Here is a 72,089-nt window from a genome sequence, read left to right on the forward strand (position 1 = left end):
GAGACTCAATCCCGCCAAATGTTCTTTTGGGCCTCTCTTCTGGAAAATTTCTCGGATACCTCATCACTCGTAGAGGTATTGAGGCTAATCCTGATCAGATACGCGCCGTTATTGATATGCCATCACCCAAAAATAAGAAGGAAATTCAACGACTTACTAGTCGGCTTGCCGCTCTTCATAGATTTATTTCTAAATATTCCGATCGTTGTCATCCCTTCTTCCAGACTTTAAAGAGGGCGGCAACTTGGAACATTGATTGTGAGATGGCATTGCAACAACTGAAGAAATACTTGGTCAGTCCTCCTATATTAACAAGTCCTTCAACGGGTCAACCTAGTGGCATATAGCTGGCAGCTACATTGATGGAAAAATCTATAGAAGACATTCTGCCGCCGCTAATTGGGGGCGACGAAGACCAACATGAAAATGCAATTCCTAATCCCATTAACATATGGATTGTTTACTCAGATGGCTCCCATAGTAAATCTGGGTCTGGAATTGGATGTGTTTTTGTTAAACCCGGCGGAGAAAAGATTGGGAAATCTGTGTGACTTGGCTTCGCCGCTTCAAATAACGAAGGCGAGTATGAGGCTGCCATTTGTGCCTTGAGAATAGCTTTGACACTGGGGACGCGAAAACTCCAGTTATACACGGATTCTCGCCTTGTTGCAAATCAGTTTGGTGGGTCTTTTAAAGCAAGAGATGAGCGTATGACGGCTTATCTTAGTTTGATACATAGTCTTGCTTAACAATTTGATAGCATCTCTATCACTCAAAGACCCCGAAATGACTTACGTCATGTAGATTCATTGGCATAACTCTCCGCCGCTGTTAGAAGTGAAGGGTTTGACACATCACTTTTGCAGTCATCTTTTCGTCAGTCTAAGTTTGAACGTTTTAACGCTCGCTTAGTCATTACTATCGTTACGACAAAATCTGACGAAGTTACCACATTTAGCTTTGTCAGTCTAAGTTTGCACGTTTTTTACGCTCGCTTAGTCATTACTATCGCTACAACAAAATCTGACGAAGTTACTACGTTTAACTTCGCCAGTCTAAGTTTGAACGCTTTTACGCTCGCTTAGTTCGTTACTATCACTATAACAAATCTGACAAAGTTACCACGTTTAGCTTTATCAGTTTAAGTTTGAATGCTTTTATGCTTGCTTAGTCCGTTACTATCACTACGACAATATCCGACTAAGTCACCGCGTTTCGTTTTAACAATCGAAGTTCTAACGTTTTTACACTCGCTTAGTCTAATTTTGCTGAGTTAAGTTAGCATTGTGGGCATTTTTCTCTACATGGGGGCGTCTCGTTCTATTTCATTTCAATTGCATAAATCTACAACATTGTCAGTTTTTCGCAGGTATGTTATCTGACACAACAACAATATTCAATAACAAACCCATCTTTATTTTTATTTTTCATCAAAAGAAGTTTTAGCTCTATGGTATTACATTCACATAATTACCTAATCAATTGTCTCTGTCAATGGTCTTACGGCTGTTCGATTAAATCTTTATTTTCTTTTTCGAAATCTGCATTCGCTTCGCTTAGCGCTTTCGGTTAACTATTTTCCGCAGTCATTCTTTTTTCTAAGGCATTGTGCCGCTTTTTCTAAACGAACCTTCTATCAGCTTCTTTAATTCTTCTACGACATTAATTGACGTCTTTCTGTGCTAAACTTTTCTCCGTTGACTCTTTTTGAATATAATTTGCTCGTAATACCGCCGTTTCTCCGTGCGGCGAGAATTCGCATTACGTCACCTTTCTTCGCGAAAACTTTCTCCAACTTCATTATTTTTTATGAGGCATTAAGTCAAACAGTCTGAACGAAAAACTTTATGAGTTAAACTTTCCGTCAGCTTCGTTATTTTTCTAAGGCATTGTGCCGATCTTTCTACGAAAATTTTCGTCAACTTCATTATTTTTTCTAAGGCATTGTGCCGATCTTTCTACGAAAATTTTCCGAGCGAAAATTTTCGTCAACGTCATTATTTTTTCTAAAGGCATTCTGCCGATCTTTCTACGAAAAATTCTCCTAGCGAAAATTTTTATCAGCGTCATTATTTTTTATAAGGCATTCTGCCGATCTTTCTACGAAAAATTCTTCGAGCGAAAATTTTCGTCAGCGTCATTATTTTTTCTAAGGCATTTTGCCGACCTTTCTACGAGAAATTTTCCGAACGACAATTTTCGTCAGCGTCATTATTTTTTCTAAGGCATTAAGCCGAACTTTCTGAGCGAAACTTTCCGAGGCTCGTACAACCGTCGTTTCTCCGTGCGGTAAAAATTCGCATTACGTTAACTTTCTAAGCGAAAACTTTATTCAGCTTATTTATTTATTTTTCTACGGCATTGTGATATTTTCGTTCGAAATTTTTTGTCAATATCTTTTGCTCGTAATTCTGCCATTTCAACCTGCGACGAAAATACAAATCTTTTCGTTAGTCTTTCAGACTTAATCAAAATGTGAAGCTAACTGGAAAAAAAATACTGACATACCTGTTTCATGCTGTTGAATTTTTTTGCCACCGCTTTGTCATATTCTCCGAACTTTTCTCCATCTTCTTTGGCAGCCCAAAATAACTCAATAATTGCGCAATTTCTTTGCTCAACGGAATTGCATTCCTGCAATTTAATTGTGTGTAAGCCATTACTACTTCATCTTCTTCGACTTCGTTTCAAATTCGTACACTTCATCCATCTCAAATTTCTCGAGTCCTAGTATTTTCTGTATTTCCTTAAGCGACCATCGACGCGGTTCCAGGTAGTCGCTGTATCTGTCACTTTCTTTCCACCTCACCAAGTCTGCGATCGTCATCGAGTTTTCTTCTCGAATGTTTTTCGCCCGTATAGTACGATAGTTCTACCTGCAAAAAGAAAGAAAACAGAAAAATCGGGTCAGAATGTTAAAAACCGGATTCACTAACTCCACAAAGGATGAACCGGGTCAGATCAAGGCAACACAGGTACGGTGCCCTTCCCTTCCTGGCACTGCACTGTATCTTGTTTGGTTGAAACAAGTTTTTGAGTACTGGCGCCATCAGTCTCGCCATCTCACCGTCTTCTCCAACAGATCTTGAGGGGGTTCACTCCAGAAAAACCAACTTTACTATTTTTTTGTCGCCTCACAGAGATGTGTCCCAGTTTTCATTGAGGAAGAGACTAAGGTCACACTGCAACCAATGAGTGTGGATGTTCAACTACCAATTCAAAATCCGGATTTCCAAAACTCAGACATGCTACCACCAGTTCAAAATTTGGATATCCATTATAGGGACATGGGTACACTACCAACTCGGGAACTTGAGTTGTTGAGGAATCCCATCTTTTGAGTTCAGATAGGACCGCCACTACAACTCTTGTGATTAAAAAAACCCCAAAATTCCAAAGGCACAAAAAAGGAAAAGACCGGGCGCTCTCTGAGGTTCATCCGGGCCGCCAAACTCCAAAGGATAAGGAATACATGAGTGAATTGGATCTATCTGCTCAGAGTAATCATGAGGAGGTCTTTGTATGCACATGTCGCAGATAGTTGTGTAAAGCGTCGTATAATCTCCTGAGTTGAATTGTGGTTCAGGAAGCCCTACAAGAATATTTTTCAGCTTTGTGACCCCCTTCCGCATTAATTCCCATCCTTCCTCTAATTCGATAACTTTTCTTCCACTTTGAGGCGCCATGATTGAAATCTTCGTCAGCATACCTCTTTACAAACATATAAGGAATACAACCATGATATATTTCTAATGAGACAGCCATGCAAACTTCTTTAACCATATATTCAGGAAAGTTAACGCACCTGACTTTTTTACTAGCGAACTTGAAGCCCTCTCAAGACTTTGTAACCCAAACCTTGTTTTTCTACTAGTTTTCTCCTATGAAAATAGCAAACTTTGTCTCGTCTGCTAGTACTGTTTTACTCTTAGATCTAGTTTGGTCTACGGATACGGGTTTTATAATATTTCGTCGATAAGTTTTACGGGGTGGATTCTTATCTAACCTGGATTCTTATCTAGTTCGGGGTGAAATACAGTTTTAGTCGCCCAAGTATTCACTTTCGACTCCAACTCGTATTTTTACTTCTTTTTCTTCATATTCTTACTAAACTGCCCCTACGTTTAATTTTCAACGGTATATCATCGACATCACTTTCGCATTGTTACGTAATGCGTTCGGTACATATTCGACACTCAATTTCTTTTGAAATTTTATTTATGTGCATCTTTTATTTTATCTATGCATTTTCGGCCATCTTTTATTTAACTACGTCATTGCGTCCCGTATACGTTAATTTGACATTTTTTCGTTTCCGATAATTCACGAATTTTTTCCGATTGTCCATTTTCCTATCGTTTACGTTCACACGACACTTTGTTATACATTCCGCTTACTCTTTTCTTATTCCAAGTTTTCCTTGATTTTTCTTCTCTTCTTTGCCATGTGAACTTTGTTCGCATGACATAGAGGGGGCGGTGTTTCGACCCCCACCTACGTGGCAAACGTCCATTAGTAGGGGTCTCTATTTTATTCATTTAATTAACAGGGCTAAAGCCCAATTCGCAATATCATGGATCAATGTACAGGCCCATTAACTCATGTGTCTAAGGCTAAACCTTATCCACATGGCTTGCCACTAATATACATTGATTTATGTTCAGATTCATTTCTTATCAAAAAGATAATTATCAATTGACAAGTTATATTCTATCACAATTACTCAAGCAACAAGATTACTTGAGCTACAAGGACTCTCTACTCTACCTATATAAATACCACATTATTTTTCATAAGGAACTACGTGGAAACTTGATTCCTAGAGAATAGATCTTGGGTACGTAGGCAGCCATTATCTTGGTTCAGTTTCATCTCCCCCAACATCAAATTCCTCTGTTTCTTAGTGCATTTTTTACCATTGCTCTCATTGTGTTGAAGAAGTTTACTGCCGAAACAGTATTCTGGCTTCTTAATACTCTTGGACCAAGGTATGAATCTTTTGCAACTGCTATGTTAAAACCTCAAGTTCCATCTTATGTTGATCTTATTCCACTTTCACAAAGTCACGAACTCTGAAATAAGTCAATCTTTTCTGAAAATGTCAATCCTAATACGGCATTTGTGGGGCAACGTAGTAACATATTACCTCAATGAGAGTGTGGATCTTCATCATTTAGCTCTAAAGGTCGTGGCTTTGCATAGACTAGCAATAAGCTTAACTATAACAACAGGTAACAGCCTACAACACCAAGGAATCTTGCTCCTGCTCAGGCTCAACCTCATGCTGCTCAGTCTGCTATCTTATTCAGTCAAATCTATAACAAAAGAGGACACAATGCTCTTAAGTGTTGGCACCGATTTGATAACAGTTTTCAAGATGAGGGCGTTCCACAAGCCTTAGCTGCTCTCCATATGAATGATTGTAATGATGGCTAGTGGATTCCAGATATTGGAGCTACATCACACATGACTGATAATCCAGGTAATCTTTGCAATTTACAACCATATAATGGATCTGATTATGTTATGGTTGGTAATGGAGATCGTCTACCCATCACACATACTGGTGGTGCCACTTATAACTCTTTACTACCAATTAAAAATGTTCTTGTGGTACTTGATATTAAGAAGAAGTTGCTATTTGTTTCTTAACTAGCATATGATTATCCATGTTATTTTGAGTTTGGCAAAAATTGCTTTTTGGTTAAGGATCGAAAGACGAACCAGGTGATGGCATCGAGGAGTAGACAAGCAGGACTATATGTTTTAGCCAATGCCAAAGCTAAAACTTTCTTCTCAAATAGATTTCAAATTACAGATGAAATTACTTGGCACAGTTGGCTAGGCCACCCTCATTCTAGAATCATTGTTTTTCTTAGGAAGAATAACTCTATTTCAGTTAATAAAAGTTCTTTTGGCTTATGTATGAGTTGTGAGATGAGTAAAAGCTCCAAACTCCCATTTTTCTCTTCAAGCAGTAGGTCTTCTAAACCACTCTTTAACGTTCATTGTGACCTTTGGGGTCCTGCAACAGTTTTATCTAATAAAAGTTTTCGATATTATATCGTCTTTGTTGATGATTTTTCGCGATATACATGGCTTTATCCTATCAAGTAAAAGTTTGACTTTTACAGGGTATTTGCATTGTTCCAAATGATGGTGGAGAAACAATTTGAGAGGAAAATTAAAATTTTCCAGTCAGATAATGGTGGGTGAATTCTTGAAACAAGACTTCCTTGATCATCTTAGTGGAGAAGGCATAATTCATCAATTATCATGCCCATGTACTCCTACACAAAACAGCATAGCAGAGCGTAAACACGGTCATGTTGTTGAACTTGGCTTAGCTATGATGCTTCATGTCTTAGTTCCTAAGAAGTATTGGGTTGAGGCTTTTAGCACGTCAACATTTCTAATAAACCGATTGCTTTCACTAACTCTTAACATGACTGCTAATTAAATACTCAAAAGTAATGACTTATATCCCATTTTTATGTGTATGTTAGCCTCCATTTTATATTTAAATATTCTAATATGATGCAATTTGAGTTTTTGCAGGTCAAAGAACCTAAATATAAAATATGGGGGGAAAAGAAGTTAAACAAGTAAAAAATGAGTCATTAGGAATTACAACTAAGGGCTTAGGGAAAAACATCATATTTGTCTCTAAAAGTACGAAACCATTGGGACTTTAAAAGAGGATAATAATTGAGTTAGAAGAGTCTTAAATCTAATCTCATAGCCTTAATTTCAAATTCATGGGAAGACAAGATCAACACAAAAAAGAATTTAGAGATTCACAAGAATTAGGAAACTGAAGTTGTCAGAAGCCGCAATGTGGGAAATATCTTGTAGGGAAAAGTGGGCCATGTCTAACTTTTTTGAAAATGAATCCAATTTTTCCAGGATTGCTTCTAGAAATATTCTAGAGAGTTTGACATTGAATAAACATATGATTCGTGATAAGTCTAAAAACAACAGTTTTCTACTACTATTCTTATCCTATCAATACTTAAATCTAATGTACTCTCATAACACAATTTATAGCATAGATGAGTCACAAGGTCGTTCCACTCTCGCTTCTCAAACATTTAATGAATAAACATGGGAACTACTAATAACTAGATGATGAGAGTAATATATGGGAGATGGAAAACAATAATCTATTATGTCAAAATAATGAATTAACAATACGAGAAAGGTAATAGAAAGGGGTAATCTACCACGCGATTCGATTAGCTATTAGTTTAGTCATCAAATCAATTGTTTTGATCCCTAGCAAAACATATGATTATCTCTAATCATAGTTTTGCAAGCAACAGAGATAGCACCCCCACAAATCTCTTTGATAGGGTTTCTAATATCTAGTTCACCGTTGTGAGATTTATCTCTAAACTCTCAAAACAATGAACTTGACACACTATTTCAACCAACGAGTATTCTAATTAACGATCATCCTCACGTGGCTTTATTAACCCCATCTATTTGAGGGCTTCACCTTCTTTCATTGGATTTTCTATACTAAAACAATAAAACAAAGTCATAATAAAAAGAAGAATTGATTGAATTGAATAAACTAAAGCTTTTATTGAAAGATTTTAATGGAGGCTACAATTATAAACCCTAATTACTTAACCATAAACTAATCTAAATTATACTAAACTAATGGGGCTAGGAGAGGAGTATTAAGTTTAGCCTTAATCCTCTTTATATAAGAGATGATTAGGTTTATATTTTCGTGCATAGGCCTGGAGGTTAGACTTTGGGGCTCTAAAGTGAGCACAAGGTCCATTAAGTTAAGTCTAAAGGAGCCAATATTGCTGGAAAAATTACTTTACTGCCCTCTTCGTCCATTTTTACAACTCTGATTAGAGCAAGGTTGGGTCCATTGAAAAGCTTGTTCTGAGTCGGTCGTTTTGACATAAAGTAGGACCAATTCTGAGGGCCGAGTCCAATGGCATGCCCTGTTGAAGTTCTAATTGATTTTTGTCATTTTTCTTCCTGAATTGACTTTGACTTCTTACCTTTGACTGGGCTTGAAAAGGCTTTTTCTTCTTGATTTTTGGGATTTAAACATAGAACTCTTCTACCAATCATCTTGACTCGCTTTCCATGCAAAATGGCGTCCTTAAGCACATAAACAGCTTCAAGACCTAAAATACACAAAAACATGTAAACAATACTAACTCTCATTTATTGTAAACATAATTGACCTAAATATAATACTACTAAGAGGTGAAAACTACAATTTTGGGTGCTTATCACACCACCCCCAAACAGCATTTTGCTTGTCTTTAAGTAAAAAAGAGAAATAAAAACAGATAAGTGGCCAAAAATGTGGTTCTAACTAATCTTGTTTCCCAAAGTACGGTTGCATTGACCATATGCAATAAGGCCTTAAACCACTAGGAATTCCCTAGTGAACGAGTTATAGCCTCGTTAGAGTTTTCCAGAGAAGATACTCACAAATTTCATTTATACTACAACGACTAAGAAATAAAAATAATTGCCCCCTAAGTTATCTCAAATATCTATACATCTCACTAGAATTTAAACAAGGATCATCATTTTAAAACTTAAACTAATACATGTATAATAATAAAATCCTCTTAAGATAAACAACTATATAATTAACTATGCTATGAAATACAATGATATGTCTTTTCCTGAAACTTTTGGGTAGCGTGCCTAAGTAGGTTCTCACAAGGAATGTGTCAAGACACATAACACTCTAATTTTTCCACTCAAGCTTGCTAACTCCAGTGTGCAGTGGGCACACATTTTCTCACAATCTCAATGACAATATAAGGAAATCGAGGTCGATCAAACGCATCTACTACTTACTATTACACCAACCTATTCCTAATTGAGTTAGAAGTCTTTATTAGGTGATACGAGGCGTAGGTGTTGGTTAAAGAAGGAAGGAAATGGATATTCAAAATGACATGTCTGAGAAAATAGGGTTTGTATATTATATAAGTAGAGAAAACCTTGTTCTTACTTTGCTTCTACACTTTGTTCCATACTTAGCCATTTATTTTGGCTTTTGATTCATTTAATTTAATTTAATTTAAGTACTACGTGAGATTTCTATACTAATATCATCATGGAAAAGGGAACAATACCATTATCATTAAGTGCATAGTATAAACTATATTTATGATTTTTAATATTTTATTAAGAAAAGTGCATAATTTACATCCTGAAAGTGCCTAATTTATGCAAATATTTCTATCCCACCCCTAAACAGTCGAATGCTTTGTCCTCAAAGTGTAAAGAGATAAGGAAAGAATATACCATAGAAACGTGGCAAAAATTGACAGTACTTGTAATAATAATATTATAAAGATGATATGATAACATGAAGCACAATCAAACTATTACGTACTAACTAACATAAACTCTACTGGAATAAACATGACAGGCAAAGGGTGGCAAAAAGTTTTGAAATGAAAGGCCAAAATACGCAACCCTAAAACAAAATTTGAAAACTCTTTTTAAGTTTGAAAAATTTTGTGGTCGATACTCCAGAAAAGTGGTTTTGTACAAAAACTTGGGTCTATCTTTTAAAGTCAGATTCCCTAGACTTAATAATACATGTTTATGTTTTTTATTTTTTTATTTTTTTAATTTTTATATGCTTGATTTTTGGAAAAACAAAATTACGAGGAAGAAATAAAATGAAAATGAAACTTACTCCATAGAGAGACATTACTCAAATAACGAGAAAAAATGTGAGAGATAAATGCGTGAGTTATATGAAATGTAGACTAAAAATACGGCACTTACAACCACACACTCCAAAAGGAGGGACTAATTTCCTTAATGGTGCACTCCCATAATATAAGATTGGAATGGAGTACACCGAAGTAGGGGTGTAATACGGGGTGGGGCGGGTCAACCGCGGGTCAAATAATGATGGGGCACGGCAGGGTGGGGCAGTTTTAAGTGTCATGTCTTAGTACCATCACCCGGCCTGTTGGGTCAGCTGACGGGGCGGGTTTTGGGCGTGTCATCTGGGTCTGTGGAAATTATCATTTTAATCTAATTTCACCCAAAAAAAACTTTCTAATTCTACAAGTAATATATTTCCAATTCACAACATAGAGAAAAAAAAATGGAATCAATCAATAAAAAATAAACAAAAATAAAAAAACTTGAACTTGAACCAAAAACCATATTTGTAAATTTGAAACTTTTTTCTCGTGATTTACCATTTGTAAATTGATTATTTTCCATAGCATGATAAAATGAAGATGGGAGCGAGGATCTATGGTACAAAACAATAAAATATAAACTAAAAGAATTCGAAATTAATACAAGGATGAATGATTCATCTTCTCCAAAATTCAAAAGTTGAATTTGAACTTTTGATATTTGTCCAATGTTCAAACTTGAATATTTGAACTTGATGTTGAACTCATAAATTTGTGTTCATTTCTCCCAAATTCATATAAAAGTTAAAAGAAAATATAAACAAAATACTAAAATATTAAAGTTAGGGTCTTGAAATTGTGCAGGTCAACATGGTTGGGTCAACGACTTTTGACACGATGCGGGTCGGGCGGCTTGACGGATTGGGTTTGAGCATAGAACCTACACCCATAGCCCGACCGCGTAAAAACGGTGGCGGGGCGGGTCTATTTTTGGGTCGGTGCGGGTTTGGGTGGCGGGTGAAGACCGGGTACCCTACCGGATGATAGGTCAATAGTTTTTTTTACACTCCTACACCGAAGAGTACAATGAGTCTTTTATAGTTAGATATTTGAGACTTTATCTAAAATATGTATACGTGTCGCTTACCATATATCAACAACCGGAATAGTTGTGGGTCTTTCCATAAACAAATATCACATAATGCACCCCCAAATAGAATTAGGCGCCAACATTTCCTACGACGTTGCTTAGTGGAATGAGAGCAAAGCCTGATGGACTTAGAACCTAATCGAGCATGTACTCTTTTTTTTCCTCTAACGAAAGGGTCTCCAAGTAAATGATCGTAAGAAAAAGAATGGTTGTGGAAAATACTTGGAATGTGAATAAGTGTTAGAAGGAAGGGATGGAAAGAATGAGAACGTGGGTTTAGCACAAAACTCATTGAAAGGGTATGGTTATACTATCTCACATCTGAAAATGAAGGGATCGGGTGGCTTGTCCTTGGGTATTATTTCATCACCAGATGGGTTTAGAAAATCATGAAACACTGGAGAAGTAAGAAGGTCAAGTGCAAACTGAAGGTTCGTTTGAAAAGGTGGAGGGCGGAGAATATTGGTGATGGAATGTGAATGAGTGACATAAGGATGTGAGGTGAGTGAATGATGCTCAACTAGTCTTCTTAGTTCTAGATCATCAAAAGTCTTGAGATATAAAAAATGTTCCTTAATAGGTGAGTCATAAGAATCATTAGGATAGAGGGTGAAATTTTTTTCTTCTGTCATGGCGTCAAAGGATGAATGGATCTTAATAGGAGGGGACTCGCGAGGTGGCAAAGAAGGGTTGCAAAAGAGTCAAAGGAAATCTTCCTCAATTTTATCTACGTCTAGGGAGTCAAAATTGTGATTTTTGTCTTCTTCCATAAGAGGGGTATCTACTAGTGTAGGGACGAAAACATCGACCGCACTAATGTGAGATATAAAACTCTCAATGGACTTCACTTCTCCTTTTATAGGCAAACCTAGTTGTCCTTGCTTGAGTCTAAACATGTTAACCTCCACAAAAAATTTCCAATGGAAAAAGTCATTGATCCATCTCGACAATTGATTTGGGCATTGGCGATTGCCAAGAAAGAATGCCCTAAGATGATGGGAATGGAATCATGAGCAACTTCTGTGTTGAGAATAACGAATGGAATCGGTTGGATAGTAAAATTCTTAAACTTTAACGATAATATTTTCAAGTACGCCCTTAGGGTACTTAATAGAACGATCGGCTAACTGCAAAGTCATTTTGGTTGGTTGAAGTTTTGTTAGACCAAGTTGTTTATATAAATAAAAAGGGAGTAAGTTAACACTCGCCCCCATGTCTAATAATGCAGTTGTTATGAATTACTCTCCCAAGGTGCATTATACAGTAGGACGACCAGGGTCTTTATACTTAACAATTCTGTTATGTTAAGATAAAGAGGGATATTATTCAGTGAAAAAGGTTTCTTTGGGTATGTTGGTCTTCCTCTTCTTGGTGCACAACTCTTTTAGAAACTTAGCGTGTCTAGGTAGACTTTTTATAGCATCTAGAAAAGGTAGGTTTATAGTCAGATTTTTAGACACTTCCCTAATCTCATCAAAATTCTCATTCTTTTTAGACACAACTAGTCGCTGGGGATATGGTGGTTTATCTCTATACTTAACATAAGCGTCAACAGTACTATTAACCTTGGTTTTATCTTTAGACGTTTTCCATCTAGGTTTCCATATTGGAATCTCTACAGGTGTAGGATTGTTAGTTTCTATTATGGGTTATTGTAAGGTTTTCCCTTTTGGTTGTGGTTAGACTAGAACTTCTACAGTTGTAGGGTCTTCAGTTTCTATAATAGTATTTGATATGGTTTCGTTCTCAACTTCCATTTGCGGGCGATCTTCAGGCATAGTCACTTTGTTATCAACTACTCTACCTGAACGAAGGGTAGTGGCTGTCTATAAGTTCCCTTAGTTTATATTACCATTACAATGAATAATGTTTACTTCAAAGGCGGTGTTTGTTGACTTAGGATTAGGCACTGCTTGACCTGGAAACACGCCTATTTGGTTATTATTTTGATTTGGAGACATGTCAATAACCTTTTGGTACAAAGACTGCATCATTTGTATCGTTTAATTTGTTGTAGCATGTTAGAGGTTTGATCATGCTAATCTTTCATCAAGTTAGAGTTTTGCTGCAAAATTTGATTTTGTTTTTCCAACAAGGTCACTACTACTTCATCTGTAGATGGTTTGACTGGTGGAGTGGTCATAGGAGGAGTGACTGGAATTAAGGTTTGTTGTGCGTTCATGTCTGGATGTTGATAGTTCTGGGTCATGGCCACTAAACCTCTATTTTGGTCGCCTAAGTTTCCTTGTCCTTGATGCGGAATAAACTAGTTGAAGTTTGTAATGGGCCTAACATTATGATTATTAAAACCTGTAGGTGTAGCTTGTTGTTGTAGATTATAATTAGTATTTTGCCTCCATTCTGTGTTAGGGTTGTTATTAAAAACGTAGACATTTTCTGGCTGTGGTGGTGGTTGTTCATAGACAAGAGGACAATAGAAGTCGGAATGCTCAAGACTAAAACATACAATACAACTAGTAGAGTTGATGTTTATGACAAGAGTGGGCTTCTATTGATAAGAGAGGGCATCTACCTTTTCAGTAAGGGCATTGATAAGAGTTTTAAGCTCAGGATCAGGTTTAACCTTAAACATACTGGAAGCCTTAATGATTGAAGAAGACGAAGTGGAGTGGGAGTAATCATTACCTCCCCAGTTGCTGCTTTTCTTGGTTTGATCATCTAAGAAGTTATAAGCATCTATGGCTCCTTTACTTCAGAAACTACCTCCATTCATGATGTCTAGAGTCTACTTATGGTGTTTAGTTAGACCCTTGAAAAAGGCACGAGCAAGTGTGTCTTTTCCAAGGTTATGATGGGGACACTATATCAGAAGATGGGTGAAATGATTCCAAGCATCAGAAAAAGATTCATACGGGTGTTAGTGAAAGAAGTGAATCTTGTGAAGCATTTCATCAGTCTTCTATGGTGGGTAGAATTGTTCCATGAATAACCTAACTAGTTTTTCCTATGTGTCCACAGAATTCGGCTTTCGTGTTGTTAGCCAAGCAACCGCTTTGTCAACTAGGGTGAAAGAAAACACCCTAAGCTTTATTTGTTCAGGTCTTATGTTAGGATAATGAAATGTAGTGAGAACTTGTTGTATCCTACTTAAGTGTTGATAAGGTTTCTCATGGTCTAAACCATAGAAAACTTGTAGCAGATTAAAGATATTAGGGGGGATTCTAAAGTGTCCCAGTGTATCTGCAAGAACGATGCAAGACTTAGGTCCATCATTCAAAGCCTTGTAAAAATCAGAGAGGGGTCTCTCTACTCTTTCTTCACCTATTGCTACAGATGTAGTGGTGGTGGGTGTGGCGATGTGTGAATTTCTAGATAGGCATATGTTTTGTGCGTCTACGATAAACTAACAAGGCAGGTTTATGCGTACCAGATCTTAATCTCATATGAATTTTAAGTCTAATATGCAATCAACCAAATGAGCATGCCACTTAAGGATTGAGGGAGGTTGTCCATGCGTGCACGTTACTTAATTAAATAACCCCAATCCTTTAAGTTTTCCAGACATCGTATAATATGAAAAAAATTCATTGAATCTAGGTGTTGTGTGATGGGCTTTGGTAGTGGGTGGGCATACGAGTATTGTACTGTACTTGTGAGGAAATAGTGCAATTAATGTAAAAAATTGGATTTATTCTAATGGAACTAGGTGGCGGACGCGCCTTGAAACAGGGCAATATTTGCGCGGGTCAAGCCTGGTTGATGGAGTGCGGGGCACACTTTGTACATGCAAATCAAGGGCGTGTGCCTACTATAAACTATGGGCAGTCGACTTGATTTTTTCCAGTCAGGTCACTGTGGTGCAAAGAGTTGGATTCTCAACTCGTATGCACTTAGACAGTAACAGAAATTTTTTGAGAAATTACGAATAGTAAAAACAGTAAAGAATCCGGAAAACAGTGAACAATATTTCCTAGGTTTAATCATGCTAGAGAAAACAAGATGGCAGCGACACCATTTGATAAATCTAAAAGCAGCAGTTTGCTACTACTATTCTTATGCTATCAATACTTAAATCTAATGTACTCTCATAACACAATCTATAGCATAGATGAGTCACGAGGTCGTTCTACTCTTGCTTCCCAAACACTTAATGAATAAACATGGGAAATACTAATAACTAGATGATGAGAGTAATATATGGGTGTTGGAAAATAGTAATTTATTATGTTAAAATAGTGAATTAACGATACGAGAAAGGTAATAGAGAGGGATAATCCACCACGCGATTCGATTGGCTATTAGTTTAGTCATCGAATCAATTGTTTTGATCCCTAGGAAAACCTATGATTATCTCTAATCATAGTTTTGCTAGCAATAGAGATAGCACCCCCACAAATTTCTTTGATAGGGTTTCTAATATCTAGTTCACCGTTGTGAGATTTATCTCTAATCTTTCAAAATGGTGAACTTGATACGCTATCTCAACCAACGACTATTCTAATTAACAATCATCCCCACATGGCTTCATTAACCCCCTTTATTTGAGGGTTTAACCTTGTTTCATTGGATTTTCTATACTAAAATAATAAAAGAAAGACATAATGTAAAGAATAATTGATTGAATTGAAGAAGCTAAAGCTTTTATTGAAAGGTTTTAATGGAGGCTATAATTATAAACCAAAATTACTTAACCCTAAACTAATCTAAGTTGTACTAAACTAAAGAAAATGGGGGCTAGGAGAGGAGTATTAAGTTTAGGCTTAATCCTCTTTATATAAGAGAAGATTAGGTTTACATTTTCGTGCATAAGCCTAAAGGTTAGACTTTGGGCCTCTAAAGTGAGCCCAAAGTCAATTAGGTTATGTCTAAAGGAGCCAATATTGCTGGAAATTACTTCAGTGCCTTTTTCGTCCGTTTTTACAACTTTGGTTGGAGTAAGGCCGGGTCCATTAGAAATCTTGTTGAGAGCCGGTCGTTTTTACATAAAGTAGTTCCAATTCCAAGTCCCAAATCTAAAGATATGCCCTTTTGAAGTTCTGATGGCTTTTTGTCTTTTTTCTTCCTAAATTAACTCTGACATCCCAACTTTGACTAGGCTTGAAAAGATTTTTTTCTTCTTGATTCTTGGGCTTTAAACATAAAACTTATCTAGAAATCATCTTGACTCGTTTTCCATCCAAAATGGCATTCTTAAGCACATAAATAACTTCAAGACCTGTAATACACAAATACAAGTAAACAGTACTAACTCTCATTTAGACTAAGTTTCTATTACTAGAAATAGATCTCACTAATAAAATTCTTAGTCTAGAGTAAGTTTATATAATCCGCCTCTAGAGGAATTTCAAATGAAAGTGCAGCTTAAACTTCTACCAAACTAGATGATTAGTACTGAGACTTGACCTGTGAGACTTGAGCCATTCAATTTTAATTTCTTGGAGAGTCTTTATGTAAATCTGAGTCCAAGTTGACTCACCCAGTTTTCTATTCTTAAATTCGTTGTGTAGTCTCATTTATTCTTGATTTGGTTAATCACGAGTTGGCATCAACTGGGAGATAGCCATTAGGTCTTGTAGTCTATGCAAAGCGGAATATCATACTAATAAGTCAAGTAATGAACCAATCAACCTTTATCCCACCTAGTAGGATTATCATGTTAACCCATTTTGAGCCTTATATTTTAAGGCTTTTCTTCTTAAACCAATCATCTTCAACCAAACTCCAGATAAGGAGTATATCCCATATTATTAGCCTTATCCATATTTCTGAGGAATTATAAAGAACAAAGAGAAAGCTAGAACGAAGAAGATTTTCAAGGAAATTTTACCAAAAAAAATGAAGAAAGCATCCCTTTTTGCTCAAAATGATCCAATTGAAAAAAATATAAATATTGAAAAAAGAAGAAGAAGAAATAGAAATAATTGAGCAAAAGTGGTGAGACATTTAAAGTATTATGATCTACAAAGTGAAGAAATTTCTAACAAGGTCGAGTGCAAAAACTCTTCTATGTATATTATTGGAAATGTTTTAATCCTTTTTACCCTTTTCTTGTTAACCTGTCGTAATCCCTGTCTTAATACTCAGACTTATCACTAAAGTATGATATGAAATGTAGATTAGATGAGAGGGTGCTAAAGTGAAGGACCCGACACTTCAAATGTGATTGACATTTTTTTTCATGAGACTTTATTTATATTATTTGCAAATTTCAGTCTTTCTGACTAAATATGTGAGATGTTCTACTTTTAACTCATTTTCCTGCATATGGAGGTAAAATTGAAAACTTATCTGAGAGAGACTTTCTTGTGAGTGTATGAAATGGTGAGATTTGAAGTCAAAAAACTTGTCCAAAGGTGAGGTAGAAATTTCGTTGCTTGGAAAAGAGAAAGAAATCAAAATGATTAAAAATTAATAAGCTCTAGCTAGGATGAGTAGTCAGGTTTTTCTATCTTTATGAATAGAACCTTAGCCTAATATTTTATGATCATGGGTGTGATATGTAGTAACCTTTTGATTTAGACATTTTAACTGAAAAAATTGTTTTCTCTAGATTTCACCATAGTTCATATGTAAAATTGATTTTGTGGGTATATCAACTGAAAATCCTCATGAGGCTATGACTCGTCCTTTAAGGGTAACTTAAAGGTTTAAGGCCTTGTTGCATATGGTAAATGCAACCGCGATGCCTGCGAAAGTGAGTTAGTTTATTATTTACTGTTAGCTTCACTACAAGAAACAGGGTCTTTGGCGACAAAAAAAAATATCGTTGAAAATCGCAGAAACGTCGCTAATACCATTTGGCGACGCATTTTGGAGTGTCGGGGCAACGTCGCTAATGTTATAGTCGACAATGATATAGCCATGATATTTTAACGTCGCAAAATAGCAGATATTTACCAACGATTATTACTGTCGCTATTTCTCTAATTTCTTCGCTAATTTATTTTGGTATTTTGAATGTAGTAATGTCGCAAAAGATGAACTTTTGGCGACGTTGTTAAAATCGTCGGTAATAAGGTATTACTAGCAACGTTTTTAACGTTGATAAAGGTCTGAAAATTTTAGTGTTATTAGCGACATTTTAATCATCACTATAAGTCCAAAAAAATTAAAAAAACAAAAATATTATTAACGACGTTTTTATTGTCACTAAAGATATTAGTAATTTGAAACTTTGGTTATATAAGCGAAGTTGTTATCATCGCTAAAGATCTAAAATATTTGAATTTTATGTGTTTTTAGTGATGTTTCTATCGTCGAGAAAGATAAAACGAATTTAAAAAATTAGTGTTATAAGCGACATTTTGATCGTCAACGTTTTAATCGTAGCTTGAATAAAAAAAATCGGTTAATTGTGATCATATTCTCACACTACATGAGTCACAAAAGACTATTTTTATCACTAATATGGTAAATGCAACCGTGATGCCTGCGAAAGTGAGTTAGTTTCTTATTTAATTAGCACTGTTAGCTTCACTACAAGACACAGGGTCTTTGGCGACAAAAAAAATGTCGTTGAAAATCGCAGAAACGTCGCTAATACCATTTGGCGACGCATTTTGGAGTGTCGGGGCAACGTCGCTAATGTTATAGTCGGCAATGATATAGCCACGATATTTTAACGTCGCAAAATAGCAGATATTTATCAACGATTATTACTGTCGCTATTTCTCTAATTTCTTCGCTAATTTATTTTGGTATTTTGAATGTAGTAATGTCGCAAAAGATGAACTTTTGGCGACGTTGTTAAAATCATCGGTAATAAGGTATTACTAGCAACGTTTTTAACGTCGATAAAGGTCTGAAAATTTTGAAAATTTTAGTGTTATTAACGACATTTTAATCATCGCTATAAGTCCAAAAAAATTAAAAAAATAAAAATATTATTAACGACGTTTTTATTGTCACTAAAGATATTAGTAATTTGAAATTTTGGTTATATAAGCGAAGTTGTTATCATCGCTAAAGATATAAAATATTTGAATTTTATGTGTTTTAGTGATGTTTCTATCGTCGAGAAAGATAAAACGAATTTAAAAAATTAATGTTATAAGCGACATTTTGATCGTCAACGTTTTAATCGTAGCTTGAATAAAAAAAATCGGTTAATTGTGATCATATTCCCACACTACATGAGTCACAAAAGACTATTTTTATCACTAATATGGTAAATGCAACCGCGATGCCTGCGAAAGTGAGTTAGTTTATTATTTAATTAGCACTGTTAGCTTCACTACAAGAAACAGGGTCTTTGGCGACAAAAAAAAATGTCGTTGAAAATCGCAGAAACGTCGCTAATACCATTTGGCGACGCATTTTGGAGTGTCGGGGCAACGTCGCTAATGTTATAGTCGGAAATGGTATAGCCACGATATTTTAACGTCGCAAAATAGCAGATATTTACCAACGATTATTACTGTCGCTATTTCTCTAATTTCTTCGCTAATTTATTTTGGTATTTTGAATGTAGTAATGTCGCAAAAGATGAACTTTTAGCGACGTTGTTAAAATCATCGGTAATAAGGTATTACTAGCAACGTTTTTAACATCGATAAAGGTCTGAAAATTTTGAAAATTTTAGTGTTATTAGCGACATTTTAATCATCGCTATAAGTCCAAAAAAATTAAAAAAACAAAAATATTATTAACGACGTTTTTATTGTCACTAAAGATATTAGTAATTTGAAACTTTGGTTATATAAGCGAAGTTGTTATCATCGCTAAAGATCTAAAATATTTGAATTTTATGTGTTTTTAGTGATGTTTCTATCGTCGAGAAAGATAAAACGAATTTAAAAAATTAGTGTTATAAGCGACATTTTGATCGTCAACGTTTTAATCGTAGCTTGAATAAAAAAAATCGGTTAATTGTGATCATATTCCAACACTACATGAGTCACAAAAGACTATTTTTATAACTAATATGGTAAATGCAACCGCGATGCCTGCGAAAGTGAGTTAGTTTATTATTTAATTAGCACTGTTAGCTTCACTACAAGAAACAGGGTCTTTGGCGACAAAAAAAAATGTCGTTGAAAATCGCAGAAACGTCGCTAATACCATTTGGCGATGCATTTTGGAGTGTCGGGGCAACGTCGCTAATGTTATAGTCGGCAATGATATAGCCACGATATTTTAACGTCGCAAAATAGCAGATATTTACCAATGATTATTACTGTCGCTATTTCTCTAATTTCTTCGCTAATTTATTTTGGTATTTTGAATGTAGTAATGTCGCAAAAGATGAACTTTTGGCGACGTTGTTAAAATCATCGGTAATAAGGTATTACTAGCAACGTTTTTAACATCGATAAAGGTCTGAAAATTTTGAAAATTTTAGTGTTATTAGCGACATTTTAATCATCGCTATAAGTCCAAAAAAATTAAAAAAACAAAAATATTATTAACGACGTTTTTATTGTCACTAAAGATATTAGTAATTTGAAACTTTGGTTATATAAGCGAAATTGTTATCATCGCTAAAGATCTAAAATATTTGAATTTTATGTGTTTTTAATGATATTTCTATCGTCGAGAAAGATAAAACGAATTTAAAAAATTAGTGTTATAAGCGACAATTTGATCGTCAACGTTTTAATCGTAGCTTGAATAAAAAAAATCGGTTAATTGTGATCATATTCTCACATTACATGAGTCACAAAAGACTATTTTTATCACTAATATGCTAAATGCAACCGCGATGCCTGCGAAAGTGAGTTAGTTTATTATTTAATTAGCACTGTTAGCTTCACTACAAGAAACAGGGTCTTTGGCGACAAAAAAAAATGTCGTTGAAAATTGCAGAAACGTCGCTAATACCATTTGGCGACGCATTTTAGAGTGTCGGGGCAACGTCGCTAATGTTATAGTCGGCAATGATATAGCCACGATATTTTAACGACGCAAAATAGCATATATTTACCAACGATTATTACTGTCCCTATTTCTCTAATTTCTTCGCTAATTTATTTTGGTATTTTGAATGTAGTAATGTCGCAAAAGATGAACTTTTGGCGACGTTGTTAAAATCATCGGTAATAAGGTTTTACTAGCAACGTTTTTAATGTCGATAAAAGTCTGAAAATTTTGAAAATTTTAGTGTTATTAGCGACATTTTAATCATCGCTATAAGTCCAAAAAAATTAAAAAAACAAAAATATTATTAACGACGTTTTTATTGTCACTAAATATATTAGTAATTTGAAACTTTAGTTATATAAGCGAAGTTGTTATCAACGCTAAAGATCTAAAATATTTGAATTTTATGTGTTTTTAGTGATGTTTCTATCGTCGAGAAAGATAAAACGAATTTAAAAATTAGTGTTATAAGCGACATTTTGATCGTCAAAGTTTTAATCGTAGCTTGAATAAAAAAAATCGATTAATTGTGATCATATTCCCACACTACATGAGTCACAAAATACTATTTTTATCACTAATATAGTAAATGCAACCGCGATGCCTGCGAAAGTGAGTTAGTTTATTATTTAATTAGCACTGTTAGCTTCACTACAAGAAACAGGGTCTTTGGCGACAAAAAAAAATGTCGTTGAAAATCGCAGAAACGTCGCTAATACCATTTGGCGACGCATTTTGGAGTGTCGGGGCAACGTCGCTAATGTTATAGTCGGCAATGATATAGCCACGATATTTTAACGTCGCAAAATAGCAGATATTTACCAACGATTATTACTGTCGCTATTTCTCTAATTTCTTCGCTAATTTATTTTGGTATTTTGAATGTAATAATGTCGCAAAAGATGAACTTTTGACGACGTTGTTAAAATCATCGGTAATAAAGTATTACTAGCAACGTTTTTAACGTCGGTAAAGGTCTGAAAATTTTGAAAATTTTAGTGTTATTAGCGACATTTTAATCATCGCTATAAGTCCAAAAAAATTAAAAAAATAAAAATATTATTAACGACGTTTTTATTATCACTAAAGATATTAGTAATTTGAAACTTTGGTTATATAAGCGAAGTTGTTATCATTGCTAAAGATCTAAAATATTTGAATTTTATGTGTTTTTAGTGATGTTTCTATCGTCGAGAAAGATAAAACGAATTTAAAAAATTAGTGTTATAAGCGACATTTTGATCGTCAACGTTTTAATCGTAGCTTGAATAAAAAAAATCGGTTAATTGTGATCATATTCCCACATTACATGAGTCACAAAAGACTATTTTTATCACTAATATGCTAAATGCAACTGCGATGCCTGTGAAAGTGAGTTAGTTTATTATTTAATTAGCACTGTTAGCTTCACTACAAGAAACAGGGTCTTTGGCGACAAAAAAAATGTCGTTGAAAATCACAGAAACGTCGCTAATACCATTTGGCGAAGCATTTTGGAGTGTCGGGGCAACGTCGCTAGTGTTATAGTCGGCAATGATATAGCCACGATATTTTAACGTCGCAAAATAGCAGATATTTACCAACAATTATTACTGTCGCTATTTCTCTAATTTCTTCGCTAATTTATTTTGGTATTTTGAATGTAGTAATGTCGCAAAAGATGAACTTTTGGCGACGTTGTTAAAATCGTCGGTAATAAGGTATTACTAGCAACGTTTTTAACGTCGGTAAAGGTCTGAAAATTTTGAAAATTTTAGTGTTATTAGCGACATTTTAATCATCGCTATAAGTCCAAAAAAATTAAAAAACAAAAATATTATTAACGACGTTTTTATTGTCACTAAAGATATTAGTAATTTGAAACTTTGGTTATATAAGCGAAGTTGTTATCATCGCTAAAGATCTAAAATATTTGAATTTTATGTGTTTTTAGTGATATTTCTATCGTCGAGAAAGATAAAATGAATTTAAAAAATTAGTGTTATAAGCGACATTTTGATTGTCAACGTTTTAATCATAGCTTGAATAAAAAAAATCGGTTAATTATGATCATATTCCCACACTACATGAGTCACAAAAGACTATTTTTATCACTAATATGGTAAATGCAACTACGAAAGTGAGTAGTTTATTATTTAATTAGCACTGTTAGCTTCATTACAAGAAACAGGGTCTTTGGCGACAAAAAAAAATGTCGTTGAAAATCGTAGAAACGTCGCTAATACCATTTGACGACGCATTTTGGAGTGTCGGGGCAACGTCGCTAATGTTATAGTCGGCAATGATATAGCCACGATATTTTAACGTCGCAAAATAGCAGATATTTACCAACGATTATTACTGTCGCTATTTCTCTAATTTCTTCGCTAATTTATTTTGGTATTTTGAATGTAGTAATGTCGGAAAAGATGAACTTTTGGCGATGTTGTTAAAATCGTCGGTAATAAGGTATTACTAGCAACGTTTTTAACGTCGATAAAGGTTTGAAAATTTTAGTGTTATTAGCGACATTTTAATCATCACTATAAGTCCAAAAAAATTAAAAAAACAAAAATATTATTAACGACGTTTTTATTGTCACTGAAGATATTAGTAATTTGAAACTTTGGTTATATAAGCGAAGTTGTTATCATCGCTAAAGATCTAAAATATTTGAATTTTATGTGTTTTTAATGATGTTTCTATCGTCGAGAAAGATAAAACGAATTTAAAAAATTAGTGTTATAAGTGACATTTTGATCGTCAACGTTTTAATCGTAGCTTGAATAAAAAAAATCGGTTAATTGTGATCATATTCTCCCACACTACATGAGTCACAAAAGACTATTTTTATCACTAATATCGTTGCCAATTGTGCAACATCTGTACAATTATTCTCCTCCCCCCCTCCTTCAACAAATAAATGCAAAATAAAATAACCATAACATCAATTATCTTAAACAACAAATTTCTAAGAAATAAAAGTGAGTTAATTCACTCCATTAGAAACAAAAGAGAGTTGCATCATCCCCCTTTCATAATTTTTATTTCTAAACTCATCTTAAGAAAAGTATGAATTTAAACAAAAATATTTCTAAACATCTCTCAAGTAGCTTGCAAATGAACCATCTTAAAAAAAAATGATAATAAAAAAGCATTTAGATTCCTCTAGTGCCTCTTGCAATCCCAAACCCCCATTTCTTCACAAAAACTAATACCAAACCAACCCATTTTGACGTAAGATTATCTGCACAAACATATTATCTATATATTAAACCACAAAAAAAAATGGAAACAAAAAATATAATAGTTTCATCATGTCAAAATTAAAATCCGGTGAAGTATTAACAATTATGTTAAGTTTAAATTGTACCCAAGATCAGTCTAACTAAAGGTTCTGACTCAGACAATATGAAAAAAGTTAAAAGCTCTGCCCTCCCTCATAACAAAAAGTATTACCCACCTATCATGCTAATCAACCACGTACCAACAGGAAACCCCACCCCAACACAACCAACGCGAAACAAATACCCTCAAAATTACATAACAGAGTAAAGTAAGATAGACCTATATATACTGCGCATAAGATACAGACTTATAGAATAGAGTTAAATAGAACTAATCCAAACAATACTAGAGAAAGTAAATCTAAATAAATTAATTTAAACATAAATAAATAAAGCCACAAACAATAGTGGTGAAAGAATTTAGTGAGGAGCTATGAACTAGTAGGTCATCTACTCAAAGTTTATGTCTACCCAAATCTGAAACAATTACATACCTAAGATAAGAAATGTGACTTTTATAGTAAATTTTTGACAGAGTCTCCTCTGTATTTTCAACATTTCATAAATACAATAACCTGTCATAACTTGAAAATCACAATAATATATTTCACAAAACAGTGAAAACCCCATATTCCATTTACCAAAACTGAAGGGACTATATGCAACCTAAAACATGATATGGAGGCTTATTCATTCCGATCTAACAACTATATCCCAATCAAACAACTATATCCTTCCATCCTCGCAACTTTTCCAGCTGAGACTCTGCCTCCTTTGCCCTTGCTCTCAACTTATCCACATCTGGGTGCTCATATCTAGCCATACATTTACGAGATGGGGGTGCCTCGACATGTCCAAAACCACGTTTATAACCAGGTCTTATGCCCAAGACTTCATAAAAAATCTCTTCTTCAGTCAAAGGGTTAGAATCTTCTGGTGTAGGTTGATTTCGTAGTTCCACCATTCTCTCCTGAAAAGAAAACAAATAGATATAATTATCTCACAAAAGTATGATTTAGCTAACTTAAAGGGTAAGTACGAGTTAATTACATAATTATTTTCTGCTTCATGAGAAACCCAACCTTTTTTCTCACTAAAATGAGTCTTACAATATAGTGCAATCATCCCAGCCTCTTGTTGAGTCTCGAGATCAATCGGCTGGGTCATTACAAAAGACAGACAAACTTCCAAAGTTAGTACTAAAAAAAAAACTATTTATAATATCTAAAATTAATCAATTAAGTGTACCATGTCAGCATGGATCCGCACAAAAGATTTTGAACCAGCACAATGGTTGACGACGAGGCATGAGTGGCTGTATTGGTTATGCGTACTAACATCCTGGGTCAAAACAAATAAACAATGCATCATAAAAAGAACTATTATAATGTGTATAAGTACAACAACCAGCCCTTTAGCACTACCACTTCCCACATTAAATATGTAGACTTCAAACATAACATTTGTCCTGTCAATCATCTCAAATACATAAACATCTCCTTTTACATTATTTTCTCTCAGAATTGTCTCCAACCACTAGCGAAGTGAGCACAATATCGGTAGTCAAGCCACCTAACTCTATGTCTGATCCTCTAAAACATTAAGTCTGATACTATTGAATCCTCTTCGCAGATGTGTTTATGAAGCCCATTGGTATCTGCAAAAATAGAAGCCCACATGCAATTTATTGGTTGTTCAGAAAGAACAAAAGGAATTTAAGGCCTTTATCAAATTGTTTGAGTTTAGCATGTCAGAAATGTAGTTATGTTTGAGTGATAACTACAGTTTTCTCCAACAAACATTCTTAGGCGTTAGGACCGCTTTCTAGCCCAAAAACCAAATGAAGAACACAAGCTGGAAAACAGTGTTGAGCAATCCGACATTCAGACTTAATATGATAAATATACCATACTAGAATATTCTTTGCGATAAGAGCAACCTCACAGAATAACCACTTCTCACATTACAATGATCTCAAAACAAACGAGAAGAAGGAAGTTCAAGTTTCAATATTGTCGTCTCGTTGATGCTTCGAGTGCTTTTTTATTAACATTGGGTGTCACATAAGCCTTGCAACATGAATGTCTTTCATCAATAGGCAGAAGACTCTCTTCTTGTTTTCCTGATGATGCATATTTTGATTCTTCGAGTACTTACCTATTAACTTGGATGTCTTTTCATCAACAGACAGAACACTCTCTTCATATTTTCCTGATGAAGCATGCCCATCATTAGCGACAAAGTTCTACCTTTTGGGAACATATGAGCAAGAGATCCCTCTTAATCAATTTAAATACACAAGCATCCCTTTCTCTAAGACTATCATCTTTTGCTTCCAACGTTCAGCAAGTTGAGCGGAATAAACCTTATAAACACGGCATCTAACAAGCCATCTACGCCCATCTGAAATTTCAAGTGTTAATCTCCTCGAGTCATCTTTTAAATGTTTCTTGACAAAACTTAAAGGCAATGTCTGCAAAAAGAGGGGAAATATAGAGTTGTCTATCAGCCTTCCACTGCTAATTGGAGACTGCAAGGACAGTTTCCCATCAGTAAAGGCAAACGGAGCTGCTTGTTAATTATAGTCCAGCACAAATAAAACCAACTATTATTAGAAGCTACTTCATAACCATCATTAAAGTCTAGCACTCACCGAATTGTTAATTATAGTAATTCCAAGACCCAATAACATATTTCCAACTACTTGTGCCGGTTTGGGTCTGAAAAGAGCAGTAGGACTTGCAATCCTCTGAATTTCAATTTGCTGAACCAGTGTTAAGTTTAACAGTACATCCCAGTTATAGGCTGCCTCTAAAGGCAAATTTTACACTTCGCGAGCAGTTGGCAATAGGTACATTTTATGATTCTAACTGCATTTTTCGCCCCTCCCTTAGAGAGAGTACGAGCTGCTCTAATTGCAAGTTTGAGAGGCTCTCCAACCATCCGTCTTATGTGTTACTATGAATGAGGTGTTTCTAGCTCCAAATGCACACCTTACTACTACCAATTAATGCAATTCACTGTTGCCGAAACAAAGGACCCAAGTCACAGTCCAAACAATAATTGCAACAACCTTTAATAGTTTATAAGTCAAACAAAGACACGTCCATACAAGAGAGAAAGTGGATGGTGCGTCACAAATTTTAGGTTAATTTATCACTATAAATAGACGCAGAGCATTGCAGATATGTTGCTTAAAAGCTTACACTCCACGATAGGTCACAGACATGTACGTTATTGACTGAGCCATCATAAGATATCAAGAACTATTCCTCAACATTATTAGCCTTCTGTTTGCACACGTATGCAACTCCTAAACTGACTTTCAGTATGTTATCTTTTCAGTATCGGGATATATATTAAGTAGTTAGCATCACAATTACCAAAATAATAAGTAATTAACATCGCTATGAATCTACGTAGCTATGAATTTAATTAGACCCATATATATAATAAGTTTTATCAGTCCTAAACTTTTGTAAGTTTCATCTTCATAGTCGCATAAATAGGAAACCATATAGAATTCGAACTAAGAATAAAAGAAGTTTTCTGCAAAATTATTGGTAACATCTAATTTCAAATTATTAGTAACTTCTAATCCCATTATCTACAATAACTCAAAATCACACAATTTTATTCATTGTACCGTAAATCTGTAATTAAGAAATAGCTAGCTAAAGGTTCACTCTTATCTTTTTTTCTGAAATTGTTTTTTTCTTTTGTTATAACGAAATAGAACAAATTTCATGATAAAGTTAGAACAAAGAATTTTTCTCGCCCCCCCACCAGATTTATATCTGATAAATCTTATCTTCATTAATGGGAGAAAGAGAATAAGAGATATGGAATTATATAGAGAAAGAAGATAGAAAGGACGTACCTTATCAATTTGATTTCGTGAGAGAGGACTGACAGCTTATTTCTTTCAAGCTAATAACAGCGTATTCTTTTTCTATTTCCAAATTGAGTCCGGCACTACTTCATTCTAATAAAGGTCAAAGAGGTGAGAGGTTTATCGGGAAAAAAAAGAGATGTGAGAGACGGCTCTAAAATAAAGTAATAAGTAATAACTAGGTTTTTTTTATTTTTTTGTTCTCTCATCATGGCGTTTTTGTTTCTAAATTTGGCCAAAATGTGGGCGCCAGTTACTAAAAAGGGGCCAGATCTAGAATTTTTGGAAGGGATGCAAAATATTCTAGGAGCGAATTTTTTTTAGTAATTATTGGTGACGATGTTAACATTCCCAATTATCTTTTTGTTTTGCCATTTTAGCCAAAAATATTACCGACCCAAACAAAAATGTTGGCAAAAATAATTTCTAGTGATGATTACTAATAACGTTGGAGATAAATCATTATCAATGATGCTAAAATTGTCCTTGAGCTCAACAGGTTTTGCCGACGTTTCTTTCGTAGGGAAAAAAATCATCTAATAAATAAATATTTTATTAAGTCATTTGGTAACGTTAAAAATCGTCACCAAATCTCTATTGTAAAAGTAAACCAAAATGTGCTCAACGACGTTGATAAACATCGCCAAAGTTGATAATTACTGACGTTTTGACAACTTCGTTAAATATTTCGTCGCAAAAAACCCTGTTTCTTATAGTGTTTGAACACTTCTCTAATATAACACATATTTGCTAAGAGACTAGCAAAATGCTAGTTGAGGACTGTGATAAGTACTCAAAAGTAATTATTTATATCCCTAATTATGTGTATGTTAGCCTCCATTTTATATTTAAATATTCTAATATGATGCAATTTGAGTTTTTGCAGGTCAAAGAACATAAATGCGAAATATGGAAGGAAAAGAAGTCAAACAAGTCAAAAAGGAGTCATCAGGAATTACAACTAAAGGCTTAGGGCAAAATCATCATATTTCTCTCCAAAAGTGCCAAGTCGAATGGGACTATAAAATAGAATAATAATTGAGTTAGAAGAGTCTTAAATCTGATCTCATAGCCGTAATTTTGAATTCATGGGAAGAAGAGATCAACATGGAAAAGAATCCAGAGTTTCATAAGAATTAGGAAACTTAAAGTTGTCGGAAGCTGCAGCATGGGAAATAGCCTGCAGGGTAAAGTGGGCCACGTTTGACATTTGTGCAAACGAATGCAACTTTTTCAGGATTGCTTCTAGAAAGATTCCAGAGAGCTTGACACCGAATAAAAATATGATTCACATATCAATCTAGACGAACATGTAAGCCAACATATAAGGCACAAAAACGCAAGTTTTAAAGTATCTAGGAAATTTAGTTTTTGCATCTTAGATCTAGAATTAAGAGAAGAAAGTTCAAACCTTTTTCACTATTACCATCAATAAAGATTATTCATTTTCATATTGTGTTCATAACATAGTATGAGGAGCTAATCTCCATTCTCTTGGGAGGGGAGATGAAACATTTTTTTTATGTTTTAGTTTAGTTTTTCTTCTATCTTGTTCTAGTATAAATCCCCCATTGAGTTTCTTCTTATTCATCCATTGATCTAACGCTCCTTGTGGAGGTTTGTAGAGCCAAATACCACAAACCCTATATTCTTTTCTTCTAGTTTTTAGTGTTCCAGTGTGATGATTAGATTCTTTGTGGCACCTCAATTAGTTGTATGCACAATACAAAATGCCATGAAATTTCTTGATTTATCACGATATATATTAGAAATATAGCTAATCGGCATCGAAATGTAGGCGATATATCCCTGGCAAAGGAAACTCATCTTACCGAGTATTTATCGATAATATCGTGATATTAACCAAAACATATCCTAAAAAAGATTATGCCGGCTCATAAATGTTATTTAGTTTGCTTTTTAAGTATCAATCCAGCAAATAGCCAATGAAAATTGAAAATGCAGGCCCGCAGGGATTTATCAAAGTGATTCATCTATCCTTATTATTCATCTCCACATGATGTAGGATCCAAATCAGCAAACCCATAAGCCTATAACCATTAGCCAAAAACTTCTATCTTCTTCTTCTCAAGCTAAGCTTAAACTCTCCACTCTATCTGTATAGAATTGGCAAGAAATTATCTCCACCGTTTACCTACTTTGTGATGTGAATTTACCTGTCTAATTTATGGAGTTTCTTCAAGGAGTTGAATCCTTGTGATTTGTGTTGGCGCTTGTCAATAATCTCTATTCCATATATAAATATTCAAGATGAAAAAGCAACTACAAGACAATAAATGAGCTTAAGCGAGTAGATCGAGGCACCAGTACAAGCACTAGAGGAGCACACACTTGAGCTGATGTTGTTGCTCTCATTTGGGTGTTTTGGGTTGATGAAATTTTCCACTCTAATTTTCAATGTGCTCTACTTTTGGGTGTTGGCTGGACTTTTCATTGGCAATGAAGTTGATTTTTATTCTGAACATGTTTGCAGCCACTTCCATAGTTCCATTCCATTTAATTAGTTAGAAACCATCGTGTGGAATTCATTATTTCTACTAACTCATCTTATTGGTGATTTTTTTTGAAAAATTATGATATTTTAGACCATTTATCATGAAATCAATTTTACCAAAGCTTAACTTGCCAGTGCATTAGGCGGTATATAAGCCAAAAATATTGAATTTGGAGAAATCCGATATATTGCTCTAGCACGATATTTTGTTCTATGGTTGTATGGTTAATGCCACATGTGGATTTTCCATGACGTCTAGAGTTGTATATTGAATGCCACTTAAAACACAATTTGGTTAGATAGAAGATATCATTGGAGATTGAAGAAGTACTTGGTGGTAATGTAGAAAGCACGTTGAAATCCAAATATTAACACCATGGTTATAAGCATAAGGTTTGTAGATGATTTATATTAAGCATTATTGATTAATTATTAAACTAATTCTATGATTTTGGTGGATTCATCTCTCCCAAGATATTATCTCTCCTCATTCATAATTATATATTTAACTTAATTTAGTTTATGCATAGTTTAAATCTAAAATCAAATCAACTATATATTCATTAGTACTTAGCTATATCTTTTACTTGTATTATTAGAGCAATTTAGATTAGGAATTTCTATTATCTTCACTTAATAATTTATAGTAGGATTGATACTTTGCTAACCACTATACAAAATCAATATTTAATAGGCTAAGTAATATTTGCAAAAGATACGTAAAACAAACAACAACACAAATAATACGTAAGTTACGTGACTTTTTCAATGACCACTCCATATAATCTACTACATCAAAAACCGCCCACATATGATTTCCTTAGAACTTTTGGCACTCTATGATATCCTTATATGCGAGGATATACATGTTAGTAGTATACTAAAAAGCAATGCTTTGAGTATAAGTGGGAGATTGATAGGGTTATATATTAAAAGCATTAATTTTGTATTAACTCTAATTATTTATATTTTGAATGAGAATCATATGGGCAAATGTTATGCATATTATATATGTTATTAGTTATATGCATGCGTCTAATACTTTATATTGTAGATGATATGGTGTGTGGTGACACACAGAAGATCATATCATCAGTAGCTTATAAAGTATAAGTAAACGTTCACAACCTAGATGGATTTGGACAAACCATTGGTATGGTTGTAGTATAATCTGGTATTAGTCTATCTTGACTACAGGATTACACTAGTACACTTTGTATGTATTGAACAGGACCAAGTGAGGTTGTTTCTCTTTATATTGACTATATAAGAGAACAAACACCTCTGTTATTATGGATGCTTGTCCTCTTAATCCGGATATAATAACGAGCACTTACGTGCATTGTATATTATCTTAAATCATCAATGAGTGAGATTCATTTGTGAATCAACAAACTCGATGGATTGGGTAATGACATTGTATGTAAGGTGTGTTGTTGATTATAGAAGGAATCCGTGACCCGCAAGAAGTCGGGTTGATGATGTCCCCTTGAGGAGCTCATAAGGATTGTCATGTAAACCTACGGTGATTTATTTAATCCGACATGACAATGAGGTTGAGTGGTACTACTCAAAAACCTCTTTGAGTAGTACCACTCAACCTCATTGTCATGTCGGATTAAATCCACACCGCAGGTTTACATGACAATCCTTATGAGCTCCTCAAGGGGACATCATCAACCCAACTTCTTATGGTCACAGATTCCTTCTATAATCAACAACACACCTTACATACAATGTCATTACCCAATCCATCGAAGTTTGTTGATTCACAAATGAATCTCACTCATTGATGATTTAAAGTAATATACAATGAACATAAGTGCCCGTTATTATATCCGGATTAAGAGGACAAGCATCCATAATAACAGAGGTGTTTGTTCTCTTATATAGTCAGCATAAAGAGAAACAACCTCACTTGGTCCTGTTCAATACATACAAAGTATACTAGTGCAATCCTGTAGTCAAGATAGACTAATACCAGATTATACTACAACCATACCAATGGTTTGTCCAAATCCATCTAGGTTGTGAACGTTTACTTATACTTTATAAGCTACTGATGATTTGATTTTCTGTGTATCACCACACACCATATCATCTACAATATAAAGTATTAGACGCATGCATATAACTAATAACATATATAATATGCATAACATTTGCCCATATGATTCTCATTCAAAATATAAAGAATTAGAGTTAATACAAAAGTAATGCTTTTAGTATATAACCCTATCAATACAAAGGATAAACTAGAATCAAAATCTTTCCCTTGTGTATTTATGGGTTATAGTGTTAAACGCAAAGGCTATCGGTTCCTCAATCTTCAAAATGGGTATGTTTATATCTCACGTCATGTCATCTTTGATGAGTGTCGGTTTCCCTTTCACAGTCCCACATAATCCCAAGATACACTCATTGACACAACTCCTTTTCAGAATTGGTTGCATCCTATTGAAACTCATTCCAAAAATTCTCCCACTCAACTTTTCTTACCAACTGGCCTTGTGTGTCAGCTCCAACGATCTTTGTATATATGGTTTAGAACAGACTCCACTGGCCTTGTTTGACAAATTCAGTTCTTATCTCATTGAGTATGGTTTTAAATGCAGCCCAGCTGACTCTTCATTATTCATTTTCAACAATGGTGTTAATATCATGGTTCTACTAGTTTATGTTGATGATACTCACTGGTGACAATAATATTTTATTAGATGAATTTTTTGCAGAACTCGGGGCTCAATTGTCCATGAAGGATCTCGGCCCTCTCAGTTACTTTCTCTAAGTACAAGTACAATCTTTCAATTATGGGCTCTTTCTATCTCAAACAAAATATATGCTGGACTTGTTTCTTAAAACAAAGATGACTAACTACAAACTGATATTTACTCCTATGGCTACTAAACCTACTCTCATTTCAAATGGTGAAGCTCTCTATCATGATGTTACCGAGTATCGAAAGATTGTCGGCACACTTCAGTATCTCACCTTGACACGACCAGATTTGAGCTATGTTGTGAGCAATGTTTGTCAACATATGCATGCACCTACCAATGCACACTTCTAGATGGTTAAAACAATACTCCATTACATCAAAGGAACTATCTCTACTGGTTTGCGGATACTCAAGCACAATATCCTTGATCTCTATGCTTCTTCCGATGTCGACTAGGCCTAGTGAAAGCATGTTTTGAGGTCACAAGCTTCCCCCAGACTATCTTGTACCAGTTCACCTTACTACGGACATTTTTAAGAGTGGCATATGCTGAAGAAATAGAAAACTCACCAGAACTTAACGGAGTCCATATAACTTGATCATCAGTAAGGAATGTATTGAATTCGGTTTCCATGATCCATTTCTTGACTTCACATTCTGGTATTTCTGTAATGATCCTCGACCATTCTCCATTTGAAATGACTGCAGCTACTTTAGCATCCTAGGGTACCAAGTTTAGAAGAAGATTTTTAGCTTGAACATTTAGAATGAGTGGCCCTGAGCACCAAGGTTCATGCCAGAAGCTCATGTCATTACCATTCGCTATGCTGTACCGCACTAGCTTCCATGCAACTTCTCTATGCTTCAAAATATCTCTCCAAACCCAGGAGTAGTCCTTTGGAGCTTTCATTGTCCCGAACTGCTTTTGCTTGATTTGCTGATACCAAGACCATTTAACCCACAAGCTCTCTGATTTCTGAGCCAGTTTAAACACTAGGCCGCAGTAGGCTTCTTGATTCCACACTCTTGGGTCAATCAGTCCCAGCCCTCCTTGTTCTTTATGCAATCTCAAAGTCATGTGACTCGAGTGATGCATCTTTCTCACCATACTCGGTCCTGCCCATATGAATCTATTGCATAACTTGCTCACTTTTCCCAAGACAGTTTTTGGTAAAACAAATGTATTTGCCCAGTATGTTTGAAAGGAAGATAGGACTGATTTGACTAGTTGTACTCTTCCTGCTCTAGTCAAGTCCTTATTCTTCCAATCTAAGATACATCTTGTTATTTTTTCAATGAGAGGTAAGCAATCTCTAATACCCAATCTTGTTGCAGTAAGTGGCAGACCGAGGTTTGTGACTGGAGGAGTGACAACCGAGATATTCAACTCTTCAGCTAAAGCTAACCCTTCTTCCAGACATGCTTCCTGCTAATAAGGTGGTCTTTTCATTATTCAGCTGTAGCCCTATAGCTTGCGAGAAGGTGGAGAGAATGTCTTTTATTACAAGTAAGGATTCTATGTTTCCTTTGCAAAAAAAGAAGGATGTCGTTGGCAAAGCATAGATGCGAGAGAGCCAGCTTCTTACATTTTGAATGACATTGGATCGACTTAGTTTGAATCCCTTGTTGGAGCAAAGAACTCAACACTTCCATAATGAGCACAAACAGATAAGGTGATAGAGGGTCGCCTTGTCTTAGCCCTATTTTCCCTTGGAAATATCCTTCAGGTGATCCATTGACCATGACTGAAAAGGTGGGGGATGCAAAGCACATATACAGCCATGCGATGAAGATTGGAGGAAACTTGAACTTATTGAGTATGGCTTGGAGAGCCTGCCAAGAGACAGTATCAAAGGCTTTCTTTATATCAAGTTTAATAGCACATATCTTCTGCCCTTTCTTCCTTGTGTAACCTCTGAGTAATTCATGTGCAAGGAGTAGATTGTCCTGTATAGACCTCCCAGGGACAAAAGCCGATTGAGAGCTAGAGATCAAGGATGTAATACATGTCTTCATCCTGTTTGTTAGTACTTTTGACACACATTTATATATGGTATTGCAACAGGCAATGGGTCTAAAGGAACTAACATGAGAAGCATTTTTCATTTTAGGAATGAGACAAAGCATGGTAGAATTTATACCTCATGTCATCTGCTTATGAGAAAATATGAACTTGATCGCCTTTATGAAATCATCTCCCACAGTGGCCCAACATCTCTTAAAGAAATGAGCATTGAACCCATCCGGACCTGGAGTTTTATTGTCCTCCATACTAAATAAAGCTTCTTTTATCTCCTCTTCATTGATTGGAGATTCTGAGTATTGACTAGAGGCATTGCTTACCTCCGTAACTTTTAGCCTACTTAGGAACTCCGTATCACATTTCGCACTTGAAGGCACCCCTAGCAAGTCTGTATAGAAATTCAAGAAAGCTTCTGCTACTGGTTCTTTCCCTTCTCTTCTAATCCCTTGTACATCTATGACATCCCATACAAACTTTCTTGTCTTCCTTTCCTTCAAAGCATTGAAGAAAAATTCACTGCACTTGTCCTCATAGCACATCCAGTCTATATCTGTTTTCTGTAACATTTCTGCTTCCTCTAGCTTTAACAAGTCACACAGCTTCCCTCAGATAAAGAACTCTTGCTCACTAAGGTTGCCATCCAGCGGATTCAAGTGCAATCTTACTTGGATATCTTCCAGCTCAGATCGTGTGTCTTTTACTAGTCTCTGAATGTCATGACAGAAAGTCCTTGCCCATCCTTTCAACACCCCTTTTAAGCTCTTCAATTTTCTGGATAACATGAAGGTTGGACTTCCATAATCTGCTATATCCCAACAAAGTGTCAAAGTAGCTTCGAAATCTTGATGAAGCATCCAAAAGTTACAAAATCTAAATGGGGGTTGACTTCGAAAAGTAGTAAGGAAAGACATAACCATTGGAGAGTGATCCGAGGTTATTTGAGTTAGAAATTCCACCTTTGTAGCCAACTTAATAGACGGCCAAGAAGAGTTTACAAGGCATCTATCAATTTTTGACCATTTTCTTATTCCATCCCCGCCACTATTCCATGTATAGAAGCATCCAGAAGCAGTGTAATCAAATAACCCAGCTACATTCAAACAGCTAGCAAATGGGAGAGTTTCCCTAGGGTGCACAGCTCGGTCTCCTATCCTTTCATGCAAGTGTAACACATTGTTAAAGTCTCCCATTACACACCATGGGCCTTGCAAACTAGCACTTAACATCTTCAACTCCTCCCAAAGAGTAGTTCTTTCATGACTATTATTACTAGCATATATCATAGTTACATAGAAGAAGATTCCATGCTGCAAAAGAGTAATCTTGCAGTGGATAAGCTGACTTCCTTCCACCTCCTTATGTACATCCAAAAAACTTTGATCCCAAGCAATCCATATTCTGCCATATTCATTACTTGAGTAATTGTGCTCTACTACCCATGACGGACAGATCATATCTGTTATACTAGTATATTTCTCCATTTTGACTTTAGTTTCCAGAAACCCCATGCAACTTATCTTGTTCTCTGTGATAAACTTATTCATCAGTTCTGCCTTTGTGATGTCGTTTAGTCCCCTTATATTCCAGCAACTTATTTTTAACATTTGGATTAATTAATGATAATTTCTCCTCTTTCCCCTTCCTTTTGGACGTCTCCCTTATCTCTTTTTCCAGACTGAGTTTGTTGCTTGCCTGATGGATTACTTTGCTTCTTCTGAGCTCTAGTCTGAACAGAGGAGATCCCTACATTCCACTCAGATGCCGATGAATTCAGCTGGGCTCTAGTCTGAACTGGAGAGCTCACTGGGGTGGAGGTGTTCTCTGTATTGGAGATGTTATCTCCAAAGAGCTCTGGCTCTGCATCTGATAAGTCGTCATCCTCCAAATCAGCTAGTTCCTCAAATAGATTTCTTTCAGCCTGAAACAGTTTGGACTGTGGATGTGGTAGCCTGACCTGTTGAAGTGGATTTTGTGATACCACTAGAGGGAGGTTCCTATAACCTAGATCAGTTCTTGCATCTTGATGAGTTTCCGCAAACAGTTTAGTATCCAAGTCTGTTTCAGCATGCATGCCTTCTATATTGCGAGGTGATATCATTATATCTCTCTTTGAGTTTGTTATCTCTAGTTCGCTCAGTACCAGTTGAGATTCTTCAGCTGTTGTATTGCCTTCTGCTGATCTCTCTTCTTTGATTATCATCGCTTGGTCATAAGTCGAGTTTCCCACGTCTACAACAGGTGCATCAGCTTGTTTATTTGTTTCTATTCCATTTGTATTTTCTCCTTCCTGCTGACGCGCTGTGCCTCTCCCAGTTGGATCCTCATCTACTTGTGATTCTCCATTTTGTTGTGATGTTCTTTTTTTCTATACTCTTGTGGTTTTCCCTTTACACTGTTCCGTAGTATGCCCAAATCTGTTGCACTTAGTACAAGATATTGGTTTCCAAGGATATTCAAGTGGGATGACTACTTCTCTATTTCCAGGTTTAACTTTGATAGTTTCTTTGTATTCATGATTGACCGGGAATTCGACACAATACCTCGCAAAGGATAGTCTTTTCCTTTTTGCTGTAGCCTCGTCCATGAACTGCGGTTTCCCACCTACCAAGCTCGCAAGGTAAGACAGGCCATCAAATGTCCACATCTCCTTTGGGACATCCATCAACTTGACCCATACTGGTGTTGAAGCCACTTTGTTTCGAATACTATCAATTTCCACAGACCATGGTTTTATTACAAACACTCTTCCTGCTATGAATACTGGTCCCTCCTCCAACACCATTTGTCTATCTTCCAAGGAGGTAAAACTTATGTAGAACAATTCTTTGTCAGTAGTAAGCTCAAAAGAACCTTTTAGCTTCCACTTCTTTTCCAAATATTCCTTCACCATAGGGAAAGAGAGTCTGGAGTCTAGAAAGTAACCCACAAGATATTCATCCCATTGTTGTATCCCTTGATCTATAAGTTCTTGTGGAAAAACTGCTATGCCATCAACTATAACAGGCGAGAATTCCTTGAATGCTACCATAGTTTCTCGATCTCCTTGTCTACTAAAAAGCGCACTCCAAGAGTTGGCTCCTGCTCCAGAATTTCCATTCAAGGAATTCGAAGGAGAGGGATTACTTGTTGACGCCATAAAACTAAGAAAGATGTTTACACTAAAGAACTTTCACTGTAGACAGCAAAGGATTTACCTTTAGTGGAAACAAGGAAACAAAGCTTTACTTTCTCTAAAAACTCCCACTGTAAGCAGTGAAGGATTTTACCTTAGAGAAAACAAATCGAAGCTAACTTTCTCTTTAGAACTCCCACTGTGTGCAGTGGAGGATTTACCTATTGTAGAAAGAAAAGAAGAAGTTTTAGGATAAGAAATCTATTCTATCAGGATATTTTCCTATTTTAGGCAAGAATAAGGGCATAGGATCAGGAAACACTTTATGTTATCTCACTCCCACTTCCCATTAAAACAGTCCCCATTAAAACACTCCCCATTATGAAAGAAGATATTAATAGCACTTCCCAGAAAAATTAAAAACCCATTGGTCTGGTCCTTTTTGGTTACTGAAGTTACCCCTTACGGGGCAATCACCTTGATAAATCACAAGGACAATAGTACCTTTCAAGTTAATGCCAACGTTTAAAACATTTTCACGAGTTAATGTCCCCAGATGTGGAGGATGTCCTTTTACAGGACCCTGTCTATGAGGACTGACCTTTGATGTTCGGTGTACTTTCTTTCATTTCCATATATTGATAAGTGCACCATTAAGGTAACCGGGCCCTCCCTTTGGAGTGTGTGGCTGTAAGTACCGGATCCTAAGTCCACGTTTAACGTAATTCACACTTTCCACTCTTGTATCTTTTCTCGGTTTTTGAGTCATGTTTCTCTATGGAATGATTTATATCTTTATTGTTTTATTTCTTTTCCTTTATATTAAACCTTATTCATAAAAAGAAAAAAAATATTAAAACCCTATAAAAAGTAATCTCGCAATTCTTGGGAATCTGACTTTAAAAGACCCACGTTTTTAAATAAATTTTCTAAACCCTGTTTTCAAAAATTTGTTTGGGGGTGGGGTGTTTGGTCTTTCCATTCTTGATCACTTAACTTCCTATTCTTGTTGTTTATGCCATTTAGTCGTACTTTGATTAGGGTTGACACTATCTATGAATTTAGATTTCTTTTGATCACATAACTTATGTTATTCACACATTTCGAGGCGTTTTCCATCTTCTTATATGTCAACCACGGTTAGATTTAAGTTTTTATAGATAATTGGATTGTACTTTCTGATAGGGTTATATACTAAAAATATTACTTTTGTATTAACTCTAATTCTTTATATTTTGAATGAGAATCATATGGGCAAATGTTATACATATTATATATGTTATTAGTTATATGCATGTGTCTAATACTTTATGTTGTAAATGATATTGTGTGTGTTAACACACAGAAGATCATATCATCAGTACCTTATAAAGTATAGTAAACGTTCACAACCTAAATGGATTTGGATAAACCATTGTTATGGTTGTAGTATAATCTGGTATTAGTCTATCTTGACTATAGGATTACACTAGCACACTTTGTGTGTATTGAACAGGACCAAGTGAGGTTGTTTCTCTTTATGCTGACTATATAAGAGAACAAACACATCTATTATTATGGATGCTTGTCCTCTTAATCCAGATATAATAACAGACATTTACATTCACTGTACATTAATTTAAATCATCAATGAGTGAGATTCATTTGTGAATCAACAAACTCGATGGATTGGGTAATGACATTGTATGTAAGGTGTGACATTGCTTATAGAAGGAATCCGTGACCCGCAAGAAGTTGGGTTGATGATGTCCCCTTGAGGAGCTCATAAGGATTGTCATGTAAACCCTAGGCTGGTAGATTTAATCCGACATGACAATGAGGTTGAGTGGTACTACTCAAGGACATAAGAAGTTGATTGATGTAGTTCTTAGTAACTTGACTTAATCAATGAGCATTCAATATCTTAACACGGGGAGATCAACAAGCATATAATATGGAGCCCATAAACGTAATACACGTAATTTGGGATTAGGGCGGTAGTGCAACAATGGCCTTTAGTGGAATAAGCCATTTGTTGACGGACTTAGGTCATGTGTTCTGGGCGAACATGGGAAGCCCAAGCCCATCAAGAGGCCCAACCCTAATTTCGCCTCATGGTCCCTATTGTAGCCTATAAAAAGAAACCCCTCTTTCTTGGCTGTTTTTAACATTTTAAGGAAAACTCATGTTTTGCTCAAGAAAAGTGAGATCCAAAATCAATTCTAACTTTGTGAGTGAGAGAGGCCAAGAGAGAAAGAAGGGGCTGGTAGATCGTTGCCCACATAACATCCATTCCAAATTTAGGAATACAACAGAAGATCAAAAGGTTGCTGATTCGTAGAGTTTGGATTCTCAGAGATATCACAGCTGATCAAATGTATGATTCCTAACAAAATCGTGAACACCCTTATTCCGCTGCGCATGGTTTTCATAGTTTGTAAATTGCAACCATAGACGTTCCTACAATTGGTATCGAGCATGGTTGTGTTGGTAGATGTAGAACTATTCTAACTTCGTTTTGCAGGCATCTAGACCAACTGTTATGGTCAGTATGTAGTTTGGATCAATTTTGTTTTCCCAAACAGTCGAAAACTGTGGATATACGGTTGAGCGCGACTCGTGCCCTTGGGAGTGCAGGGTGCGCTCAAACTCCTGGAAGTCGACCAAGGCATGAGCACGACCCGCGGCCTTGGGGGCGCAGGTTGTGCTCAAGCGCCTAGAAGTCAACCAAGTCATGAGCGTGACCCGCGCCCTTGGGAGCACAGGGTGCGCTCAAGCGTCTGGAAGTCGAACAAGGAATGAGCGCGCCACGCGCCTTGTATAGGCATAAAAAAAGCGCGGGTCGCGCCCTTAATGCCAGAAAGAGAGAAATGTATTTTTCTCTACAAGGTGAAATATGTTTGCTGTTCAAGGGCCTATGAAGTGATTTCGGAGGTTTCTAGTGAAGGAAACATGCCACGATTTCTAAAAAAAAAAAAAATCGGGGCACTACCCCGAACCATGCTAAGGCAACTAAAAGGGTTCGGTGAACAGGATGGAGTAATGAATATGGCCATAACAATTGGGATTTTATTTTCTATTTTATTGTTCATATTTGCTTATTCTATATGCTTGTTTTTATTTGTGGATGTTTGCGCTAAAAACTAATCCTACATGAATAATAGATAACATGGACATACGATGACCAGTAAACAGAAAGATCTTCAGTTCTAAATAACTAAGTAGGAGCGGGCATTTTGTTTCGTATAATTCCCATGGTCTCCATTACTGGTTTGTTGGTAATGTAATTATACTTGTGCGTCGATTTTAGTGCCTTCCTCCATATCGGATGAGTCTAGTTACGGATCACCATAACAAACTTCTAATGGACAACTATATGAAATTATTACTGAATAGATTCACTTCTCTATCAGAAGGGATTCATTCAATACAAAATAATGGACTTAGTGTTGAGTAATGGTATACACTTAGATGCAAGTAATGGTATCCTCCCCATCGGAGTCATTGTTATTATTTGTAGGACCGAAGAAAGGTCAGCATATTAGTTTTAGTTGTCTAGATGGCATGTGTTCACTCTAACAAGTGGTATGCTGTTAAGTTGACGAGAAGTAGAACTAATAGGAAAAACCTCTCTACACGAATGTAGAATGGTAAACGTCCACACTATCGTGGCTTACTACTTCTCAGTGTGTAGAGTGCTGACGGGTTAATTAATTAATTTTTAAGTTAACTCCAAAAGTATTTCCACGAATGTAGAATGGTAAACGTCCACATTATCGTGGCTTACTACTTCTCGGTGTGCAGGGTGTTGACGGGTTGATTTATTAATTAATTTTTGTTATTAACTCAAGAAGTTTTTGCCCTACATAATAGTCATTTTTATGTAATTCTCAGGTTTTCAAAATGGTTACTTTCAACCCACTAGCAACTATTCTTAAGGAAAACAAACTCATTGTCCCTTATAACATAGACTGGAAGGGAGATGGTCCTCTTCTCAAACCAGAGAATAATGGAGGTATGTCTCATGCACTAGTTGTTGAAACATGTTTAGCGGTGTTATCTACCATTACCTGGTGTGTTGATACAGGAGCCACTGACCATGTCTGCATTTCGATGCAAGGGTTCCAGGAAACCAGAAAACTTAGTGCTGGAGAGATTACCATATCTTTGGGGGATGCTACGAAAGTCGTAGCTATTACAATGGGAAATGTTTGTTTATCTTTTGGTATAAATAAGACTATGGTGTTAAAGAATTGTCTTTATGTGCCTAATTTTAGAAAGAATTTAATTTCAGTTTCTATGGCAATTAAGGATGGATATTCTGTTTCTTTTAATAACAAGGTCGTCATAAAGAAAAGTAAACATTTTATCTGTTCTGGTGCATTAGAAGGCAATTTATACATCATTAATCCTATTCCACCCACAGCGCATCAAATGGAAATTAATAACACATCTTCTAATTCAAATAAGAGAAAGAAACCTTCTCAAATGAATGAAACACATCTCTGGCATCTACGGTTAGGTCATATCAACTTGAGGAGGATTCAGAGATTGGTAGCCAATGGACCTTTGGGTTCATTGAAAGTGGAAACTTTTCCTATCTGTGAATCCTGCTTGGAAGGTAAGATGACAAAAAGGCCTTCCACGGCCAAGGGGTATAGAGCTAAAGATGTGTTGGAACTGGTTCATTCTGATTTATGTGGACCCATGACTGTCCGGGCTAGAGGTGGTTTTGAATACTTTGTCACATTCATTGTCGATTATTCAAGATATGGGTACATTTATTTGATGTGTTGTAAGTCTGAGTGTTTTGAAAAATTCAAAATGTACAAGGCTGAGACGGAGATACGTCATGGAAAATGTATCAAGTCACTACGATCAGATCGTGGTGGTGAATACCTCTTAGGAGAGTTTAGGGATTATTTATCAGAGGTTAGGATTACATCCCAAATGTCTGCACCTAGGATTCCCTAACATAATGGTGTAGCAGAGAGGAGAAATAGGACTCTTATGGAAATGGTTAGATCAATGATGAGTTATTCAGATTTACCAATTTCGTTTTAGGGATATGCCTTGAAAACGACAGCTTACATTCTGAACCTAGTACCTTCTAAAGCAATACCTAAGACTCCAACATAATTGTGGACTGGGCGTGAGCCTAGTATGAAACATATTCATATTTAGGGTACCCCAGCACATGTGTTGGGAGATGTTGATAAGTTGGGATCTCGTACAAAAGTACGCTTGTTTGTAGGCTATCCTAGAGGAACGAAGGGTGGTTTATTTTATAGTCCTAAGGATCAGAAGATCATTATTAGCACCAATGCTCGAAGACTATATGATTAACCACAAAACCCTTAGTAGTATTATTCTAGAAGAATTAAGAGGAGAGATACCCACCACTTCAATACCAATAGTACAAGAACAGGAACCACAACGTGTCACTAATGAGGTACAAGAACAAGAGGTGCTTCGTCGTAGTGGGAGGGTTGTTAGACAACCTGATAGGTGGATTGGTTTGGGAATGTCTTCTGACATAACCACTGATAACCAAGTTCCTGATCCCTGGACCTACAATGAAGCACTCCAAGATAAAGATGTAGAATCTTGGCAAAAGGCAATGTTTTATGAGATAGAATCTATGGATTCTAATCAGGTCTGGGAGCTTGTAGAGCCACCCAATGGTGTAAAAACCATTGGATGCAAGTGGGTCTATAAAATAAAAAGAGGGGCAGACGGTAAGGTTGAAACCTTTAAAGCAAGGTTGGTGGCAAAGGGCTTTACTCAAAGAGAGGGTATCGATTATGAGGAGACCTTTTCACCAGTAGCCATGCTTAAGTCTATCCGGATTCTTTTATCTATCGCAGCTCATTTTGATTATGAAATTTGGCAAATGGATGTCAAGACAGCTTTCCTTAAAGGAAGTCTTGAGGAAACCATCGATATGAAGCAACTAGAAGGATTCTGTATCAGCCTAATTCATGACCATCAAGATGACATGTCTTCAGGACCGAGGCAGTGTAAGGTAAGAGAAAGAGGGAGCATGTGATCCAGTCTACGAGTCATGTAAGGGGCGCGGAATTTGGAAGGGCATAGGGACCAATGGGATTTCAGTGACCCAAAGGGAGGCGGAATAGTGAAGGGGCATACGGGAGTACGATAGCAAAGCCGTGATATATCAAGAGACAGTTGGACAGTTAGTGGAGAAAGGACGAGAAAGAGGATCAGGGGATAAGGGAGTGGTTAGCGGTTAGAGAAAGGAGGTGGTTGGAAGATATATAAAGGAGAAGAGAGGAGAGGGGAAGAGAGAGAACTACGGTTCGGCTTGATCCCCCAAAGAGGGGGTACGTAGGCAACCCACTCGGGTTCAGCCGGTCAGTGAGAATGAGCATTGTTCCTGGAGAAAGACCGGTAAGATCGGGGGTAGAGAAATCGGTTAGTACAGATTCATTGAAAACGGTCAAAAGCATCTTGTTTGTAAGCTTAAACGATCTATTTATGGACTTAAACAAGCTTCTAGATCTTGGAACATTCATTTTGATGAGGTAATCCAATCTTATGGATTTGATCAAAGCCCAGACGAATCTTGTGTGTACAAGAAATTTGATGGAAATGTAGTGGTATTTCTTGTGCTTTATATAGATGACATCTTACTCATTAGAAATAATGTGAAAGTGTCGTCAGACATAAGGGTATGGTTATCAAAGCAATTTGATATGAAGGACTTGGGAGAAGCGGGTCACGTCCTTGGGATTAAAATTATAAGAGATTGCAGGAAAAGGATGTTGTGCTTATCTCAGGCTACCTATATTGATACTATGTTGACTCGTTTTAACATGCAAAACTCAAAGATAGGTTTCTTGCCTTTCAGGCATGGAGTTCCTATATCAAAGGATATGTGTCCCAAGACACCAAAAGAGATAGAGGACATGAAAGCGGTTCCTTATGCTTCGGCTGTAGGAAGATTAATGTACGCCATGCTATGCACGAGGCCAACCATCTGCTTTGCCGTTGGCATGGTTAGCAGATATCAGAAGAACCCAGGACAAGGGCACTGGACTGCGGTCAAACATATTCTGAAGTACCTGAAAAGAACTAAGGATTATATGTTAGTATACCATGCAGATAGTTTGGTTCCCTTAGGGTATACAGATTCTGATTTTCAGTCAAATAGGGACAAGAGTAAGTTTACCTCAGGTTGTGTGTTTACCTTGTTGGACTTGACAGTGGTACCTGGTTTACCTATGTGTATCACACTTTATTGTGATGGTGCGGTATCTAACTCGAAGGAACCACGAGCCCATAAAGCAAGTAAACACATTAAGCGCAAATACCACCTGATACGATCAATCCTAAAAAGAGTAGATGTTACTGTTACCAAGATAGCATCAGTAGACACCCTAGCTGACCCCTTTACAAAGAGCTTACCGGCTAAGTCTTTTGACAGACATGTTGAGGGGATGGGAATCAGATGCTTGGCAACATAGATTTAAGTATAAGTGGGAGATTTGTTAGTAGTATACTAAAAAGCAATGCATTGAGTATAAGTGGAAGATTGATAGGGTTATATACTAAAAGCATTACTTTTGCATTAACTCTAATTCTTTATATTTTAAATGAGAATCATATGGGCAAATGTTATGCATATTTTATATGTTATTAGTTATATGCATGCATTTAATACTTTATATTGTAGATGATATGGTGTGTGGTGACACAAAAAAGATCATATCATCAGTACCTTATAAAGTATAAGTAAACGTTCACAACTTAGATAGATTTGGACAAGCCATTGGTATGGTTGTAGTATAATCTGGTATTAGTCTATCTTGACTACAGGATTACACTAGTACACTTTGTGTGTATTGAACAGGACCAAGTGAGGTTGTTTCTCTTTATACTGACTATATAAGAGAACAAACATCTATGTTATTATGGATGCTTGTCCTCCTAATACAGATATAATAACGGGCACTTAAGTGCATTATACATTACTTTAAATCATCAATGAGTGAGATTCATTTGTGAATCAACAGACTCAATGGATTGGGTAATGACATTGTATGTAAGGTGTGCTGTTGATTATAGAAGGAATCTGTGACCCGCAAGAAGTCGGGTTGATGATGCCCCCTTGAGGAGCTCATAAGGATTGTCATGTAAATCCTGCTGGTGGATTTAATCAGACATGACAATGAGGTTGAGTGGTACTACTCAAGGACATAAGAAGTTGATTGATGTAGTTGTCAGTAACTTGACTTAATCAACGGGCATTCGATATCTTAACACGGGGAGATCAACAAGCATATAATATGGAGCCCATAAACTTAATACACGTAATTTGGGATTAGGGCGGTAGAGCAACAATGGCCTTTAGTGGAATAAGACATTTGTTGACGGACTTGGGCCGTGTGTTCTGGGCAAACATGGGAAGCCCATGCCTGTCAAGAGGCCCAACCCTAATTTCTCCTCATGGTCCCTGTTGTAGTCTATAAAAAGAAACCCCTCTTTCTTGGCCGTTTTTAACATTTTAAGATAAACTCAGGTTTTGCTCAAGAAAAGTGAGATCCAAAATCGGTTCTAACTTTGTGAGTGAGAGAGACCAAGAGAAAAAGAAGGGGCTGGTAGATCGTTGCCCACACAACGTCCATTATAAAGATAGGAATACAACAGAAGATCAAAAGGTTGCTGATTCGTATAGTTTGGATTCTCAGAGATATCACAGCTGATCAAAGGTTTGATTCCTAACAAAATTGTGAACACCCTTATTCCGCTGCGCATGGTTTTCACAGTTTGTAAACTGTGACCTTAGACGTTCCTACATAAAGCCCAAGTTTTAAGGAGAAAAAGCCTTTTTAAAGCCCAGTCATAGCTGAAAAGTCAAAGTCAACGCAGGCAGAAATAGAGCAGAAAAGTCAACAAAACTTCTGCAAGCCGTATCTTTGGACTCAGACCTTGGAATTGGGCCTACTATATGTCAAAACGACTGGCTCAGAAAGAGATTTCTAATGTCTTAGATCTTGATCCAATCAGAGGAGCAAAAGTGGATGACAAGGCTGTTGCAGTAATTTCCAGCAGAGAAATCCTTTTTGGACTTAAGTAAGTAGGTTTTGGGCTTGATTTAATGGCCCAAAACATAGCTCCAAAGCCCATGCACAAAATTGTAAACCTAGCCCTCTCCTATATAAAGAGGACTAAGGCATAACTCTAAATAACCCCTTTTAGTTAATCTAGATAACCTATTAGATAATAAATTAATTTTTCTTCTTTAGTTTTAAAACCCTACTTATTGTTTTATTAGCCTAGCCACCATTAATTCAATTCAAGTTATCTTTAATAAAGTAGTTCTTCATTATGTCTTATTCTTATTCTTTTAATCATAATAGTCTAATAAGTCATAGATAAACCTCCATGAGAGGGGTTTGATTGAAACTTTGATGAAGACTTAATGTGTTAGTGTAGAATAGTTGTAGTAAAATATTCTACTCTAGTAGGTAGTTAATTCACCATGAGAATGGGTTTCAATTGCCTCACATGCTACTTATTAGTTGGTAGAGATGCCATGAATAATTAGGTATAAAAAGACCTAACCTTTATATGAAAACATAAAGATTAGGGTTGCAATAAAGCTATACTAGCATATTAAGAATTAATCAAGGTGGAATCAAATCCCCCTAATCTCTTTTTCTCATTCACATCTTCTCATTAAATTGCCATGGTATAATTTAGCATATTTTAATTAGTTATTTTCACCATACTAGTATAATTAAATCTTTGCTCTCATTGATATTATAGAATTGTTTAAGTTAGAGAAATTGTTACGTCTAAGCAACTAGGAGTAGAACGAATTCTGACTCCCGTTATTGCATGATACTTGAGAGTAGAACTTTGATAATAACAACTAGCGTAATACATGCTTTTACTTCTTCTTAGCATAATTAGTTAAGAGTAGGTAAAACCTTGTTTTATGTTTATCAGGTTCACCTGAGCCGACATGAAAGTTGCCTAAGACAATCTATTATGGTATGTTTTTAATCACTACTTTTGTACAAGTTCTTTGTATATATCTCTACATAGTTTTCAAAAACTTGATGATATAAAAATTTAAAATCTTACGTTTCAGAGTCTGACCTTAAAAGACTCATTTTATACAAAAATTTCAAAAAATCCCCAATTTTTCCTACAATTCTTTCAAAATGTCTAAAAACAGTTCTTCTCCACCGAGCAATGCTCATTGGAGACGTGTACCGTCCAATTCTGAAGTTTGTGCATCTCTTTCGATTGATATTCAACTTCATATCTGGAAGAGAATTCACACCATCACACCTGGTGTAGGAAAGAGTTCCTACACGCGCAAACGACGTGCAGTCAGGGAGAACTGGTGTTTGAGATGTCAAACACCAAACTACCCTGGACTTCAGCCAATAAGCTAGGGTTAAATATTTACAACCTACATATGTCTTACACCAAAACACAGCCCAGCTTCAAAGAGTGATAAAACCATCTGGTTGGGATTAACTTGAGTCTTGGGGATCTGACTTTAAACGACCTACCTTTTTACAGTTTTTCAAAAATTTAGTCCAAAAAAATTAGTTAGTCTTTAATTTCACGTTTGTATATTCTTTCCACCATCCGATCCTTTTTCTCTCGTAACATTCTTTTTTATTCATTCCGCTATTTGTAGACATTTGCTTTCAAGTTGGCACACTATATTCTTTTTAGAGCTCATTCGTGTATACAACTTATGTCATCTGTACGCTTCAAGGCGTTCATCTATCATCTTGTTTGTCCTTCACCCTGGGATATTAGCAAGTGATATGCCATTGGTTTGATTATTTCGAGACGATCGTTTTGGTAGCTCATTGGTCCAAATCGGACAGGTAACGAAGCGGGAATCTGCATTTTACAGTTTTCGAGATACAAAGGACATGATTAGAATTATTACATTTCATATGGACTCAGGCCCAAAAATTAAAAACCTAAAAAAGGGCATGTGCGGTTCCGAAACAACACCACCCACTGATACTGCAACGTTCGCTGCTCTACCCACCAACACCACCCATAGAAAATTTCACATTTCACTCCATTTTCGACCCCAATAACACATCTCTACTCCTTTTTCACCAATTCGAAGCCGAAATGAACCATGTCACAAAAAGCATTCTGGAACAAAATTTTGGGCCCCTGTTAAATTCCATTTATTTTGGTATTCATTTCAGAGCAGAGATAGTGAGAAGACATTTGGAGTCTTTGGTTGAGTTGGTGCATACTACTTACTCTCCTTCACTCACGTTTTCATTTTATAATAGTGTGCACTGAGCAGCGGATGGTAAAGTTTTCTGTACATTTGCTGAGGGTACATTTGAGCTTACTCCTGAGGTGGTGAGTGAAGCCATCGGGATTCCATTGAAGGCTTACACTCAGATAGAACAGTTTCTAGAAAACAAGTCTATGAATGTTCTGATCGCTGAGACATTTCTGGAGGGTATAAAGAACACCTCATCTCATTACGCTTATCAGAACTCCCTGAGGAGGAACCAGTTGGTAGCTTCGCAATGGATAGCCTACAATCTTATAGGCTCAGCCAAGCCCTCCAATATCAATAAGAGTATTCTGCACATTCTTTGGAGTTTGAAATAGCAGAAAAATAGTTTCTGCGTAGTACATTTCATTTGGGAGCAACTTCGTAAAGTCCGTAAGACTTATGCTTCCCTCCCTGTGATTTGCACTCTCATCATGCCACAATGGGTTTTGAGCTTCCTAACGACACAGTGGAAGTCGAGTACGCTACGGAAGGTCCCATCTATGCCCATTGTGTCCAGCTATACTGGCAGCCTCCTGCAGCTAGAGAAACCGAGCAAGTTCGTACTAGTCCTGAACCTAAAGACTACTTTGCTCAAGGAGCTACTCGCTAGTTCTCTCAGCCGATGGATGGAATTCATTTCCTCCATGAAGGCCAAAGACTCCTCCACGAGAAAGTTCTTGAGCTTAAGCAAACTCAAGAAGCCATTCTAACTGATCAACAAGCCTTCCAGCATGAGCAAGGATTCTTTCAAAACAATGTCACAAAGACATTGCGTAGGATACAGAATGCTGTGACTGGTAGAGATACGCAATGCAGAAACCGTTGTCAACCAGGAGAAGGATCTTCTCGACATAACGACGAGCCACGCACGGATTCTGACTAGGCTCATCCCTACTGTTTGTATAGATAGTTTTATGTTAATTGCTTACACGTTTTATTTGTTATAACTGTTAGTTTTTATCTTAATAGTATAAATGCATGTTTAGAATTTCTTATGCGGAATTTGGTATATGAGTAAAAGGTAATACATATACATCATGCCAAATAATTTCGTATTTCTGCATTATATATGCTTTTCAAATATAAATACAAAAACCCAAAAATTTCATGGTAGAATAATTATGTAGCTTACTATTTAGATAAACCATGTATTTCTTGTTCTACATCCAGCAACCCATGCTCCAAACTTGTTTGGGGGTGGTATATTTTCATCACAAAGAACAGAGTACTGGTATACTGCCATTTTTGTTCATGTTCCTATGGTACTCTCCTTCCTTATCTCTTCATACTTTGAGGACAAGGCATATTTCTGTTCAAGGGTGGTATAGTAACATTCTGCAAAAACTAGGCATTTCTTCTATTAGGTATATTAGTATCTTTCTTTCTTTCTTAAAATATTTTCGAAAAGACCAAAAATCATTTTTTTATTTAGTACTAAATGTCTTGATTCCTTTTTCTATGATGAATATGTGGTCTAGAAGTCTCATTATAGAAATAGAGTAACGATTCGTTCTTCAAACTTAAACTAATATACATACAATAGTTTCTACATCTTTTCATGAATGGCATACATCAGAATTTGATTGTATATAGCAGTAAGTTTTTTAGACCAAGGTTAGAACAATTAAGTTCCATATCCTGTAAGAATCTAGCCAAAAGCCTCATCTGTATGTTTATTGAGTGATGACAAAAAGGATGTCCGGATAGAAAGGCCACACGTCCACTTGCTTAATTACCACGCCATATCCTAGAAGAGAATTTAGTCCCTTTTTGGCCAAATAAAAGTTAAAAACCCAAAAAGATAGTTGTTTCCTCTAGTTACCCCTTTTTGAGCCTCCAAAAATTTCAAAAAGCCCTTTTGTTCTTCACCATCAATCCCTAACCCGTTACTACACACAATAAAAAGCTTACCCAGCTGACGAGTTGAGAATTGGATGAATGGTAAAAAGAGAAGAGAAGACCTTGTACAAAAATAGAACAGTTAGTGTTTCAAAAAGAAAAGAAAGAAAAGAAAAGATAGATTCATGTCAAAAATCAAAATCTCCCAATAAGTTCAAAATCAAATGGAGTCGATTTCAAAAGAAACAAAAGCAAAGTTAGAACTCCCAAAAATCAAAATCATATGGAGTCACAAAGCTAAAGGGTTAAAGAATGAATCACAAAGTCGGAAGCAAAGAACAAAACGAGGCGCTTCTCTAGTTACAAATATCCTGAAGACCTGAAAACCCATTTTCACTTCCTTTTTATTTCTAAACCGCTACCTTAGCCCTGTAACTCCTAATAAAAGACCTCTAGCTCAACTAGGAATAGGATGGTGTGATAGTAAGTAGATATTGTGATCAATCAACCCCGGTTTTTTTGGACGTCATTCGAGTATGAGAGGATTATAAGTGTCCTTTGCACTTGAGAAAATGAAACTTGAGTGAATTTATCAGAGAGTTGTGGTTGCTGTGAAAACCCATCTTAAGGACACTTTCCAAAAGTTTCAGAAGCGACTCTACTTTTGCATTTCACCGCTCATGTTTTGCAAGTTTATCGTTAGATGATTAAATTAATGTGTATATGTTATTTTGAGTTCAAAGGAGCTTTTCCTTATTCCCCCGCTAATGAGATGTATAAACCTCTGAGAATAAACAAGGAAACAAGACCTTTGTACTAGATAGAGGAGGTTTGTGAGTACCTTCCATGGAAAACTTTCATGGGGCTTAAGCTCGTCCACTAAGGAATTCCTAGTGGGTTAAGGCCTTGTTGCATATGGTCAATACAATCGCATTATGCGAAACGAGACTAGTATAATAAATCACACATTTGTGATCTTAGTTTTTTCTCTCTCATCTTTGCTTGAGGACAAGCAAAATGTTGTTTAGGGGTAGTTGATCAGTCCCCAAATGTGTGTTTAATTACCTTTACAATGCTTCAATTATGCCCTTCTTATGCTTAATGAACACATAACTTATAACTTTTGCTACCTTTTGCAGGACACATGCATGCCATTTAGGATATATATCCCTAATACATGCATTTTAGCACAAAAAGGATTGTTATTGACACTGCTTAGGAAGATTCCAACTTAGGAGAAAAAGTGCCGAAAAGGTAAGGTCAAAGTCAACGGTCAACAGTTAGGGACTTAAAACCAAAAGACGGAAGATCATGTCCTAAATCCACAAGACCAAAGATTATGTCCTCAACTCAAAAGTTGGTATCATTAGCAAGCTTGTTCAAGAAGATACCAAAACCCTAATGAGGTGTCTTATTTCTAAAGGATGAGGGCAAAGTTGTAATATGTAAATGGTGTAGTATATAAACCAAAGTGAGAGGAGAGAGAACTTACCCTATAATTATTCTTTGGTCATTAGGAGTAGATTAACATGTCTTAAATTACTAGTTTAATTGTTATATCCTTATTTTTCATTTTCATTACTTAAAGCTTGAAGCTTCTTTGAATCTTATTGTTTTTCTTCCATTCAAGTTGTGTTATCTTGATTTCCATAACAATAGTTCTTCAAAACATCTTTTATTTCATTCATTCACCCAACCAAAGTGGTTATACTCATTTGAATCAATCAAATGAGTATAACTTGCTAATCAAGCTACCTTGTTCATATCATGTTCTTCATACTTTTCATTATCAAACAATTATTTCCATGTTTTCAACATCACAACAATAATAGCTAGTTCTAAACTTCATTATTCACCAAAAACAAACCCAAAAACAATTAAGGGATCAATAAAACGGTGGGGTTTTCTCCGTCACTATTCTTCCCACTTAGATTTAAGATGAACAACATAAACCCCAACTCAACCCACGATCTACTAAAGTCAGGAGATAAATACATAGATACTGCCTTGCTCGATCTTGGAGCAAATGTTACCTTCACACTCTTTCATGTTGCTTTTGTTCATTACAAGGCATGCATTCGTTGCCAACATCTTGTTCATATTTTCTGCACGTAACATGATGCCCTTAAATCTCATTACCATAGTGGAGATTTTTGATGTCTGGGGCATCGATTCCATGGGACCTTTCCCAACTTCTCATTGTTTCATTTACATCCTAGTAGCCGTAGATTATGTATCCAAATGGATTGAGGCCATACCATGTCACTACAATGATAACAAAATGGTTGTTTGTTTCATAAAAGAAAACATTTTTTCAAGATTCGGTGTTCCAAATGCCATCATCAGTGATGGCGGATCACACTTTTGCAATTGAGTTTTTGAACATATCATGAAAAAATATGGAGTTACCCACAAGGTTGCCACTCCATATCATCCTCAAACAAGTGGCCAAGTAAAAGTCTCCAATCGAGAGATTAAGTGTATCTTGGAGAAAACAGTCAATCCAAATAGAAAAGACTGGTCACTTTGTCTAAACAATAGATTATGGGCATACATAATCGCTTTTAAAACACCTATAGGGATGTCACCCTACAAGCTTGTATTTGGAAAACCTTGTCATTTGCCAGTTGAGCTAGTGCATCGTGCCATGTGGGCAATAAAAACCCTTAATTATAATCTCGATGCGGCAGGTGAAAACCATAAACTATAAATAAATGGACTTGAAGAGATTCAAAATGATGCTTATGACCTTTCAAAAGATTACAAAACCAACATGAAAAGGATTCATGACAAGCCTATTTTACGAAAAGATTTCGAAATTGGTCAAAAAGTTTTGCTTTATAACTCAAGATTGCATCTTTTCCCAGGAAAACTTAATACTTGATGGACTGGTCCTTTCAAAATAACTGCAGTGCCCTTTATGGGGCTATTACTTTAAAGAACCACAGGGATAACAACACATTCCAAGTAAATGGTCAGCGCCTCAAACATTTTCATGAGTTACGGTCTACGGATGTAGAAGAAACCCTTCTCCAAGATCCTGTCTATGAGGATTAAATCATCTTTTACATGATGTATTACTTCCCCTTTTTCATTCCATTCCATCTTTTTCTTAAATGGAATACATCAATAAGGTAACCTGACCCTCCATTTGGAGTGTGTGGTTGTAAGTGTCGGAGCCTTAGTCCACGTATATCTCGTATATTCTTTGTAAAACATTTTTTACTTGTCGTTTGATTAAGTGTGACCCTATGGAGCAAGTATATAATTTTCTTTTTCTTTATTTTACATTTCTTTTTCAAAACAGTTGTTTTCTTTATTTTATTAATACAAGATTCTCGATACATCAATAGCCATGTGATTTTCCAAAACCAAAATGGGCAATGGATTCTACACAGACCAACCCCTAGAAAAATGCAATCTAGAGGCAGTTTGAGATCAGTTTTGCCTATTAATGGTTGCCTATATCATTGTGCTATTTATACGGGCTAGGACATTCCATGTCTTGCGCAGTAAATCCCCCAACTCGCGTAGCTAAAACTCTATTTGTCTAGATTGGGTTCGCCCCAAAGCTGACACAAAAGTTGCCTGAGATTACCTGTTATGGGCTATTTTCAAATATTAGCATTTAGAATCACGGCCTTTGGGTACAAGTATCTTAAAACATCTCTCCATAGTTTTCAAAACTAGAGGATATAAAAATGAAAATTATACGCCCCGGAGTAACCAAATTAATACCGGATTCACGTATAATTTTATTTTCTTGTCAAAACCTCTATATGGTTATAGATATCTTTTGCATGGGAAAACCAACAAAAAAAAACGAGACATCTCCAAACGAGAATTAAACAAATAGAGTAACCCAAAGTGATACTATTCTCTGTTTAATTCCATCATTTTCCTCCACCTCTCTATTTGTTTCGAGAATCTGACATTAAAAGATTCAAACTTGTACAAATTTTCAAACATTCTCCCTTTCTCTTAAAATTCTCAAAAACATTACTCTTCTCAATCTTTTTTTCTCAAAACTTTCAAAAAAATTCCAAAAATGTCTTCTGTTAAGAACAAAAACCTTCCACCTAACAAGTCTAGATTGATCACTTTCAATGATCATGTGCAAGCACTTTCTAGAGAACTGCAACTGAATATATGGACACATATACCAAAAACCATTCCTGGTTTGGGTAAAAGTTCATACGCACGTAAGAGACGCGCTATGAGAAAAGGTTGGTGCTCGAACTGTCAAACACCAACTTGCCTTAGTCTTCAACCTCATAGTGAAAATTTAGTTTTATTTCAAGGTTTTGATGTGCTAACCACCTACTCACCGAGCGTAGCTAAAGAGAGTAATCCAAACATCTGGTTGGGAGTGACTCAAGTTTTCAAAAACTTCAAAAAGTCTTGGGAATCTGACTTAAAATGACCCACCCTTTTAAAATTCCATTTCATCAATATTTAAAACCGAAAAAAATTAATTAAAATTTTCCTTCTTGTTTGTATATATTTCCTTTCAGTTCTTTTTCGTTTCTTTCCTTTAGCTATTTTTCATCCACTGTTGGATGTGAGTGGATATCTTTACGTATAATTTTCAATGTTGATCGTTTTGGTACCTCACTGGTCAGAATCGGACTAGTAACGAAGCGCGGTTTTGTTTTTGAAGTTGTCGAGGCACTAAAGACATGATCGGAATTACCTAATTTCATTTGGACTTGGGCCCAAAATCCAAACAACTTAAAGAGGCACATACCATCAAATCCTTTATATATCATGTAACCACCTGACCTATCATAGTCCCAACAAATACCAAACCCTAGCCACACCATACCAGTGCTCGTTCGCCCTCTACTAGTGCGTGACCGCCTGTCCACCTTTAAACACTACCACTCCAAATTCTTACAGTATGCTCCATTTTTAATCCTTATTTCAACTAACCACCCCGATTTCATCAACTCCTACTGAAAATGGCTTGAGTCTTAAAAAACATGCCAGAGCAAAATTTCGAACCCTTATTCAATTCCGATATGTTTGAAGTGCACTTCATACCTAAGATTAGATGAAGAGGATGGGAGTCTCTTGTTTTGTTGGGGGACGTGAGTTATTATCCCTCTCTTACTCTTTCATTTTACAAAAACATTCAACGAGGGGAGGAAGACCGCGTCACGGTTGTCATGGAGGGCAACACGTTTGAGCTTACTAAGGAGGTGGTGAATGAGGCTCTGGGGATTCCTCTGAAAATCTATACACAGATGGAACAGTCCCCAGATAACAATACCATCGACGCTATGATGGCAGAGACGCTTCTTGAGGGTAGGAAACACGTCACACTGCGCATTTCAAAGTTCACTTCGAAGGAATCAGTTAGTGGTATCTCAATAGGCAGCCTACAACTTGATAGGCTCAGTCAAGCCTTCTGATATCAGTAAGGAGATGATCCACATCCTAAGGATTCTTCAGGAGCAGAAGAACAACTTCTGCATCGCCACCTTCGTCTGGGAGAAACTCTGCAAACCCAGGAAGTCCACCGTCCCTCTACCGGTGTTGGTCAGTAAGATCATGCAACACTGCGGTTTCGATGCTATATACGCTCCCACATAGTGATAGACACACTAGGACCCAACATCAGCGAGGAGAAAGATCTTCTCAACGTCGTGACGAGTCACACACGGATTCTGACTAGGCAGCTCCCTAGTATCCGTATAGTTGGATGTTTTATTTTTATTTTTATTTTGTTTTTTTTTCTTTATTTTTACGTGTATGACGCTTAGTATAATTAATTCTATAAACCTATTTAATTTTTATTTGTGGAATTTGGTATATGAGTAAAAGGTAATACAAAGACATCATGCCAAAAAAATTCATTTTTCTTTCTGCATTACTTATGTTTTCAAAATTAGAAAATCCCAAAAATTTCATAGTAGAATAATTACGTCAATCCTTATTTAAATAAACTATGTATTTCTCTTTCTATACCAAACAACCCACGCCCCAAACTTATTTAGGGGTGGTATATTTTCATCATGAAGAACATAGTACAGGTGTATTGTCGTTTTTGCTCATGTTTCTATAGTAATCTCTTTCGTTATCTCTTCATACTTTGAGGACATTATTTTTATTTGGGGGTTGTATAACAACATTTTGCAAAAACTAGGCATTTTTTATATTAGATATAGTAGTATATTTCTTCATTTCTAAAAAAAAAAAAAAAAAAAACCAACAAGACCAAAAATATTTTTTCTGTTTAGTACTAAAAGTCTTGTTTCCCTTTTCTATGATGAATAAATAGTCTACAAGTCTCATTATAGCAATAGAGTAAGGATTCCTTCTTTAAACTTAGACAAATATACGTACAATGGTTTCTGCATCTTTTTCATGAATGGCATGCATAAGCATTTGATTGTATATAGCAGTGAGTTTTTGAGACCAATGTTAGAACAATTAAGTTCCATATCCTGTGAGAATCTAGCCAAAAACTTCATCTGAATGATTATTGAGTGATGACACAAAGGATGTCTGGATAGAAATACCACACGTCCACTTGCTTGATCACCACGCCATATCCTATGAGAGAATTTAGGCCTTTTTGGATTGATATAGCCAAATAAAAGTTAAAAACCCAAAAAGATAGTTTTTCTCTAGTTATCCATGTTGAGCCTTCACAAATTTCTAAAAACCTCTTTATTCTTCGCCATAAATTCCTAACCCGTTTCAACACATAATAAAAAGTTTACCCAGCTGACGAGTTGATAATTGGATGAATATCAGAAAAAAGAGAAGAGAAGACCTTGTACAAAAACAGATTAGTTAGTTGCTTCGAAAAGAAAATAAAGAAATGAAAAGAAAATAAAGACAATCAAAACTAAAACCCCTAAAAATTCAAAGGAGTCAAAAAATCGAATCTCCCAAAAGTTCAAAATCAAAAGGAGACGATATCAGAAACAAAAGCAAAGTTATAACTCCAAAAATTCAAAATCATATGGAGTCACAAAGCCATAGAGCTAAAGAAGTTATCACAATTCGGAAGCAAAGAACAAAACGAGGTTCTTCTCTAGTTACAAGTATGTTGAAGACCCAATTTCTCAACTTATTAGATTTTGTTTTTTCCTTCCTTTTTCTTTCTAAACCATCACCTTAGCCTCGTAACTCCTAGGACAAGTGTGATAGTAAGTGCCAAGTGTGATCAATCGACCCCAGTTTCCTTTGGACGTCATTCGTGTCTATGAAGAATATAAATGCCCGCTACATTTGAGAGAACAAAACTTTAGTGAATCTATCAGAGAATTTGTGTTTTAACACATCCTTCTGAGAATTGATAGGTTTGATTTAAATTGTGTGTAAGGACAGTAATGAAGAGATGCTTGAACAGTAGATTGAATTAGGGGTGTAAAACGGGGCGTGTCAAGTCAACCACGGGTCAAACAATAACAGGGCAGGTCTGAGGGTTGAAGGTCCAGCAGTCTTCGGCGGGGCGGGGTGGGGTAAGTCAAAGTGTCAAGGTCCATACCATTACGCAACCTGTTGGGGCAGGTCTTGGGGCGGATAACGGGCCAGTTTTCGAAAATGTGTAAACAACACCTTCTTCACCCATCTTTCTTAAAAAATAAGAGAAAAAACGCCCATCTACATCAAAATAACTGTAGCGTCATCTTCTAAATCAAAACAAATTATTAAAATCCAAGTGAGTATTGGTATTCCAAGTCATCTCGTTTCAAAAAAAATTGTTTACCTTTTGCAAATATTCCAAGTCAGTTTAAATCCATCAAGATGAACCAAATCCTACTCGAATAATACCAAGGCTCCAGATCTTCAATGTGAATAATCCACTCCAAATTTTCAATCGTGACTCTTGGGGCTGAACTGTTGAAGTGTTGGGCTTATAACTAAAGAATTATTTGCGACTCTTGGTGACAAAATGAATGAATAATACCACTTCATTAATTTCCACCATCCAGTTTTGGTTTACAGTTCGTCAGTTCAGAAACTCCGGTCGGATTACAAAAGTGGTAAGCAAAATTACAAAAGTGGTAAGCAAAATTACGAAAGGGAAAGCAAAATTACAGTGATGACTCCTAATCTAGATTTAAAAATTCCATTTCCTTTTCAATAATCTCTCCATCGTCATCTTCTTCTATGATTGTGCCATCTTCCACTCTAAACCAATCTTCAAGGCTTACAAGCAACTCCACTAATGGTGGCCCCATTCGGCTTCGATAATCACTAAGAACTCGTCCCCCAGTAGAAAATGCCAATTCCAATGCAACTGTACTCATTGGAACTGTTAATACATCACGTGCCATTCTTGAGAGTATTGGAAACCTTTATCGGTTCATTTTCCCCCAATCCAAAACATTAAAATTATCTCCAAATTCTATAATATTGGGTTCGGATAGATATCATACTAGTTCGGATCCAGTTGAACTAGTAGATTTCATACGACCTTGTAGAAGAGCCCATGTACCTCCTTGGCCAAAATTAGAACTACTAGGTTTACTACTACCTGTACTAGTAGTACTAATATATGCATTATTAGCATCAATATGGTCTTGAACATATTCCTCATAGAGTTTGACAATTTCATCTTTAATAATAGTACTAGTATCAAAACTTTTAGCAATTTCAGTAGAATTTTGAAAATTACTTAGAATAATTGATTGCATTATATCTAGTCCATCATATTTTACCCTAGGATCTAAAATATAAGCAATTACATATAATGTCAGAGTTTTCCCCCAATATTTCACAAATTTCTTTTCCATTGTTTCAACAATGGTTTCAAACCCACTAATACCTCTATAAGTATCAAAAACCAAGCTAATACTAGCCAAATGATGTATTTCCATGTTAACAGTTGTATAATAAATACCGGAAAAGAAAATAGTAGCATCATTAAACACACTTAAAAAATCTCTAATCATTTCAGCCATATTCCAATCCTCATCATATACGGGTTGTGGACATCTTTTATCATTCAAATATTTTTTAAGTGTGCCATAATAAGGAATAACCTCTTTTGACATTTTATGAGTAAAATTTCATCTATGTTGGACATCAATAGGAAGTCTTCTAGGAGTTAGATTTGCAACACTACATGCTTCACAAAATGCTTGATATCTTGATGGAGCATTGAAAATAAATTGCAAATTATCTCTAATACGAGTTACTACTCCATGAATTTTGGGAATTTTTAAACCATCTTGAACAATTAAATTTAAAATATGACAACTACAACGAACATGGAAAAGTGAACCATCTAAAGGCAATTTCAATGAATGTTTCAAAATATTAACGACACTATTATTTGAACTTGCGTTATCTAAAGAAATAGAAAATATTTTATCATGAATGCCCAATCTATGAAGTTTCTCAACAATATAACTAGCAACTTCTTCACCCGTATGTGCATAATCTATTTTAGCAAAAGAAACAATTCTTTTGTTCAATTTCCACTCAAAATCAATATAGTGAGCTGTTGTACAATAACCCATATTTTGGTTTGATATCCACAAATCCGAAGTCAAACAAATTTTTCCATTCAAGTTTCTTAAAGTAGACTTTAATTTCTCTTTTTCCTCTATAAAAGTTTTGATAACATCCGCTCTAACCGTATTACGTGAAAATTTTACAAATTGAGGACATAAAGATTTACGTACCATCTTTTCAAATTCGGGGCATTCGGTGGTTGTAAATGGAATTTCTTTTTTCACAATCCATCTCAAAATTTCTCTTCTAGCCACATCTTGAGCAAAATTAAAAGCAATAAGTTGACCATTGGAGCTCCTAGTTAAACTTGGTTGACTAAGATCAAGTTTTCTTTTTTTAGCACAAGCTAATGTATGATCTCTAAGACTACTAGTACCATCATTTGCATTTGCACCCAATAATTTTGCACACATATGACATCTAGCTTTTTTGTTTCATATTTTATTTTTATGGTCATAAATTTCTAAAAGATCCTAATTTTGCCAAAACGGTGATTTTCTTTTTTTTTTGTTCTTCTACTAACTCCCTAGGTTGGAAAGGATCCGTTTCAAGACTATTATGAGTTTGTAATGTAGCCATTTCACCAATTAAGGGATCAAGATTTGGAAAAAAAACCTCGATTGGTAAGTTGGATCACTTTCATGAATATTATCATTAAAATATGGATTATCATTAACACTATCTCCACCCTCCATATTAAAATTTTAGTGAGATAAAGAAAACTTGACTATGAAAATTAAATATTAATACTAATACATATGCATAATATATATTATAAATAATAAGAAGGGGGTTTTTGGAAGAGATATATAATAAATGACAATAGTTATAAAAAAAATGAAGAAATAACTAATCGGAATATAATTGTAACTTATGAAGTCCAAAATAACTTAAGAATATATCTTGAAAGAGTAACTTGATTGCTTGATACTTAAGTGTTGAGTACTTGAGTGTGAGAGCTTGAGAATAATATTTAAAATGAGAGAGTTAGAGAGTTTGTGAATTTATGAGGTAAAAATACAAACAAGTGGGTATTTATAGTATTTTTTCATTGGAAATTGACAATTTTAACATCAAAAAATAGTTGTTGGGGGTTCCAACTATCATATATTAAGGCCAAGAGAGTAATTTGCTCAAAATGTAGTTGTTATAGTTTTGAATGTTGAGTAATTTATAATTGGAACCTCAAAATATAGTTGTTGGGGGGTCTAACTGCCATATATTAAGGCTTTATAGTCATTTACTCAAAATATAGTTGTTAAATTTTGAATGGTGGGTAATTTACAATTTTAATTTTAAAATATAGTTGTTGGGAGTCCAACTGCCATATATTAAGGCCCAAAGAGTAATTTGCTCAAAATATAGTTGTTGGAGTTTAAAATAGTGAATAGTGCCAAAAAAATAGCCATAAATGGCTAGTTTTAAAATTCAAAAAACTGTCGGGTTGGGTTTGGTCAGGTCCTATTTGACCATTGGGGCGGGTCAACCGGGTGGAGTAAACGGCTTTTGGAATGGTGCAGGTTAGGCAGTTGGACGGGTCGGGTTGGAAGACAATGCCTACACCCATACCCACACCGCATAGAAACAGGTGCGGGGCGGGCGGGTCAACTTTTGGGTCGGTCTGAGTTTGGGTGGCGGGTCAAAGACGGTTTACCTACTGGGAGATGGGTCAACGGTTTTTTTTTACACTCCTAGATTGAATACTCTCTAAATCACGAGATATAGAGGAGTGGTCGTGTTCGCCACTCTAGTTGTACGTTAGCTACTTGAATGCTTGTTTAGATTTATAAACTAATTCACTATGAGAGAGTAATAGTGTCAAAACAGTAGAATATATGCTAAAACAGTGATTTATAAGATGATAAAAGAGATTAGAGAGGGGAAATTCCACCACGCGATTCGATTGACTATTAGTTAGTTATCGAATCGCTTGTTTGGTCTCTAGTGAACACCAAGTCATCTCGGATCAAAGCTTCACTAGCATGAGAGTTTAGCTTCACCACAAATCTCTTTGATGGTGGCTCTAAACTCTAGTTCTCTGTTATGAGCTCTATCTCTAGACACTCACAATGAAGAACTTGAAGTTCTTTATGCAAACAATAAAATACCAATGGTTAATCATCCTCAAGCGGCTTCATAAACCCCTCTAATGGAGGTTTAGCCTTGTGTCATCGGAATCATACTAACTAAAGATTAAATGGAAGACATAATTGAAAAGACAATTGAATTGAATTGAAACTATAGCTTTTATTGATAGGTTCTAATGGAGGCTACAATTATAAAACTACTTCTGAACTAAAGAAAGTAAACCTAATTAAAACTAGACTAAACTACTTAGAGAATTATAACTAAGGGTAAGGAGGAGAGCTTAAGTTTTGCCTTAGTCCTCTTTGTATAGGAGATGGTTAGGATTACATTTTCATGCATGGACCAAAAAGGGGAACTTTGGGCCTTTAATGTGAGCCCAAAGTCTATTAGGTTAAGTCTAAAGAGGCCACAACTGCTGCAAATTACTTAAGTACCCTTTCTTATACAATTTTACTAATCTGATATGGGCAAGGTTGAGTCAATTGGAAATATGGTTCTGAGCCAGTCGTTTTGACATAAAGTAGGCCCAATTCCGAAGCCCAAGTCCAAATATACGCCCATTTGAAGTTCTGATGGTTTTTCGTCCTTTTTCTACCCTAATTGAATTTGACTTCCCAGCTTTGATTGGGCTTGGGAAAGGCTTTTCTTTTTTATTCTTGGGCTTTAAACATACAACTTCCTCAGCAATCATCTTGACTCATTTTTCATGCAAAAATAATGTCTTTAGTCGCCTAATCAGCTTCAAGACATGAAATGCACAAAAACACATAAATAGTACTAACTCTTATTTATTGTCAACATAATTGGCCTAAATATAATACTATTAAGGGGTTTAAACTACACTTTTGGGTGCTTATCACACCACCCCCAAACAGTATTTTGTTTGTCCTCAAGCAAAGATGACAAATAAAAACAGATAAGTGGGCTAAAATGTGGTCCTAACTAATCTCGTTTCGCAGAGTGTGATTACATTGACTGTATGCAATAAGGCCTTAAAGCACTAGGAATTCTCTAGTGGATGAGTTATAGCCTCGTGAGAGTTTTCCAAAGAAGATACTCACAAACTTCATTTATACTACAACGACAAAGAGATAAAAGTAACATTTCCTAATTAACCTCAGATATCTATACATCTCTATACATCAGATATCTTTAGATGATTTTCACAAACTTTATTTATACTACAACGACTAAGAGATAAAAGTAACATTCCTAATTAACCTCAGATATCTATACATCTCTATAACAATATAATAAGAACAATTTTTCTGAAACCTAAGCTAGTACACGCATAATAATCAAATCATCTAAAGATAAACATGCATGCAATGAACTATGTTATGAAATGCAATGGCAGGTCCGTTTTTGAAACTTTTGGAATAGTGTCCTTAAGTAGGTCATCGCTATTTGCTAAGACAAAAATACTCTAGTGTGTAATCAGCACATGTTTCCTCACAATCTTAATGACGTCCAAAGAAGCCAAGGTCGATCAATCACATCTACCACTTACTATCACACCAAATTAACCTGAATTGAGTTAGAGGTCTTTATTAGGTGATACGGTGCTGAGGTGATGGTATAAGAAGAAACGGAATGGATATTCAAATAAACAAGCCTGAGATAATAAGGTCTTCAATTACATGTAACTAGAGAAAACCTTGTTCTTACTTTGCTTCTACACTTAGTTTCCATCCTTAGCCTTTTTGTTTTGGCTTTTGACTCCTTTGATTTTGTTTTTTGGAGTTCTAACTTTTTATTTTATTTTTATTTTATTTTTCTTTTCTTTTCTTTGGATGGAAACTTCTTTTCTTTTTCTTTTCTAAAGCAACTACCTAATTTTTTTCTCTATGGAAGACAACAACTTAGCACTTCGCTTATAATAGAAGCTTAGTGTGAAACAATATTTTTTTTTTCTTTTCTTCTAGTTCTATTTCTGTTCTTTATAAAAGCATTCTACTGTTGTGGCAACTATTTTTGAACTGAGTACTGGATGATATCTATGAATCTAGTGTGGCACTTGATTTCATTTTAACTTAAGGAGTTTTCTTTCTTATGTGCAAATAAATTAAATTTACTGTGTTTCTCTAGGGAATGCAACTGAAGTCACTGGGTATAATGCAGTCTTGTCCATAATGCCACAACCAATGGCTGAGAGTCAGAGGTAATCTCTGGGATTTACATAAACACTTAGAAGATAGACTTCTTTATTTGAGATGCTTAAGGTTTTCTCCCGTAAGCACTAGTTAGTTAGTAGTCAACGTCCAAAAGGGGTGGTTAAATCTATGATCTCCTATATTATTTTATGACTCTTGTTTCTGTGTAGGGTACTTATAATTTTCCGAGATGGTCTTATTGTATTATGGGGACTTGAAGAAAGTAAGGGAATTCTTCTTATGGGTGGAAACATGCTATCATTATCTAATGAAACAAAGAAAGTTACTTCTTCATGTTGGGCATGTCCCTTTGGAAGTAAAGTCGTTGTTGGATATAGTAATGGAGAAGTATACCTTTGGAGTGTGCCACCACTCTCAAATCCAGGTGCAATAATATCAGCAAATAGGGAACTAACTTCGCCGCAAAACGTCCCTCTGTGTAAACTTTGCTATTTTACTTGGTGGGGCGGGGCGTTTAGAACATCTATGTTGTTCTTCATTACCTTTTTTTTGTGGATGAATAGAATTATTTAATTGTTAGATCGAGTTATTGATGAATGGAAGAATTTAATTGATACACTGTAGACTAAAAAGGGTGCAGGTGCAGGTGGCCCCACATATAAAAGGGCCAAAAAAACCATTTTTTTTTAATAAATTAGAAATCATTAGTAATGGATAGTAAACCGTTAGGAATGTAAATCATTAGTAACGCATAACTAACCGCTTGTAATGGAAAATTAGTAATGGTTATTAAATGTCAGAAAGGGAAAATACCAACACTTTATCAGTTGCAAACAAATGTTGTGCAAAATTAATAAATGTTGGAAATGAATTGTAACGGTTTTTATATGTCACTGAAATTAATTTCAGTAACGTATAATATCCGTGACTAATTTTCGTAACGGAAAAAAACATGACTAATATCCATTACTATCGATTGTCACGCTTTTGTGTCAACACAAGATAACCGTTACTAATATTTTTAGTGACAGATGATCATCCGTTGCAAATCAGTCAATATGGTGTAGTCAAAGGGTTCGTCATCTAACAGTATTCTTATAGCTAATTCTCCATGTGAGCATGTAAAAAATTCAACATGCTCATAAAAATATTTAGTAAGGGTAGGAGAATAAGTTTTATCAGGTCTTACCAGTAGGGTGTACCAATCGTGCTCCATTATCATGTCATCAAAGTATGCACCGTACTTCTCATTGAGAAATATATCCTCAAAAGACTGTTCCGGTATAATTTTTGGAGTAGTCATAGCAACCAAGTAAAGAAAAGAACTACTGGAAGTGTTAGAAGAAGAACCTAGAAATCCGAGCCTAGAAGCTTTCAGTGAAGACGTGCACACGCTCTGATTATAACTTAGGAGGGCGCGGGGCGCGATTAAATAAAAGGTGATAACAATTATATAAGGGCGGTGCGCACTATGTTTGCTCTTGGATGAGGCGCGTGCACGCTCTGAGATGCAGCGATGTGTTTAGGGATTTTAGTTATGGAAGAGCATGCTTAGAGATTGTTTTTATAGTGTTGGTTACTAAGTTTAAGGCCGGATGGTTGCTACATAAATAGATGTGCAAAAACATAGTTTTAGGAATAGTTTCTAACACATGAATTCTATTTTTTATTTGGGAATTTCTATATATGATCAGCTTCCGAAATTCTCTGAAATTTTGATATTTCACGAAATTTAAGGTTCCTAGCTAATTACATTATGGATCCCAATTTAATCAAACAAGGCCCATGGGTGATATATTGGGGATTTTTTCTATTAGATTAACTTCTGAAATTCGGTGAAACTTTGAAATTCCTCGAAATATCAATACCTAATTACATTATGGATCCCATGTATATAAATCAAAGCCCAAGGGGTCTTATATGTTGGCCCAAAACTTATAAAAAAGATGTGATTAAAGCATGCAAATTCATACGTGCACATATAGTGTGCTAAATTAAAATATACCACCCCCAAACAATTTGAAAAGGGGGGTTCATGCAATAGTTCAGTAAAGATCCTAAACATGCTGATATGCAGAAGAAACTATATGGTAAAGAGTATGTCATTAATTATGCATTAAATTTATCGATACGTGCTTAGTATAGCAATCTCATAAACAAATAAATACTAACTACTTAACTAAAAAATGCAATTATCAAATAAATAAACTAAGGTATGAAAATAAAAACAAGTATGGAAATTAAATAATTATTACAAAACAAAAATAAATCTAAATCAATTGCATCACAACAAAAACAAGAAGAAATCTAGCCCTAAGAAGTAGATGGTCCAGAACCATCAGAACGACGACGACGATGACGCTCATGCCTGGAGTCAGGAGTGATAAGGTTATATACTAAAAGCATTACTTTTGTAATAACTCTAATTCTTTATATTTTGAATGAGAATCATATGGGCAAATGTTATGCATATTATATATGTTTTTAGTTATATGCATGTGTCTAATACTTTATGTTGTAGATGATATGATGTGAACACACAGAAGATCATATCATCAGTACCTTATAAAGTATAAGTAATCATTCATAACCTAAATGGATTTGGACAAACCATTGGTACTGTTGTAGTACAATTTGGTATTAGTCTATCTTGACTATATGATTACACTAGTACACTTTGTGTGTATTGAACAGGACCAAGTGAGGTTGTTTCTCTTTATACTGATTATATAAGAGAACAAACACCTCTGTTATTATGGATGATTGTCCTCTTAATCCGGATATAATAACGGGCACTTATGTGCATTGTATATTACTTTAAATCATCAATGAGTGAGATTTATTTGTGAATCAACAAACTCGATGAATTGGATAATGACATAGTATGTAAGGTGTGCTGTTGATTATAGAAGGAATCCGTGGCCCGCAGGAAGTCGGGTTGATGATGTCCCCTTGAAGAGCTCAAAAAGATTGTCATGTAAACCCTGCAGGTGGATTTATTCCGACATGACAATGAGGTTGAGTGGTACTACTCAAGGACAAAAGAAGTTGATTAGTGTAGTTGTCAGTAACTTGACTTAATCAATGGACATTCGATATCTTAAATACGGGGAGATCAACGAGCATATAATATGGAGCCCATAAACGCTGACACGTAATTTGGGATTAGGGCGGTAGTGCAACAATGGCCTTTAGTGAAATAAGCCATTTGTTGACGGACTTGGGCCATGTGTTCTGGGCGAACATGGGAAGCCCAAGCCCGTCAGGAGGCCCAACCCTAATTTCTCCTCATGGTCCCTATTGTGGCCTATAAATAGAATACTCTCTCTCTGGCCGAAATGACTATTCATTGGATTAGAAAAAGAGGCAAGAAAAGATAGATCCAAAATTGGATCTAGCTTTGTGAGAAAGAAAGGGGTTAGAAGATCGTTGTCCACACAACGTCCAATCTATTCTAAAGGAATACAATAGAAGATCAAGGGGTTGATTGTTAATTCGGATTCATAGCTTGGATTCTCAGAGATTACATCTTAGCCGATTCTAAAAGGTATGTTTTCCAATCACAAATCGTGGACACCCATTGATTCTGCTGTGCGTGGTGTTCGCGGTTTGTAGAAATATTCATTCTGAAATAACGGTTCCTACAAGGAGAAGAAGACGAACCTCTATGCTGGGGCAAACGACTCAAAACCTCAGTCTGAAAAGCTGCCAGCGTAATGATAACAATGATTTTACGCATTCTAACTATCTATGCGTAAACACAAATAATCAATTTACGTAAATACGTGTTTATATCAATATTTCTACTCTCAATAACGAAGTAATATATTAGAGTCAGGATTCGTTCCACTCTTAAACCCTTAAGACTTAATTAGAATTCAACTACTCGACACAAGGAACAATGGTGAGAGTAATGATTTGATGTGAAATTTCTATTCTACCATTCCCAACAATTGAATCTAAACAAGACATAATATAAAGATTTGAACTTTATTTATTTAAACTCAATTCGAAACTACTCATCCAATAATTGATTTAAACTGATAGTGACAAATACTAAATCAATGAATTGCAATAGATGTTTAATGGAAAATGAAGCTAGATTATCAAAAACAACTAACTTTATTAATCTAATGAAAAGTAACAATGATTCAATAATCTATATTAAAACAAGGTATGAAAACTAATTAATTAATGGGATAAAACTCAAAACTAGATCTAGATCTATCTTTTTCTAACCCTAAACTCCATTAACATTAGCTTCCTAACCTAACTGTCATTAACAAAGAGTCAAGCTTTTGTTTTTATACTTTCAGATCCAAAAATCGTGCATGGGCTTGGAGCCATGTTTTGGGCCGGAAAATTGAGCCCAAAACCCAATTTCTTTAGTCCAAAATGGGCTCTTCAGCTGCAGTTGGCTTCAACAGATGTTTCGTTCACTTCTGCTCCTCTGATTGGGCCAAGGCTTGGACCATTTGAAATCTCTTTCCGAGCCGGTCGTTTTGACATAAGATACTCCCAATTCCGAGGTCTGAGTCCAAAGATACGGCCTTCGGAAGTTCTCTGGCCGACTTTCTTGTTGTTCAAGCCGCCGTGTTGACTCTTCAGCTTTTGACTGGGCTTTACAAAGGCTTTGTCTCCTTGAATCTTGGCCTTTATTCACAGAACTCCTTAGCAACAGACCTTTGCTCCTTTATCTCGCTAAAGTGGCACATTTCTGCACATAATAAACTTTGAAGCCTGAAATACATAAAAACACGTAATCAGTATTAACTCTTAATTATTACTCACATAATTGGTCTAAAAGTATGATTGTTAAGGGGTTAAAACTACAGTTTTGGGCTCTTATCAAACCACCCCCAAACAGCATTTTGCTTGTCCTCAAGCAAAGATGAGAAATTAGAATAAGTGACCAAAAATGGAGTTCAATCTACTCTCGTTTCGCTGAGTGAGATTGCATTGACCATATGCAACAAGGCCTTAAACCACTAGGAATTCCCTAGTGGACGAAGTTATAACCTCGTGAGAGTTTTTCGTTGAAGGTACTCACAAACTTCATCTATACTACAACGACTAAGAAATAAAACTATTGTTTCCTTATTTATGTCTCAATTATCTATACATCTCACTAGCAATGAAAACGAATAATCATGTCTAAAACCTAAGCTAATATATGCATAATAATCAATCATCTACGAATAAACATATATACAATGAGTAATGCTATGAAATGCAGTAACAGGTCCGTTTATGAAACTTTGGAAAAGCGTCCTTAAGTAGGTTCTCACATAAAAGTCAAGACAAAAATCACTCTGATTTTTCCACTCAAGTTTTGCTACTCCAAATTAATGCGGTGGGCATACTTTACCTTACAATCTCAATGACACACAAGGAAGCCGAAGTTGATCAAACACATCTGCCACTTACTATCCCACTAACCTATTCCTAATTGAGCTAGAGGTCTTTATTAGGTGTTGTGGGGATTAGGAGATGGTTTAAGAATGAAGGAAATGGATATTCAAAAAGGACAAGTCTGAGATAATAGAGTCTTCATATTATGTAACTAGAGAAAACCTTGTTATTTACTTTTGCTTCTACACTTTGTTTCCATCCTTAGCCATATTTTTCTTTTTCTTTTCTTTGGCTTTTTACTCCCTTTTATTCTATTTTTGGAGTTTTTATTTATTTCTATTTTTTTCTTTTCCTTGGATGGAAACTTCTTTTCTTTTTCTGAAGCAACTAACTAATTTTTGTTTACACAGGTTTTTCTCTTCTTCTTTCTTCACTCATTCTATTCTCAGACTTATTCTAGATTGGGTAAGTTGAATTTTTTATTTTGTTTTGTTTTTGTAACAGGGTAAAGGAATTGTGGTTTATGGAAGGCTAAAGAAAGGCTCAGAGGGGCGACTAGAGGAAAATAATTCATAGGTTTGAGTTTCTGGCTATATCGATCCAAAGAGAGCCTAAATTCTCGCTTAGGATATGGCATAGTGATCAAGCAAGTGGACGTGTGATTTCTCTATCCGGATTTTACTTCTCCCTTGTGTCATTTCTCAAATGTTTCACTCATATAAGGCTTTAGGCTATATTCTCACAGGATTTGTAGAATAAGTACTCTAGCCTAGATTTGAAACTTATCGCTAACAATCATAGATACTCATGTAATATATTTATAGATAGATGCAAAGATTATTACCTACATATTAACCTAAGTTTCTAACAATTATTCTGATACAAAAGCTACGTGAGACTTCTAGATTGTTAAGAGCATAGAGAAAGAAAACAATACCAATATTCCTAAGTGTATAGCATAACCTTATTTATTTATATTTTTGAAATTTTTAACTTGAAAACAAATGCATATTATACATATCTATATCCTAACAGATGCCTTAATTACACGTGTTTCTATGCCCCCCCACAAACAAGAAGCATGCTTTGTCCTCAAAGCATTTAAATAAAGAGGGTAGAAAAATACCATGGAAATACGTGAAATTATGGAACATCTCCACTCCAGCGTTTACTCATCATCCTCCTCTTCTATAAAGAAGTGAGGTTCCTTCGCATCCTGCCATGCCATGATAATTTGCCAAGCTTGCCGCCATTTATCATCTACGGATGCTAACATGTTAAGCGCCACTTGGTCGGATGGGGTGTAAGGTGCAACCTGATGAGGTTGTATCCTCCACCCTTGCCAAGTCATTGCACGGAAAGATCGAATAATAGAATTGGTGGGTCTCACAATGTCGACCCCAACCCAGTCCGTGAAACCGGGCACAAAAATAGGGAAGAAACATAGTATAATACGGCAAACTAATATAGGCATAAGAAGATACTTATGCCTCATGCTATGGGCTCGTGCTAAACTAGACATTAAGGTCTTAGGAAGGTCATATAGCAGGCGTTCCTCAGCTAAAGCAAGGAAAACATCGCAAGTGGCATCATTCGCAGAAGAAAAATGCCACTCCCCTAATATGTTTAGCATGATAAAGAACATTACCGTATCACATTAAGGGACAAGCTACCAAGGGCTACGTTATATGTCCCTTGGTCCTCTACACGGAAAATGCCGGACCCATAAACCTCATGCAAAAAGTCATAAGTCTAGACATGCATATTATCTACCCAATAGCATCAT

At 35.7% G+C, this 72,089-nt stretch overlaps 2 protein-coding genes and 1 long non-coding RNA gene across 3 annotated transcripts; all 3 read right to left on the bottom strand.

Annotated features, from left to right (window-relative positions):
- Positions 1-25,773: 25,773 nt before the first annotated feature.
- LOC147498735 (uncharacterized) lies at positions 25,774-28,022 on the bottom strand. The gene is made up of 2 exons (XR_015194350.1): positions 27,772-28,022; positions 25,774-26,364 (listed from the first exon to the last, which is right to left on the bottom strand). It is a non-coding gene; the product is annotated as an uncharacterized LOC147498735 (long non-coding RNA).
- A 5,404-nt stretch (positions 28,023-33,426) lies between these two features.
- On the bottom strand, positions 33,427-36,521 carry LOC147498736 (uncharacterized). Its single transcript, XM_086563326.1, has 4 exons — positions 35,706-36,521; positions 35,361-35,621; positions 33,856-34,443; positions 33,427-33,738 (listed from the first exon to the last, which is right to left on the bottom strand). Exons 1-4 carry the CDS (start codon positions 36,519-36,521, stop codon positions 33,427-33,429), a joined length of 1,977 nt encoding a protein of 658 aa, XP_086419452.1.
- Positions 36,522-37,405: 884 nt separating this feature from the next.
- LOC147498737 (uncharacterized) lies at positions 37,406-38,176 on the bottom strand. Its single transcript, XM_086563327.1, has one exon. The coding sequence runs from the start codon at positions 38,174-38,176 to the stop codon at positions 37,406-37,408; it is 771 nt and encodes a 256-aa protein (XP_086419453.1).
- Positions 38,177-72,089: the final 33,913 nt, after the last annotated feature.

Source organism: Coptis chinensis, chromosome 5 (assembly GCF_015680905.1).
Source record: "Coptis chinensis isolate HL-2020 chromosome 5, ASM1568090v1, whole genome shotgun sequence".
In the NCBI taxonomy this organism is placed as follows: Eukaryota; Viridiplantae; Streptophyta; class Magnoliopsida; order Ranunculales; family Ranunculaceae; genus Coptis; species Coptis chinensis.

What these genes read in the sequence shown, in the direction of transcription:
- LOC147498736 (XM_086563326.1), bottom strand. Translation starts at nt 36,521, where the DNA reads ATGGAGAAATATACTAGTATAACAGATATGATCTGTCCGTCATGGGTA. An exon ending in CTGAGCTGGAAGATATCCAA is followed by an intron (nt 35,622 to 35,705) that starts GTAAGATTGCAC and finishes GACTTGTTAAAG; the next exon opens with CTAGAGGAAGCAGAAATGTT. An exon ending in GAGAAGTTGCATGGAAGCTA is followed by an intron (nt 33,739 to 33,855) that starts GTGCGGTACAGC and finishes TTGGTACCCTAG; the next exon opens with GATGCTAAAGTAGCTGCAGT.
- LOC147498737 (XM_086563327.1), bottom strand. Translation starts at nt 38,176, where the DNA reads ATGGCGTCAACAAGTAATCCCTCTCCTTCGAATTCCTTGAATGGAAAT.